The sequence below is a fragment of the Ambystoma mexicanum genome, chromosome 6q (assembly GCF_040938575.1).
Source record: "Ambystoma mexicanum isolate Mex_15411 chromosome 6q, UKY_AmexF1_1, whole genome shotgun sequence".
Lineage (NCBI taxonomy): Eukaryota > Metazoa > Chordata > Amphibia > Caudata > Ambystomatidae > Ambystoma > Ambystoma mexicanum.
In genome coordinates, this window is record NC_090937.1 from 1,609,352,579 (window position 1) to 1,609,424,667 (window position 72,089).

The window sequence follows — 72,089 nt, forward strand, 5'->3', positions numbered from 1 at the left end:
GAGGACCTAGAGTTCTGAATGTCCTCCGGCTCGAACATATCCAAGATTCTCTCTGTGTTGTTGAATTGCCTAAACTTTTTCTTATTTGGGGGCTGCACCTGATCATCCTCCCCTTTCTCGTCTTCATCTTGTGAGGATCGTGGGGTTCCTGCGTGCTCCTCTTCGGAGTCTTGCCTTTCATTGTCCATATTTTATTCCCCTGGGTAGGAGGTTGTGAGGCTGGGCACTCCCGACTTATGCATGAATGTGTTTCGCAGTCTTATAAATGCATCGGTAGCCTCAGGGGCCTTTAGCAGACATGCCAACATTCGTCAGGCCTTAAGAGGGAGATTTCACGACAGCAATCGGGAGAAAGTATTTTTCCCATAGGATTGCATTGGAGTTATAATTATTTTAGGTGGGAGACAGTTAAAAATAGCCTGATTTTTCATTCAAAAATCGGGAGTCTCCCACCTAAATCGGGAGGGTTGGCATGTATGCTTTAGTTCTGCCCCGTCTGGATGACCTGGGTGGTCAGAAGAGTGTTTTCTCTTCCAGGCCTTCTAACACCCCTGTGGGTCCTCTGGCGTGACCCTTGTGGACATGCTTTCTTTAAGTATGGTGCCTGTCTCCTTCTGGCTCAGATATGTTTCAATAGTTTCTAGTCTTTCTTGTAGGGGTTTCACCCCTTGAGCCACTGCCTCCATCAGTGAGTCTCCCAGCACTTCCTTGAAGCTATAGACCAGATCCTCAGAGTAGGCTGCTTCTTGCTCCGCTCAAATTCTGCAATTTTTTTTTTCTGTGCTTGAAATACCTATTCAGGTGCAGTGAAACGTTCACTAACTCACTGCGTTTTTGTATGAGGATGCACCTTTTGTCCTGCTGAGCAGGCTTCAGGATCATGCTATGTTCACTAACCAGTCTGCAACTGGCTGTGAGTTCTGAGTGCTCTTTCCCTTATATTCAAGGGGTCAGTCTGTAACTGGCTGTCAGTTCTGAATGTTCTTTCCCTCGTATTCAAGGGCTCTGGTGTTCTGTTCCCGCTCCGCAGATGTAAAGCAAATTTTAGCAGTATTCGGTCGATCTCCGGAGTATAAATTAGTTCTCCGGTGTGAAGCACATACACTAAAGCAGTGCAAACGCTTCTCCTTCGTTGCCGGGTGGAGGCCCCTCCTTTCCAAGGGCGGGGTCTCCTCACCCCACAAATGAGCTCTTCGCTCTGACTCGCGCACCATAGCGCGTCCTCTGGCTCATGCGAGCCTGACTGCGCCCCTCCAAAGGTGGGGGCTCTTCCAGGGGACTTGCACCGGCCACATGAGCTAAAATCCTCCTCCCCAAGGGCGGGGGCCACCCTAAGAGTGTATGTGGAGGAAGGCGAGCCCCAAGCGTGCCGAGAAAGCGGCACGGGGCTGCCGTCTCCCAAAATGAAAAGTAAAGTAAATGTTACCTAATCATGTTGCGCGAACCCAATTATACTAATTTTTTGGCGCAGATGCTTACTGTCCGTTGCGCACACTTTCTAATACGAGGTCTAGCTTTCTAACATACATTGGGCCTCATTACGACCCAGGCGGAGGACCATGGTGCTATTAGCACCATGGTGCAAGCCGGTGTCTGCCATGGCGGAATGGGGAATTACCACCCCATTCCGAGGTTGACGGGAAGGTAATTCCCCATGCCGCCATAGCCCTTCCCCATTCCCATTTTTGCCCCATAGGGCAAATTGCGGCACCGTACTTATCACCAAGGTCCCTTTGCGGGTCCCTACTTTAACGGCTGGTAAAATCAGCCGTTAAGGTCGGGTCCCGCAAAGGGACCTCGTAATAAGGCGCTAATAGGTTAACGGCACCACAGCCTTTTACGGCGCCGTTAACCCATTAGCGCCTGGGTTGTAATGAGGTCCATTATCTAGCTAAATATATGTATACACTACGCAGCTAAGAATTAATGCTACTTATCTGCATGGAGAGCAGGAAAGAAGAGGGAGAGTACAGGAAGTGGAAGGACTAGGATCACGTGGTCAGGACATTGGGACTACAGTTGCTCTGGAACAAAGGGAAATGTAGTTTTGTTGGTTAAAAAAGAAAAAGAAATGTTTTTCCCATATGGGAAGTTTCAACAACAAGCACATTTTTTTGTAACTGCTGGAGACAGGAATAAATTGAAGATGAAGCATGATGCTCGCTTCCGTCTTGACATATAATGGAAAGGAAGATATTGAACTATGGGTGACAGGATTGGTTGAAAATGTCACATGTTTTTGGGGGGCGCGGTTGCGCTTGGTGAAGATGGCCGCCTGATTGTGTGCTCCGTCTTGTGAGGTGTCTTCCCGCATTAAATTTTGCTTCATTGCCCTTCTAAACTCTGGGCCAGCTACCTGATCCAACTACTAGAAACCTTGGGCGTGTGCTGCCCGAACACCGCCTCCCAGGTCAGCCCTGCTGCGGAGATCCAGCATTCTGAAATCGGTCGGGAGCTGGCGCTGCTCCGCCCTGTCTCCTGGCTCCAGAGCTGTGTGCCTGTCGCTCTGTGGATCCGGGGCCTGCTGTGGGGGAGGGGCGCTGTGCAGCGCGGCACTGCCCTTTCCCCCCACTCGTGTGGGTCTGCAACAGCCCGTTTGGAGGCATCGGCCCCCTGACTGGGACCTGGGGGCCAGATCCGAACTCAGAGCGGTCTGTTCCGCCGCCCCCCCTGGGCGGCGTGCTGTCTCCTGGCGCCCTGTAGGACCGGGACGGGAGGTTCTTCGTCCGGGGGCCTGCTCGAGGGACGCCCCCTCTCCTCACAGATTCGGTGAGTCGATTGGAGCACTGGTCACTCTGCCCACCCACCCTGTAGTGGCGCCGGCTCCGACTCGCGCCACCTCCCCTTATGAGAGCAGGAACGGCATCTGGGCCCTTCTATACCAGCATTCACGGCCCCTAAACCCTGCCAGACATACTGGGCCCCGGCCCCCAACGCAGCCTGGTGGACGGTACAGCGGGGACAGGGTCTCCTCGGGCACTAGGCCCGCAACATCCACTACTGGCTCCTGGCGGGGGCCCCTCCAGGCACGGACCCAGCTATCCTCCGTATGAACACCAGCGCGTGGACCTCACTGTGGTGCTACGCCTGCCGTTTCCTGCGTCCACATCCACCACCTGACTTCCCGGCCCCCAGTCCCTAACAAACTGTGGTTGGAGGTACTCCACGTTGGTCCCTTCCACCGTGGTGTGCGCCGACTGGTTCCCCAAAGTTACCTGGGTGTCCTAGGACTCGCGGACCCCCCGTACTGCCTGCTTTATCGCTGCCGGGCCCCGGGCGCCCTGCTTGCCTCTCAGTGACCTACGTTCACTGTGCAGGGTGCCTTAGCCGCCCTACCATCCAACACGAGGAGTGGACTCCCCAATTCACTCAATTACAACAGTGCCCATTGTCACTACTTCCTCCACCTCGGCTACAGTGCACTGATCCCCGGCCCTTGGTCCTCACCCAAGATTATTAAGGCGACCTGCACTGGTGGATTCACTCACTGGCCACTTTGTGACCAACATGGTCCTCGATCCAGCAAGCAACGGTGACCAGAACCCCGCAACCTACTACAGCCCTGCATTCCACTCTGACAATGAGGCTGTCTGTGCACCTATAACACCTTGAACGGCCGTCTGACCCTCCTCCGTGGCCTACCCCACCCTCAACCTGCCCCGACGCCCCATCTGCCCTCCTGGGCCCCTGGGCCTACCCTTCTCCTGACATCATGACCAAGGGAACTGGAAAGAAACAATGTTCAATCAACATGTTTACAAAGACCTCGGTGGGGCCGGTGTGGGAGGCATTCGAACAGGAACCATCCAACTCGTCATCGTCAGATCCGGCTGAGTCTCAAAAAATAATGGAATACATTCGGGAGACACGAGTGAGTACCACTGAGGATAACTTGAGCTCCCTCAGGGCAGAGGTCTCTGCACTCTCTGGCCCAGTCACTGAGGTTGAGAAAAGGAACGAGGACCTTGAATCTCGCTCGAGGCATAACAACCTCTGCATTATCGGAGTACCCGAAGATGGCATACAGGAACCTATGGAGGACTATGTTGAGCGCATGCCATTACAATTGCTGGATTCTCCAAAGCTCTCCCCTCAGTTTGCAATTGAGCAAGCCCATCGTGCCCTTGCGGCAAAACCCAGACCGGGCGCACCACCACGACCCATTATAGCTAGAGTCCTAAATTTCCGTGTTCGTGACGCGCTCCTTAGAACGGCTAGAGCCAAGGGAGAACTCCTTCTGGGCGCAGCCAGGATCCCCATATATCCAGACTTCTCGGTGGCAGTCCAACGGGAACTCAAAACCTTCTTGGCGGTGAAGAGGAGGCTGCGAGACCTGCAGGTCGAATACGCCATGCTATACCCCGCCAAATTGAGAATTGAACACCGGGTGTACTTTTTTACAATTCCAGAAGAGGCCTCCAGATTCCTCGATGAACACTTCCCTGGCTGAATCTCCTCTTCAACACATATTGTTACTGCTATGTTCCCTAACTGTTTGTTTATGATCTGGGACTTTGATTTACTATAGTAATTCCTAGTTGTTGAATGAGTGTTGGTAGGGGCTGCTCACCGCCTATGTGTCCTGGTCACCCACGATATGCACGTTCTGGTCCCTAGATTGGCCTCAAAGCCCCGAGGAAGCCCCTCGGACTCATCGTTGAACGCTTCTCCAATTAGATCCCCCTCAGCAGCGTTCACTCGCCATTGGTATATTGCTCTGCAAACCATTGTTAAAAACAGCCACCTCTCTGTCGGGGTCCTCATTGCTTCTGTAATGTCCATTGGCTGATTGTGTTCTGCATGTGACACTCTCTGGCTCCAGAAACGTGCAATCAACAAATTAACGTGTGGCCTCACAACCTGAGGGTGGACCTTTGGGCCCATTGCTAAGCGCTTCTCTAGCCTAATTCCCCTCTCCAGCGCTCATCCACTACTACAATGTCCCTTTAATGTGTGTTGTTAAACCCAGATACTGTCACGATCTGGTTGATTGAGAGGCTACTCCTCCCAATCTTGACCAAACTGTTGTTCCTATTGTGAGACCGGGTCTCGACTACCTGGGTAGAGCCCTGCCCGGGTAGCGCCCGATACCATCGCTAGGCACCATGTTCACCCTTACATTGCCTTCCGGTCCGGAGCATCGCCGCCAGGCCAGTTCACAGGCCCCCCAGTCGCTGATGCCATTGGTTTGGATTTGGTTGTTTGGGTACGGAGTTATCATTCCTCTGTTTGGGGGAGGGATGAGGAAGGGGGTGGGCACTGTTGGGTTTCATGTTAAAAAAGGCTTGGTATTCACAGAAGAGGTGGTGCATAGGGCACTATTGTTCCGACGTTGTTGCAGGTTTAGTCATTCGATGAACCGAGCATGGGAGTTACCACCCTATACACCCGCAACCTCTAATAAATAGCGCCAGATCTGCTAACTGAGGACACCTTGACATTCATGAGCTGGAATGTGCGAGGTCTAGGAAACTATAAGAAAATGAGCCAACTACAGCTTGAGGCTGAACGACACGGGGTCAAAATGCACGCCTGCACTGAGTATTGTGAAAAATGTGCCAAAATGTAGGGCCCTCAAAGGTACTATACTAACTACGCCACCCAAAGCGTGGGGTTATGACCCTAATCCATAGGAGCCTTAAATTTAATCCCATAGCTACACAGATCGACCCCCAGGGCAGATATGTGCTTCTCCATGGTACCCTACAAAATAAGGAGGTGGTCCTGTTAAATATCTATGTCCCCAACATCGATGATCTGGAGTTCTATTTACACCTCACGTCCATCCTTGACAGTTTCCCGCTGTTACCAATCCTCTGGGGAGGTGATTTTAACATGATTTTTGACATGGACCTGGACAGATCCGGCTCCAGACCCCGCCAACTTTCCAAGGCTGCCTACACTACACTGTCATCTCTCCCCCGACTGGCCCTGGTGGATGCATGGAGGCTTCTCTACCCCGACTCCCGCTCCTACTCCTTCTATTCTTCGGTGCACAACTCCTATTCCCGAATCGACAGATGGCTAGTGTCTGACATACTCATAAGGTATATATCTCGCCTACCGATCCTTCCCAGAACTCTCTCTAATCATTCACCAGTGACTATTACCCTGTGTTGGGTCCCGCACTGCGACCGAACCAGACACTGGAGAATTAAACCTCACTCCCTCCTCGACCCCGTCTTCAGCTCCGAGCTGGAGACGGCAATCGAGGAGTTCTTCGAAATAAACACCAACACAGTGTCCTCACAAGCCACCCTCTGGGAGTCCTTTAAAGCCTATATCAGAGGTATCGCCCTGTCCAAGGAAAATGGCATCCTTAAAACAATTTGCAAAGACATTGCCAAGAGTGAGGCTGAGCTGTCCGCACTAGAAGCACAATGCTTGTTACATCAAACCCCTGAAATCCTAGCGTCAATCGGTACGGAACTCGACACCTTCTGCTCCCTTGCAGACTGTGAACTGAGGTTTCTGGACAGCCCGGGCCTTGCGAGGAAATACGGCAAGGGTGAACGCCCAAGTCGCCTCCTGGCCAGGCTCCTCTGCCAAGAGTTAGGCGCCCCACCCATCCCTGGAATAGAAAGACCTGATGGAACCCTGGCCACGTCACCGCAAGGTATTAACTCTGAGTTTCTCTCCTTTTACGAATCTCTATATGCCAATGCGGACAGTGTCCCTACATCGGAGATTGACTCCTATTTAGATAATCTTCCCCTCTCGATCCTTTCCCCTGAGACCATCGGCTCCCTTTAGAATCCATTCACCCCCGAGGAATTCTCGGACGCTACAGACTCACTCTCTTCTGGCAAATCCCCAGGTTCAGACGGCATCCCCTACAAACACTTTAAATCACTCCTGCTCCCTCGCTTAATGGCCCTTTGGGAAGAATCAGTGGAAACAGGTCAGTTCCCACCTTCGCTTCGAGAAGCCACAATAACCATCTTGCTAAAACCCGGTAAACCCCCCACTCAATGTAGCTCCTACCATCCACTCTCACTTATCAACGGTGACGTCAAGATCTACGGCAAATTGCTAGCCCTACGCCTTGCCCCCTACATGCCACACATTATTCACCCTGATCAAGCGGGATTTATCCCGGGACGCTCTACCTCCTTAAACTTGAGGCGCCTCTTTAACATTATAAGCAGGGTTAACTCAAAGGTCCACACGGTAGCAGTGACACTCGATATGCGAAAAGCTTTCGACTCTGTCTCGTGGAAATACCTCTGGTGTGTTCTCGAAAAATGCAAGTTCGGTCCCTGCTTCCTCTACTGGGTCAGGTTGCTCTACTCCAACCCTGTAGCCAGGGGCCGCACCGAGGACCGATGCTCCCCCCTCTTCCAAATAGCTAGGGGTACGAGACAGGGCTGCCCATTCTAGACCATAGTCTTCGCTATAGCGATGGAGCCCTATGTGGACATGCTTCGCCATTGTCATTCACACAGAGGCCTGCGTACCGCTGGTTCCTCGGATATAGTGTCCCTATATGTCGATGATGCCCTTCTCTTCATCCGTTCCCCCGAAACCAATTTGGCCCCGATTTTGGAAGATATTGTACTCTTTGCCAGTATTTACCTACCTAGGCATTGTGGTGTCTCGTCACACTGAACGGGTTTTTGAAGAGAACTACCAAAAATATCTCACAAACATCACAGCAAAGTCAATGGGCTGGAGCAAACTCCCGATTTCCCTTGCGGGCAGGATAGGGATACTGAAGATGGTAGTATTACCTCAGCTCCTGTACAGGTTAGCCAATATTCCCCAGTGGCCTGGCAGCGGGTTCTTCCAGGCATTGACTCGCACCCTTAATACCTTCCTTTGGCACTCAGGCGCGGTCTGGCTTAAACTCAAGACCCTAGCCACCCCAATGGAGGCTGGCGGCTTCGGGGCTCCTGATTTTCTCAAGTACTGACTGGTCTCACAACTCCAATATATGTCATATTGGTTCAACACATCGGACCCCCCAACCCATGTCAGACTTGAAAAGCTATCAGTAAGCGACAAGACATCCAGTCCCTGATTATCACACCCATGCCGATGGCATTAGACTCACTCGACCCGGCGGTCTGCACGTCTTTGGCCCTATCTAAAACATGGCAACTACTAGGCATCGCCCATCCCTTTCATGGTAACCTACCGCTCTGGAACTTCCTTCCAGAGGTCCCACACGTACCTTCTCTTATCGTTCGCCTGTGGGCTGAGGCTGGATATGAACTGCTCCGGGGCGTTTTTGACCAGGGTAATTTCATAGAGTGGCCTGATCTCCCACTCTCCCTGAGACGGAGACCATCCATCTGGCTCCAATACTCATCCCTCCGGAAAATCCTTAAACACAAATACCTTAGTTTCCCAGTGCTACCGCCTGATGAGCCTGCAGATGTGGAGCTATCCTCTCCCACTCCCATGAGGGGCAAAGTCTCCAGACTCTATATTCTGGTGCAGGCCAGATCGGCCCCCATATTCTCCAAATTAAGACACGCTTGGGAGGACGACCTTGGACTAGAAATGACTGACGAACTGTGGGCCCACATGTGTGCACGCATTCATGGGGTGTCCTTCAACTCCTGCTTCAAACTGATCCAATTCAAGATACTCCACAGGTACCACTACACTCCGAACAGACTGCACCATATTTCGAATGACTTCTCCCCGAGGTGCCCCAGGTGTGGCTGTGATAATGCTGGCTATATCCACATAATCTGGTCCTGCCCCCGCCTCACCCAATTCTGGGGTGCAGTATGCGCTATGTCAGAAATCCTCGAACACCCTATCACTCCATCCCAATGAGGTGTCTTTTCCATGACTTTCCCGAACTCCGCTGAGACTCCAATAAACTGGCCGGCTGCATGCTACTTGCAGTACGCTCCATCTTACTCTGCTGGCTCCGACCTACCACACCTACCCATGGACAGTGGCTCAGGGCGGTCACTTGGGCGTCAGACACCGAAGAATCCGGGGCAGTACAGCAGCCTACCCACTCAAGACCTAGAGATATATGGTTAAAGTTTCGTTCATTCATGTCTTCTACTGACGCTGTTTCAGGTCCTGCATCTCCAGCTCTCTCCCCCCACCATTCCTCTTCCTCCTCCTAAAATGCCTCCATTGCAGCCCCGCACCCACCTCGGATGTACCCCTCATGTGTGTAAACTGGTTTTTGTACTTGCTCTATACATCTGTACTGGCTGCATTGCTCTGATTCTATATGCCTTGTATGTAACTCACCTGATCGTGTGTTGCCAAGCTAAATAAATAAAAGTTTTTTTTTTTTGAAGTCACATGTTTTCATTTGACATATCAAAAATGGACTACAGACAAAAGACTATTCCCTATTAAATGTAGTTTTAAATGTGTTCATTTTTTATGTTTGTACTAGTTTCAATGCTGCTCGAGTTTAAAGTAAAGAGAGAAAACATAATCCTTTGCCTCCGTGTCTTTAATAGAATCTTGACTTTCCATAACGTTAGTATGGAAAATCAGTATTAGAGGACTTTCTGCCCCTTCAACTATACAGTCACGTCAAGGGAGTGAAATTAAAGACACAACAACCTTCCTATTCACGTTCTTTACGGTGGGGGCTACATGCCTCCAGCAGTCAAGCCCTGGCCTATGTAAAAGTCTGCAAAGCTGAAGTCGTCACAGCAGGTCAAATCCCTGTGGCTGTTTACAGTATAAAATCCGATGAAAAGGCTTGCTTTACATTTATCATGCATTAGTAAAGTGATGCCTTGGTTTCTCACCCGACCCTGCTCCCAGTTTTCCTGACACCATTGTAACCTCATGGATTTAGAGTTTTAATGTGGTGATTCATGGGTCAGTTGGCAGCTATGCTTACACAGTATGCCCACTCACCTGTGAGCATACAAGAAATGACATACTACCATGGCATAAGCCCTGCAGGGACAGCGTGAAAGCCACCACCCAATATTATTGACAACGCAAGCCCAATCGCACGTCCAGAGAATTAACGATCTGGATGGACAAAAATACAAAGCTTTTGAGTTTCCCATAGCCATGCGTGTGACACTGGTTACCTGGCCACCCTTTCTGATCTCTGGCCCAGGCCCCGTCAATTACCCACCTGCACTGCCTCACTGGCAACCCCTGCACTTGGGGACCGTTTTTCTGTATCCCTTCAGTCCCCCTATCAGCACTTATGTCTGCACTTCCTTTGCACTTACCACTAGCTGGCTGTTTTATGTGTCTTATTTATTCCACTTCCCATGTACTGCACTTCTCTCCCCTCCCCCTGCGCACTTTCTTTCCCCCCCCTTCCCATGCACTTGCGCGATCTGAATGACACCCGGCCTAGTAGGATCGTTGTCTGTCCTCCCTTTGCCCCCCCCCCTTGCCTCGTCGTGCCTTGAAACACTTGTGTATAGGCGCGTTGTAAATGCCATATATCATATCCAGACCATCCGTTCAGGTTTTTTTCCATTTGAATTATGGAACTGGTAGTTTCTTTCTTTCCCACTTTAAATTTAGGAAAACTATACGTCCCAGAATTTCAAGTAAAAACAAGACTGGGTGGTGGTTTCACACTTGAACGGAACAGGGCTGGTTTCCCTAGGCAGTAGGTGTTATACGCAGATGGTGGAGAGTCCAGATAGGGAAGCAGTTCAATTGGTAGAATCTGGAGGCAATACAGAAATATATATGCCAACATTATCATTAGGGATATAGTCAGTCTTGGTTTTAACTTTGCCTTCTGGACTTATAGACCTGGAGTTTGCTATTGCAAACCCAAGTCTACAAGTGTAAGGGAAAGTTAAAACTAAGACTTAACTAATATTTCTCTGATATAATAAGGTTGGCAAGTATGTACTGAGACGAGGAAGAGGGACTTGAGGGAAATTAAGTTCAAATTGGGGTTCATATTAATATACAACCGCAATGATAAAACCTGGGAAAATTCCATCGTTTGTATTAGTAAATATTTGCATTTTAATCTTTGCAATGCACAGTGGCCTCAAGCAGGTTTTCCCCACTGTAGGCGAGGCCAAACATTATTTTTGAATGGGTCCTCCTAAACGCCGCAAATCTTCAGCCTGCATAAGAAGATGATTAGATTTAAACCCGACTGTGGCACGAACAGGGCGTGTGTGCCACCGTGGCACATTCGGAGATTTAGCCATCTAGATATTTAGTAAAAATCTGACGTGTCTGGGGTATTAAGGGCGTAAGAATGCCCTGCCGGCAGACGCATGCGCATTCGCGTCCAAGCATGGGTAATAATAACATGCAAAGGACTGCGACACTCAGACGATTTTACAGCTGTAGGCTGGAGAACTATAAACTGTCTCTCCCTTTCCTCTTTCATTTGTAAACTGAACTCGGAGACCCAGCGTTTGGAGCCAGGATAACGTGTGCTGTGAGGGAAACGGAGTTAATGTCTGTGCGGACTAGTGCAGCTCTTCCCCACTGCGCATGCGCCGTCCCCTTTCACTTTATTATTGTTGCCTGGAAACAGCACAGCTCTTCCCCATTGATGCCTCCCCACTGCGCATGCGCCGTCCCCTTTCACCTTATTATTGTTGCCTGGAAACAGCACACTCGTCACCATCGTTGCCTACCCACTGCGCATGCTCCGTCTCCTTTCACCTTATTATTGTTGCCTGGAAACAGCACACTCGTCACCATTGTTGCCTCCCCACTGCGCATGCTCCGTCCCCTATCACCTTAATATCGTTGCCTGGAAACAGCACACTCGTCACCATTGTTGCTCCCCACTGCGCACGCTCCGTCCCCTTTCACCTTATTATCGTTGCCTGGAAACAGCACACTTGTCACCATTGTTTTCCCATTGCGCATGGTCCGTCCCCTTTCACCTCACTATCGTTGCTTGGAAACACCACAAAAAGGTTCCCCGAGGTATGTGTTTGGCAGCATTCACAATATTGACTGATCGCTCCTGCTTAAATCTGAACGTACTATGTATGTCTGTGCCCAGAAATAGCAAGAGTAAGTTTCTTTACAGATGAATGTGACTACTCTGAAACCACATACTTAAAGAGGACTGCTGTGACTCTGTGAGAGCGAACTGTGGCCTATTTACCCCGCCCCCCCCCCACCGTTCCAATCACTCTGCTGACATGCAAGTGCATGGTTTTCTTTCCCTGAAAATGTATGCATACGAATGCAGATGCTAACAACGAAATGCTTTACATGAATAATTCCCAGGCCAGTCAACAATGCAGCCCTGGGCACCATTTCTAGCCTGTGTCGTGACCTGCCACGGTTAGGACAGCCAGGTAAATCAACATAACCCAACATTTCAAGGGCGAGGATGGACAGCTAAAGCCCAGTGGTCGTTGTACCACTGCCTTCCACTTTGTGCCCTCTCTCCTTGCCCTATTGCCTGCATTTCTAGCGCCTTTCTCGATGGAAAATGTTATTCTCAAGCCCCTTATCTAGAGACCACGACCACCACCAACCCTTTTTGATCCAGGGTTAAGGTTCATTGATTACTTACTTTCTAAGTCCTAGGTAAGGTGTGTGTTACGCGCTAGCTTGAAGACATCATTTGTGTTTTGGGGTTAGAAAGCTGTCCTGGTGTGTGTATGTCTAAAGATCAGGGGTTGGTCCATGGGCATAATTTTAGGTGGGGGAAAGGATGTTTGAGTACCCCCCCACCCACTTTTGTGGCACACCAGTTTGTCCCACATTTGGTTGTCATGCCCATTCCCCCCCCACCCCACCCCTCGTTTTCTGCAAAATTACTCCACTGGTTAGTGCAGAAATGGATGCAAAGAAGGAAGTCAATTCTGGCACGAATGGGAGGAGCAAGGTTATACAAAAAAAACACGATCCTGCTACATATGGCTAAAGATAGAATCCGTCCTGACACGATAGGGGCAAGCGGCTAGCCCAACATTAGAGACACTGATCCATTCCTCGGTATAACTTTAAATACTGGAACTTTTAGTTGTCGGTTTTTAGTGGGGTAATCTAGGACTAAGCCCCAGAATGCACATTTTAAACCAGGACTGGGCATGTGTGCTAGACATTGTAAGGCCATTGCTTATTAACTAGGGTGAATTGAGGAAGTAATCAAGTCTATAATTTATCACTGTGGACATTATCACCATGTCCTCTCCACTTTGTCCTTGTCCTAACTCAGGAAGGCACTCTGTCTTCCTCAAAACTCTTTAAAAAATACCCCCTTTCAGTCTCTTTTTTTCTTCTTATATATCCCCCTTCCCTGCAATGGTATTATAGGCTGACACTGTCCATAATTCTCTTGCTGCCCGTTGGGCATATCCTTGTTGGGAAAACTTGCCTCCCTCTGCTGAAGTGGTGTCTCTATAAATCATTATTGGGGTGGACAAACTAGTGAGCACAGGTAGAACAAGTGGGTTGGGTGGTGGCACATCATATAAGTAGTGCTCCAGATGTGATTTTGAGGTGGGAGTATTTAACCCCCTATTTTTAAAATTAGAAAAGTAAATATGATTTTAAAAATGACTTTTCTCCTTTGCAAGAGTAAAATTGATGTGACATCCAGCCAAAGTGCAAAACTGAATGGAAATCATAACTATGCGGCAGCTTTCTGCACTGTGACAGAATACACCTTTCATTTTGTTCTCGAAGGTCTGGCCCTTACATCTCTCCTGTATATATTTAAATGTTGAAAACACCAAAACCTAGGCAATTACATAATAAAGCAAACCTGAATTGTGTGTTTTGAGGTTCGATAGCATAATTGTCTTTTGACAATTTGACAGGCTGTGTTATTTCTGCTGGGCTTGGGTGTTAGAAAGTGGCTGGAAATAATATTCCTCCCACCCAGCCACTTGCTAACACCCAGCCCTGCATTCAGGGACTGCATCAGGGCCTTTCTACCCTTACAAACAAAAGGAGCCTCTGGGAGTAGGGGGCACAGCAACTGCTCCCATGTTTCCAGTCCGCAAAGCACAGCAGAAAGTCACCATTTTCGTTCTGGGGCTTTTAATATGTGCTTCGCAGTGCTCACATTAAAGTTATGGCCTGTCTAAAGCTTCCTACTGGCTCTGGCTGCCTGCCTTGTGATAAATTCGGCAGCTAACCTCCAGGCCCCACTGCAGGCTTGGACTGGCCTATAGGGCAATAGGCCCATGGCTTAACCAAAAACGCAAAATGCTTGTGTGGGCTCGTTTGTTGGGTGAAAGTGTGCCACCGTTTTTGTCAATGTGTGCCAGTTTGATGAGTTACAGGACTTTATATTGTGGCTAATAGTTTTGAACAGTGTTGCTGATTAAATATTCTTTAAAATGTACAATTTGCATCACATTTGATCAGAAACCACCCGCTTGGGTTATTCAAACAGCGTCACAAAAGGAATGAATTCCTATTTGCAACTGTGGAGCACTTTTTCGTTGGTGCCCGAGACTATTGTATGCCCCAGTCTGACCCTGCACCACTGTTACCACCCTCAGCATTGGGGACCTAAGGGGGCCCACATCTTTAGCTGGGCCTGTTGCTGTTCACAGAAGCCTTTTTCAAATGCCTTCTGCAAGCAGCAGGCTGTGTTACTGTGGGCCTGGGTGTTAGAGAGTGGTTGGCAATAATATTTCTCCCAGCCGAACTGGCGGGAGAAATATTATTCTCAGCCACTTGCTAACACCAGCACCCGCAGTAATAACGCAGCCTGCTCGCAGAAGACCTTTTGAAAGGCCTTCTGCAAGCAGCAGGCTGCGTTATTACTGCGGGTATTAGGGAGTGGCTGGCAATAATATTTCTCTTGCCCGAACGGGCGGGAGAAATATTGTTCTAAGCCTCTTGCTAACACCCACCACCCGCAGTAATAACTCGGCCTGCTCACACAAGGCTTTAAACATTCGTTCATTCTCGTGATAAAATATGTGCTTGTCACGAAAATGAAAGAATATTTCAAAGCCTACTATGAGCATCCTGTGTTACTGAGGGGCTGGGTAATAGCGAGCATAGCTGGAATTAATATTTCTACCACCCTCACGGGTCGGAGAAATATTTCTTCCCAGGATGGCCACTTGCTAAATAGATTTGCTGCAAAAGGGCCCGGTTACCCCAACAAAACAGCAGTATTATATCGCAAATTGCGATGCGATACCGCTTATTTTATGCCTTGCAATTGCAACTTAGTTTTCCATCTACTTAGTTTTCCATCTTCCATCTTATTAATTACACAATCCTAAAATGCTAGGAAAATGAATATGCACAGTGCTTCTGTTTGCTCCATGAGCATCAACACAGCAGAAGCTGAATGGAAATAAACCATTCCTTTAATCACAGTGTGCAGTTTCTTTTTTGAAAGGCTTCAGAGAAATACATTCTGTTTCAGTGGCTTTTATCCATGGCTTGCAATTACGTCCATGTAGATAAAAATCTGGTTTGTGTCAAGTAGCCTGACCTTTTCCACTACCCTCTGCTCTAAACTTGTGTATATCTGTATTCAGGAAAATGATAAAGATGTCATATTTACAAGACTTTCATGCGTAAAAAGGCCTTGTATGCACCTTATCTGGAGGCCTGCATATAAGGGTTAATTGGCTAAACTGTTTTAAGTAAGCATATATTTTACTAGGCTGGTTAAGAAAAGGTAACCTTATGAAAGTTTTTCATCAAGTTAATATACACCCATAACTCATGTTCAACATTTACAAAAAGCCCCTCCCTCAAAAACCTTCTAAAGGCATTTAGTCTTGCAAGCATTTTACTGTGCGTTTTTCATTGAAACATTTGATCATTATTTGTTACATTAGCTTAAGAAAAATAATGAAACATTACATGACAAAGGAAATGAACAATCTGCACAAACCACATGCTACACTTTCATCAGGTACCTTCAATGTCCAACCCACAGCACCAAGAAGATCACCACAGTCAAACATTCCTATTACAACTCGAAAATGACTGTTCAACTGTCCTTCTCAGTGTCCACTCAGTGTTTTGAATAAATGATTCATAGCAATGTCTATAATATCATGTTTTTATCTAGTGTTCCATAGCGGATACTGTGATGTCATCTTCCAAGGTGTGAAAGCCTTAACCTTTTTGATTTGTAACAGTAGAATGATGCAGGTAATACTGTTACTGAAAGGCAGTCTGCTAATCGGATCTCCCCACCCCCTTTCATCATGCTCCAAAGTTCTAGTGCACACATGGGCCTTGCTGTCCCCAGTCTACTGACATTTACAGCACCTGTTCTACAGTGCTGATTCAATGTCAAAGTCCCTCTGCACCTCTGCACTAAATTCTGATAATTGTATGCTTTAGACAGTCTGTGAGTAACTACATCTTTAAATATAATCCAGTGCCAAGGTGACTGCTAAGGATGCACAGTTATAAAGCCACATCAATTTAATATCAACCCTGTGCCAGCTCTCTGAGCAAGGCTTAAGCATAACAGAATGGATGTAGATCAGAGTCTAGACTGACTGTCTCCACAAATGCTAGGTGGAACAATAGCCAAGATTCAATCTCCTTTGATTCTGCCTTGGGGCATAGAAATGTCACTAGGAGGTCCCCTGTGCACTGGTGGGGTGGTCAGGAAAGGTCCCACTGAGATAGAGTGGTTCACGTTGTGCGCGCCATATTTGTGACTGGGGATGTGGTGAAGTTGTGCGATGGAGCAATTGTATATGTATACAGTGTAAAATGTGAATGCGATGGATTACTTGTGTTCAAGTTGATACATATTAGATTTGCACACACGTAGCACGATAAATGGCAAAATTGCCAAATTAAATATAAACACGATCCAGATATGGTGTGTCACGAAGTGCCTAGAAGCTCGGCGACAATGAGTTTCATAATGCGCATGCGAGGAAGGAGACTTGTCATAAAGAACCCACTGTAAAGAAGAGACAATAGTTATTAAAAATGCATGCCCACTGATCTACCTACACAATGACTTTATAAATCTACATGTAGTGTGCTCTCTTCATAAATTTGTTACACTCTGCAGTCAGGGGTTCACAAGATGAATTCTGAGCATCTGGGAGAACTGGTTTTGCAGGGTTGGAGGCCAAAGGAGAGGTAATGATTAACCGAACAGATGGTCAGCCAACAAACCGGCCAGGTTTTTATGGCCTGACAGCTTCGCAGCAGGCAGATGTAATCTTTTTTAAGTGTGTGGGTGTTTGCAGCGATCCGGCCATTTGCTCTTGACCAACAATAAACGTGGAGTGAAGGATGCCTGAGGCCAGAGCTGACTGATACTCCCTGTGCTTAAATTATTTTCTCAGAATGTGGCCAGAGGCCATGAGTGTTGAATTGGTAGTCGTTTAGAACTATCGCCCTATCTTCCCCACCCCCTTCCTGGATAAACTCTTGGAGAAGCTGGACCTCCCCCAATTGATCCTTCATACTGAACTTGTTGGTTGCCTCCATGATCATCAATCTAGATTCCGGGCATCCAAAGGCACGGAAACTGCTCTCCTGAACACCTGTTGAGATGAGCTCGCAAATCATGACTCTTAACTCTCCTGCTGTTCTCATTCCTCTCCATCTCTCCTCTGCCTTTGACACAGGAACCAATCTATCCTCATAAAACGTCTCTGTGATACCCACGGCATCATGGACTGGTTACTGGAGTGGCTGACTTCTTTTCTCACTAATCGCCTCTCCCAGTTGCAACTGGGCCTTTATCCTCCACCACCTCACTCTCTAACTGCGCCGTGCCCCACAGCTTTATCCTATCGCCGCAGCTGTTCAATAACTATCCCGCCCCTGTTGCTCTACTGATCTCCTCCTTCTCTCCTTATTTCCAGTGTTATGCTGATGACACACAGCTTTCCTTCAAACTTCCCTCTACTTCCTCCTCTCTCATTTCTGATTGCCTGACCGCCATCCAGACGTGGTGTGCGGCTAACGATCTCGCTCTTAATGCCAGTAAGACGGAGAACCTTCTCATTGGGACACCTGCGCCCTGTTTATCTCCCAACCTCTGCCCGACCTCCTTCAGCCCTCTACTCTCACTATCCTGTGAGACCAAAAACCTTGGCGCATCTTCGACTCCACTCTCTCCTTCCACTCTCACATCTTGGACCTTGCCAAGAAGCCCCACTTTCAGCCTCACCTCCTTAGAGGCATTCTCCCTTTCCTCACTATTCCCCAGAAGCTCAATGTCTCCAGAGCCCTGGTCCGCTTTGGGCTGGATTACTGCAACAGCCTCTTACTCAATCTCCCCCTTTCCTCCCTACACCCCCGTCAGCTAATCCAGAATAGGGCTGCCAGACCTATCCTTGGCCTCAAGCCCATGGACCTTATCTCTCCACTGGCTCTTGGTGGCCGTAAGGATCTAATTCAAGACCCTCTGTATCATCCACAAAGCTTTCTGGGGCCTGGGACCACGCTATCTCCAACATTCTATCCCTAAATATTTCCCAGCTAGAGCCCTCCACTCCTCTAACTACAATTCTCTGCTTGTCAAACTCTTCTTCAAGCAGAATGTTTGGGTGGACACCCAGGCAGGCCGAGCCGTGCTAGGAGTCTGCGGATGCCGAACTTGCGGAAGGCCTAACTCCTTCCTCTGCCCAAAAGAACATAAGGTCCACACAAGTAGCAAGGTGGAACTGAGGTTTATTACAGCCAACAAAAAACGGGGATTACATGCGCAGAGGGAAGTCCATGCACATCTCGGCAAACTCTGGCTCGCAGGCCAGTTTTGATGACGTGTGATGTCACAATTTGTGTCACCCTCCAGGCCCTTCTCCAAAACCTATCCCCACTCCGGATAGGTTGCTGAGTGCTTGTTCCCATATAGGAGCCTATAGAGAAGCGTGTTATTGGACAAGGCTGTGTCAGGTGTTATGCTTGGACCATCCCCGAAAAGTGTTACTCTAGGATTGTTACAGTGAGCAGGCCACATGATTGGTCAGTGACCCCAGCTACCCACCCCTAGGGCCATGAACTCTGATTGGCTAAGCAGCGGGCTCCCATGCCTGGGACAACCTCAGTTCCCAGCCCACCAGACACCTGTTTTCAGGGCATGTGCAACTATGTGGTTGTAAGGTGCAAATATGTGTCAGTGCCATAACTATATAGACCATTACTACAATGCGAGCACTCTGTTTCCTAACGCAGAACTGTAGCTTGAGTGTAATGACTTTGTTGCAACCATTGTCTGTTCCGTGACACCGTTTGTTCTTCCCAGCCACCAATTCTTGGCTTTACTGCAGCTCGGCCGGGTCACGTGCTTGGAGACCATGTTTGTGAGCACAGAAGCTATGAATTATTCTGTATTTGTTGGATAGCGCCCCTCTCCTGCAGCTGGTGTTACTTTGGTTCAAGGTTGGGGAATGTCATTTGCAAAATTGCGACCTTGCCAGTGGCTTTGTTCCTGTCGTTGGTGTTCTGCTTGCACAGCAGTCTGTGAGGCTTGGGGTCTCTCCAAGTTGATTGTGGCCTACTACATTTCCTAAACCATGGTCTGGCTTCTACTATATGTGTCTGTCATAGTGTCTATAGGTTAGTGTGTCATGGCTGTCGGGTCCCTCGAGTGCTCCTGCCATACCATGGGGTTATTTGCATGTAAGCACCTGCAAGCATTTGCACAAGCCCTTCTTGCTTCTTGCGTTCCTGGGCTGCTGTAGCAAACCTAAGTGCAAAATAATAAACGTGCAGACAGTATGTCTGAATGCCAGCAAGACGGAGATTCTCCTCATCGGCACACCATCTCCATCCTTTTCCCTCACTCTCTTGCCGGCCTCCCTTGGCCCACCTCCTACCCCTACCTGGGAGGCTAAGAACGTTGGGTTCATCATTGACTCCACACTTTCCTTCTTGGCCCATATGTCTGAGGTCTCTAAAAAGTCAAACTTCCTACTGCACCTCCTCAGAGGTACTCTGCCTTTCCTCTCCTTCCCTCAGAAGCTCACTGTCTCCCAAGCTCTGGTTCTCTCTAGCTTGGACTCTTGTAACAGCCTCTTTCTAAATCTACCTGCCTCTACTCTCTGCCCTCTACAACTTATCCAGAACAGGACTGCAAGACTTGTCCTTGGCCTCAAGCCCTGGGATTGTGTATCTCCAGCTCTGAAATCTCTCCATTGGCTCCCAGTGGATACAAGGATTAAATTCAAAGTCCTCTGTATTGTCCACAAGGCTTTCTGGGGCCTGGTTCCAAAATACCTTCAGCTATCCCTCCGCAAATAACCTCCCCTGTCGAGCTCTTCGCTCCTCTAACTCCCTCTGTGTCAATCGTTTTTCAAAGAAACGAGCTGGGGGTAGATCTCTTATCTTCAGCTGGGGCCTCCCTCTGGAACAGCCTCCCTGCCACACTAAAACTTGAGGAGAACCATCTCCGGTTCTGGAAGCACCTCAAGACCTTCCTCTTTGCTTCTGCCATCGCTCCCCTTCTCCCCTGCCGATCTGCTCTCTCTTGGCACTGTGCACCTGGCCCCCCTTGCACTGGGGACTGTATCTGTACCCACACAGCCCCCCCATTTTTCTTCTTTTTCTGCACTTATCAGACTTACCCAATTTGCTGCCTTAAACACAGCACTTGCCGCTTGCTGGCTGTACTATGACTGTTTATTGCCTCCATTTTCTCTTTATTTGTATTTATCTGCGCTCCTTTTCTCCACACTTTCCACTCGCCCGCTTCCATGCACTTTTTCCCTTTCCCCTTTCCCACGCACTTGCGCGTTCTCTATGTCACTGGGCTTAGTAAGATCATTTTTATGTTGTGTTGTGTTCTCCCCTGTTCCCCTCCCTTGCCTAGTCGCGCTCTGAAACACTTGTGTACGAGCGTGACACAAATAAAATATATATCATATCATATGTATATGTCACTGTCCTCTTAACTCATATAGCTGTATACTTGTGTTCTTCATGTAGTGGGGTGTGTATGTGCCCTGTGTGCAGATGGCACGTTTGCTTCATGTCTAACATAGCTCTCTTGTGCTGTCTCTAACGACTTGAGGCATGGCTTTTTGGTGCTTTAGTCGATTCTGTCCATGTAGCTGTCTCCAGCGCCTTCTTGTGTATCTTTGTCCACTCTGGGTAGAGTTCGTACTGCTGTAGGCTTTTAGGGCCTGCTTTGAGGGTACCTTTCATGATAGTTGTTCATCGAAAAAGGAGGGGGAATTGGTGTGAGCCATATTGTCTCTGGTGCTTCTTCCGGTTGGAGGGTCTTTTGGGACGGAAGGCATATTCTGACCTTCCCTCTTCATTCCCCCCCCTCTGGTCGATTTGTCGACCACACCACCATTGTTTCTTCCATCGTCTACCATACTCCACACCTTTGTTATCCCAGCCAGGTGTCCATAGTAGTTGACATGATCTTTGAATGACCAGTACATGTAGACACATCCACCTTCAGGTTTGCAGTATACCCACCTCCCTACATACTTCTTTGGGTTGCGCAGGTTTTCTACCTTCATTCCTGGTCGGAATATGTCAGACTCTGCTATCTTTTGTCTCAGCCTCTCTCTTTCCTTTATTATGTCATTCATGGCTCTCCCTTCTCCAGTTCCATTAGTAGTTGCGTTCCAACTACTACTTCTGCTATTTTCTGGCATCTTCCAATGCATATCTTTATTCCATACAAGGATGCTGCTCCCAGTATCAGTCCTCCAGCCAGAAGGACATCCATGACCAGAGATAAGCGAACCAGCTCTTTTCCTTTCTTGTCCCCCTTCTCTTCTTCCATTTTTGCGTGCATGTGTGCGAACTGGGAAACTCTGTCTAATAGAGTTCCATTATCTTCATCGTTGACAGGTATGAATATGCAACAGGAACTCCCTATTTTCACACAACCTCCTCCTTCCATTGCTTTGAGGAGATCTAGGACATATCTGTTCTGGAGTGCTACCAACCTTATTTCTCTGAGCTCTACGTTTATTGTATTGAATCAGTTTAGCGTTGAGTTTATGGTGACCATCAACTCCCAGTGGGTAATTTGTAGCCATTCGGCATTTGCATACTCCTGTACTCTGGGAAATAGTGATGCAAAGAACATTTGTGTCTTGCTGAATAGTCTGTGAGATGCTGGTAATGAGTCCAGTGCTGCTTCTGATCTTCCCCATAAGTGGTTTTCCCCCTCTTTTCATCCTGCTGAGTATCTCATGCTGGTTGGCGTTCTCTGGTTTGTCACTTGCGGAAGTGTTGAGCGACATTTTCTTCCTTTTATTGAGTTGCATTTTCGGGAATTCATCGAGCTGAAAGTCCTTCCTTGGTACCACTAAAGAGGGCATGTTCATGTGTGCTAGGGAGCATATTCCTCCCCAGTTTGGTGGCAGCTTGTCATATGCATTAGCTCCACAGGCCCAATAGTGATCCATTAGAACAACTGTCCCTGTTCCTGTTTCCGGTATTACTTCTATTCTCTTGCACACAACATTTGCTCCCACTTCTTCTTCACCATTGTGTTAATAACATAAAGCTGGTGTAGTGAGTGGAATTATTGGCACAGGTCCAGCTTGATCTATCCATGTGACTAATTGTGCGCTTTTGACCCATTCTTTGAGGCATATATCGATTTCTTTTTGCACCTTGTTCACTGCTGCTTTTGCTAATGTTACTGCATTGCTTCCCACTATTCCATCTACCCAGCCATCATCTGTGTATACTTGTCCATAGATCAATACGTGTGGTCTTTCCCAGTACCCTAGCGCTCTCCATTTGCATGGCAGGTATTGCAACGTTATTGTCTTTGTTTCTCCTTTATCAGGTCTTTCTGTTATGTACTGCAGCCCCTCAGCGAGTTGCCAGTAATTGTCCATCATTGGTAACATCTTAATGTAATTGTCTTTGTATGGGAAGGTCGCCTTGGACATCCATCTTAAGGTGGCTGTTCTCCCTTGGAATCTTCCTCGTGTTTGGAACATTGCTAGATACATCAGGCATTGTGCTGTTGCAGCGGGTATCTCTGTTACTACGAAGGTCCTGGAAGCACTCATGGCATAAGGGATCAATGAGCAGACATAGCAGCTCTCCCGGTTGTGCCCTTGCCAATTTTTGTTTGTGTGTGCAGGGTCGTTGAGATATGTGTCAACCCCCTTCATATCTTTGCCAACGCTGTGCTTAACTCTCCTTACCTTATCAGCAGTGTCCTCTGTACCACCTGACACAGTAGTCCTTGCAGCTTGGGACGGGGAAGAGTTAGTGTGGGATACAGAGGAGACATGCAAAGCAAGATGTAGCTGCCAGAGTGCAGTGCTTAAGAGTCCAGTAGATGGCAGTAACCACACAGCAGACATAATGATTTTTTAATTACATTTACCATTATTACTTATGCTGCAGTTGAGCAGCTGATGAAATTATAAAGTTGCCCGCCTGAAAATTGCGATAAAAAGCGTTATTATGTTAGAATTTGTGAGTACGTTCAAGCTCGGCAAACTAAGTAATCACTGAGTGCCCATGCAAATATCTCTTCCCAAATATTCTGTATGGATGAATTTCGGAGCATTTGCAGGACAGGGTATGCACTTTGCTCAAGTTGTGGGTATGCATGGGCCAGGTATTCTATAAATACTAGGAAGTAAATGTCAGGTGATCGGGCTCTAAAATGTCCGGGTCTTCTTATAGCATGGACAAATTGGTTGGAGAATGCTTCAGGGCAGTGAACAGGAGGCAACATCAAGGAATTTTCTAAACCTTGCAACTTTTCTAACAATTTACATCGACAGTCGTAGAACCCTGCATGTGCAAGGAAGGAGAAATGTTAAGACAGTGTTACTGCTGTAGTCGGTAGTACGAACTGTGCGCGTGGAATGGCCAAGTTCAATCACGTTACTACAATGTATTTGTCAGATTTGTTCAGGTCATGGGAGGGAATTTGGGCAGGGCAATATTTCAAGTTTCAGTTTCTAAATCTTGGGGACAGGGCTAATGTTCTTCACTAGTTAATTTGCACCAATGTTGTTGTGGGAATTTCAGGGATTTGGGATCGTCGGACCATAGGGTGGCCAGTAGTCTCTAGTTCATTGGGGCTTGGGACATTTGTGCTTTCTTTCTCTTTCATCTGCTGTTCACTGAGAATTAGGTCCTGTTCCTCCCACCTGGCCATCCGTTGTTTTCTGCACATGTGGCGTTTGTGCCTGGCTGCTGCCCCCTCCATTAGGTAGGTGCAGTTTCTGTGCATTACTGCACCTCCAGGGGAATTATTGACCCTGAAAAAATTGGAATTTGAAAAAAGTAGAAAAAACTAAATGTGATTGAAATTGTTGGAAAAGCACTGTTTTATTGTGCATTTTCATCATGTAGTGCTGTGCAATTTCGATTTTCCTGCACATTAAAAGGCTAGCAGTTTGGTTTTTCATATTTGTACAAATGCATATGGCAATTATGATTTCACCGACACCTTTGGCTTAAAATAAAGGCAGGGTGATTTAGCAGTTTGTTTTTAGGCCCGTCCCCCCACTACTTTAGTCTGTGTTGGAGAATTCTGACATAAAAAATTTGAATGATTGAAGAATTTTGGATTTCAGAACCCCCCCCCCCCTCTCTCCACTGAAAGGCCTGTGTTGGGGGGGGGTCAACGGGGAAAAAAGGATTACCCAATAAAATTAGAGGCTATAGTTTTCAGCGTACGCTGGCAAGTTAGTTTTGTTAATTTTAACATAAACAAAAATCACCCTGTATTGTTCTGCCAAAGGGAATTAAATAAATTATTATTTTTAGTTAAATAGGTTAAGGAACTACACAGTTTTGCCCCCTCTCCTTTGGCCCACTATAAAGGGAAAGGATTACAGGCCAGCAGACTCCCCCACACTTTGGTCCACACAGTGGTGTGGATGTTTGGGGGTAGAGAGAATGGGGCTAGGAGAATGGGGCTAGGATGGGTGGGGTAGAGAGTGCAGGTGCCGTGGGTGTAGGTAGAGTGAGTGGGGGTAGGGTGGGAGTAAGGTGCTGGAGGGTTGAGGGTCTGGGTACGGCAGGTAGAGAGTGGAGTTAGGGTAGGTGTGGTGAGTAGAGAGTGAGGGGGGTTGGGTAGGGGTAGAGAGTGTAGAGTGGGTGGATGGGGTAGAGCGAATGGAGGAAGGGTGGATGTTTTGGGGTACAGAGAGTGGTGGTAGTATGAGTGGTGTACAGAGAGTGGGGTTACAGTGGTTGGGTGTAGCGAGTGGAAGTAGGGTGGGTGGGTTGATGTAGAGAGTGGAGGTAGGTACACTAAGCAGAAATGTAAGTCAACCCTCTGAACATGAGTGGGAACTACATTCAGACATTGTGAACAAAACTGTTTCAAGATGGGTTCATCTAGACCTAGATCTGTTTGCCACAGAAAAAAAATGCAAAATGCCACACAAATGTACGCCCTCAGGTACCCCCAGAAGAGGTTCAGGGGGAACACAACGTGGATCAGTTGGTCATGGATATTTGCATTTGCTTTTCCTCGAACGCCACTCTTGAACAGAGTAATCCACAAACTTCATCATGAACACTTAACAATGATCCTAGTTGTTCCAATGTGGTCACGTCAGATATGGTTCTCGCACCTTCTCAAGATGTCCGTTTGCCCACTGACTAAGCTGACCTGCCTTTACAACATGATGTCACAGACCCAAGGGTGAACCCTTCATCCACATTCTCAGACAACCAACTTACAGGCCGATTCATGGAATTAATGTGCGCCGAAAACGTGCGAATCGAAAGTTCAAGTGCGAAAATCGCAGGGAAACCAGCGCACATCGATTCATGGAAGTCCGTGTGCGAGAAAAATATTGGATGTGCGCTGAAAAAGTGCGTGGCGCACGCCGGCGCACAGGTCATCCAACGGTGAGCGCCACGGCCGCTGCGAAATCGCAAATAGCGCGGCACACATAACAAAAGTAGGCGGAACACGGGGCGTAACACTCGGAATGGGGAACAACGCGTGAAAATATGGACGTCACGAGGGAAGTACAGGAGGCAAGTGCACGGAACGCCCACACGCTCGCCTACAACTCGTATTCATGGAATCGAATAGGGCAAACCAGCGCACGGTCAAAGACGCGCACAGGGCCAAACAAGTCCGCCACAAGAAAGCAGGCGGTAGCGTGCCTGCGCCTGAAATAAATGTGCGCCAAAATGTGCGCTAACAAAAAGCACCTATATACAGCTATGATGAATGATCCATACTGTGGCCCTCTATGACAGATGAGGTGCAAAGGGGTACCGACAAACACGGACACCCGCTGTGTGAAAAATAGCGTGTGCGTGTATTACGGGGTGCGCGGGAAGTTCCACACGCGATTGGCCTGGGTACGTGTATTTCGGGGTGCGCGGGAAGTTCCACACGCGATTTCAGCAGGGTACGTGTATTCCAGGGTGCGCGGGAAGTTTCACATGCAAATTTGCAGACTACGTGTATTTCGGTGTGCGCGGGAAGTTCCACACGCAATTTCAGCAGGGTACGCGTACTCCGGGTGCACGGGAAATTCCACACGCGAATCCAGCAGCCTACGTGTATTTCGGGGGTGCCGGGAGTCCTACACGTGAATTGGCCGTGTCGGTCCTCCCAACAGTTCCCTCTACACCCTCCACGGACCCTGCAGGCGGCCCACACCACAGGGGACTACCCTGCACCCCTGCACATGTCCCGCAGGCAGCCCATCCACCATGGCCATGCCCCCCAGCCAACCCACATGTCACCTTGCACTACTGCCCACCAACGCATGTCTCCCAGCACCCCCAGCATCCAGGGGCACCCTCCACCAGGCCCCCACTCCTGTCTCCCTGCACCCCCAGCATCCAGGGGCACCCTCCACCAGGCCCCCACTCCTGTCTCCCTGCACCCCCACCCCCCAGCATCCAGGGGCACCCTCCACCAGGCCCCCACTCCTGTCTCCCTGCACCCCCACCCCCCAGCATCCAGGGGCACCCTCCACCAGGCCCCCACTCCTGCCCAACTCATGTCCCCCTGCACCCCCACCCCCCAGCATCCAGGGGCACCCTCCTCCAGGCCCCATTCATGTCCAACTCATGTCCTCCTGCACCCCCACCCCCCAGCATCCAGGGGCACCCTCCACCAGGCCCCCACTCATGTCCAACTCATGTCTCCCACCCCCTACACACCCCTGCATCCAGGGGCATCCTCCACCAGGCCCCATTCATGTCTCCCTGCACCCCCACCCCCCAGCATCCAGGGGCACCCTCCACCAGGCCCCCACTTTCGTCTCCCTGCACCCCCACCCCCCTGCATCCAGGGGCACCCTCCACCAGGCCCCCACTCATGTCCAACTCATGTCTCCCACCGCCCAACCCCCCTGCATCCAGGGGCACCCTCCACCAGGCCCCACTCCTGTCCAACTCATGTCTCCCTGCACCCCCACCCCCCAGCACTGTGGGGCACCATCCACCAGGCCCCCACTCATGTCCAACTCATGTCTCCCGCCCCCCACCCCCCTGCATACAGGGTCACCCTTCACCAGGCCCCCACTCCACCCCCTGCATCCAGGGGCACCCTTCACCAGGCCCCCACTCCTGTCCCCCTGCACCCCCACCCCCCAGCACTGTGGGGCACCCTCCACCAGGCCCCCACTCCTGTCTCCCACCCCCCCACCACCCAGCAGTGCGATTTGCCTGGGTACGTGTATTCCGTGGTGCGCGGGTAGTCTTACACGTCATTTCATCAGGGTACGTGTATTATGGGTCCGCGTGAACTTCCACACGCGATATCAGCAGGGTACGTGTATTACGGGGTTCACGTGAACTTCCACACGCGATATCAGCAGGGTACGTGTATTACGGGGTTCGCGTGAACTTCCACACGTGACTGGGCTTGTGAGAGTGGGGTACGTGTATTCCTGGGGTGGGCGGGAATATTTACTCGCGACTGGGCCTGGGAGAGCGTGTTACGTGTATTCCTGGGATGGCTGGGAATATTCACTCGCGACTGGGCCTGGGAGAGCGTGTTACGTGTATTCCTGCGGTGGGCGGGAAGATTTACACGCTCGCCTACAACACGCCAAAAAAAAAGGTCCAATCCGGAAACACGTACGCCAGCATGAAGCAGGCGCACGTCCCGCGCAGCATAAAAGTGTGCGCAAATGACAAACAAGCTCAGACGCCAGGATGAATATACCGTTCCTAGCAGCAGTGGCCGTGGGATACCATAGGAGGAGGAGGAGGAGGATAGTCAGGGCCAGAATCTTCACACCCAGAACCAGCCTTTTTGGTATGCCTGATGACCAGGTGTATGGGAGGTACAGGTTTCCACCACACATAATACTTGACCTGGTCAGTGAGTGGGAGTATGACCTCACATCACCCACCCTGTGCTCCCAAGCACTCAGCCCCCTGGAGAAGGTCCTCAATGTACTGCACTTCTTGGCTACTGGATCATTTTAGCGGACAAGTGCCATAGTGGGGGGGTGTCACAGGCCACGCAGTCACGGAGCCTACACCAGGTGTTGGCACAATTCCCCAAAGTGCTAGGTGCCATTGATTGCACCCATGTGGCTCTACGTCCCACCAGGGCATCAGAGCACATCTATAGAAACGGCAAGCACTGGCATTCCATCAACGTCCAGGTAGTATGTGATACCAAGGGAATCATCACCTCAGTATATGCAAACTATCCAGGGTCCACCCACGACAGCTTCATTTACAGGATGTCAACCCTAAACCGGGACATGGAAGCTGGGCGGCATGGCGATGCATGGCTGCTTGGTGAGTATAAATGCCACAGCACACGCATGCATGACAGATACAGAGTAATGTCACCAACCCACTAATGATCCCCATCACCACCTCCCCAGGGGACAGTGCCTACCCTCTGAGCACCCACATGAAGACGTCAATTCGGAACCCCATCACGCCTCCCGAGGTAAGATACAACACAGCCCATATTACAACCCGGGGCATAGTGGAGCGCACATTCGGAGTGCTCAAGTCACGCTTTCGCTCCCTCGAGGGTTCTGGCGGGCAGCTGTTATACGCTCCCCCAGTAGTGTGCAGGATCATAGTGGCAGCATGTGTCTTGCACAATGTTGCAACACGCCGGGGCCTGACTGTGGACATGGTGGTGCCCCCACATCCCCAACCACATGCACGGCTGCTGCGCATGGGAGGGGAAAGGGCACGGGGTGAGGCAGTCCGTACGCAGCTGGTGGCTAATTACTTCACATAGAAATCACACCCCTGTGGAGTGCACAGAGCCCTGGCACATACCATCTGACAATCAATGATGACTCAATCTGACAATTCTGATGAATCAAGGGACAGTCAACTGTCAGAACCATAGCAGCCTGAGATTGTCCACCTGGAAGTGTCACAATGTGTGCATCCCTACCTACACAAACACCACCAATGCAGTGTCATCAAAAGACACACTTCTATGGAGCAAAAATGAATACCCACTTGCAAAATACAACATGAGAACAGTGCCATGTCACCCAACCCTTCCCCGGCACCGCCACCCAACACACCATGACATGTCATGCTATGTGAGAGCAAACAAATTGATCCCCACAACATGACACAAGTGTCACAAACTACAGTGTCCCTAATGGAAACTGGCCACACATGAAATGCTCACAGTAATGCAGGACCAACAACACACATTACCAAATATTTACCAATAATACTAATCACCTACACAGCCTCCATCCTACCATAAACATGACAGTACGGATTCAAAAAATTGGTAGTCTCACTACCTGATAATGCCAGCACTTCGAACACTTCCAACTGTGCAGTGTTAGCGCCACACAAAAGTGTTGGTGCACTGCTTACAACATGGACTCCAATTCCAAAGTAGACCGCCTTGTGAAGACATGAGAAATGGACCTGCAAATTAGGAGGATGAGATGGATGCAGAGGCACATATCCATACACCATGCAGTATACAATACACCAACAATATGCACTAGGAATGTATACACAGTATTGACTACAGACTGCCCACACATCAAATGGGAGTCCAACGTCCCTGTGTAAGTCAATGTCACTTGGGCACACCCTTTGCAAGCCCATGGAAACGGGAAGCAGGAGGGGTGTGTGTCTCACAAACCCAAGCATCTAACCCAAATTCAGGACAAGCATGCATGTGCCCAGCCACAATACAGCGTATGCCCACGGGAGCCACACAAGGCAACACACTGTCAAAAAAATCTAAAATCAAAAATGGCCATGTATGGGCCAGGGGGAGGTGGGGGAGGCCACCCAGGAGGTCCGAGGACAGGGTGCACACCAAAACCCACCTGTGTGGATCTTGCAAAAAAAAAACAAAAAAAAAAACACCTCCATGGGCTCATGGCCTGCACGGCTACCCTATTGTGGGAGAATCGCTGCTGTCGCTCTCCTCACCCTCTGCAGCTGCATCAGGAGGTGGTGGCACTATGGGAGGCAGCCCACGCAAAGCCCTAATCTGGTCCTCCATGGCAGCAAGCATGCGGGTGTGGAAGGTCTGGTTCTGGAGGATAATCGTGCGGAGGTCCCCATGCAACAACTCACGGGATGCCCGGACCTCCTCCCTAGTTGCCTGCATCTCAGCTGAGAGCGTACGTGTGAGCCGCTCCAGCTGCTATTCTGTCCTTGTGTGAGTTGAAGTCTCAAGCTCAACAAGAGTCACCCTGAGCTGACGGAGTTCCACCCTCAGGGCTTTCCTGTGGCCCTGGGACTCAATAGAAATGGCTTCCCGCAGAGTCTCCAGTGCCGCCCGTCCGTTCCTGTTGGACACCAACATGTCCTCCCTGTGTTACTGGCAAATGGAGTCTGTTGCCTGCTGTAGTTGTTCCATCAGCCTTTCTTGGGGGACAATGGAAGTGGCCACCCTATCCATGGCCTGAGCCATCATCTCAGATGATGCTGCCTGTTGGTTTGCCATACCGTATATGGATTGCTCCCATGCGGTATTGCCAGGTGGCGTACGGCCACCGCGTCAGCGGGCACCACACCTGTCTGGGGCAAGGCGAACTGCGCCTTGCTGTGCCGGCACTGCCTGAGGCTGCAGGACTGCATTCCCCCTCTGATCTGCTGGTCCAGGAACAGGACCAGATGTTGCGGAGTGTGACCCTGCATCCGTGACCACCAAAGGCGGACCTACCAACACTGACATCCCCATTGAGGGTTCTACCCCTGGTGCAGGTGGGTTGGACAGTACATAATCCCTCCCAGAGACACTTACCTGCGACCGCACATAGGTCTCATCATCCGAATCGACACCTGAATAGAGCTCGGGGGAGGTGCACCCAGAGACACCCATTGAGATAATGGTCTGCAGCAAGTGTGGGTTCTCACCCACCACCACACCACGTCCCTCACTGGTGCCCGGTCGGGCCTGAGACCCCTCGTGGGTCTGCACCATCTCCACAACCCCAGCAGTATCAAGTGCGTCATCCCCTGCAAAGACATGAAAGAAAAGAAATGGGAACAGGCATAAGCACCATGGCACAGAATTAGGGCTGAGAAGCAACATAAACAGTACTTCATTGACACATGTCCCACATGACTATAACCCTCCCATGCATGCACCGTCACTGCGTATGAAGGGGAGGCAAATGGCACACATTGATGACACCAAGATGGAAGACCAACACATTTGCTGCATGCTGGCTAGCAGTGCCATCACACATTGGCCTGTGATTGGCATGTCCAATACACATACATGACACATGCCATCACACAGATGGCATGTACCATAGCCATGTCACACATGTGACAATAGGACTGAGAAATGCCTAGTGAAAGTGGTGTAATGCAAACAATCAACCTGAATGAACACAGAATAATACGCAACTATGTTGTGGCAAGATGACACTTCAAGGGCAACTGGCGTGAAGTTGGGCTGAATGTGTACTGTTGCCAGAAGGGGTACTGCAATACCCAAATCCTGGTGTGCAGAATGTATTGGATGAAGCACATGGGTGACCCAAACCACTCAGGCACACACACCCTCACCTGGCACTCAATCAGAAGCCCTCACACACACACCATGCACATAGATGACACACACATGCATGTGCACTCACCGGACAATGCCTCGTAATCTGGCAGGTCTCCCACGCCTTGGATCTGTCCCTCCGTTACATAGGTCCCAGCAACATACTCATGTGGAGTGAGTTCAATGTCCTCTGCTGGAGACCCACCTCCAGTCACTAGAGTTGCGGCATGACTTGAGGCCAGCTTTTTCTTTGCCCTGCGTTTCAGGTCATTCCAGCGCTTGTAGCAATCATTAGCTGTGCGCCTCACGAATCCAAGGGCACTTATGATGTCCGCGATGATGGTCTGCCAGTGTGCCTGACGTTGTGCAGGTGTGGTCTTGCATCCTGCAGTAATCACCATTTCGCTATCATGTGCGGACACATACTCCACAAGTGCATCAAGTTCGGCCTGATTGAAGCTGGGCTTCCTTGGTGGGCCGGACTGTGTAGCCGTGTCTGGGGCATCAGCCTGTACTGGACGAGCACTCTTCCTCTTCCGCTTGGAAGGTGGTGGGGATCCTGAGTGTCCTACAGCGCTCTGGACACTTGGGGCAGGAGCCCCAGTGGACTGTGGACTAGGAGTGTGGGAATGAACACTCACCATGGAACTTGGTGCAGGCATTAGCTGAAGTGTGATGTAGTGAGGGGGAACGTCAGCAGGATGGACTGGGACCGACACTGTCCTGGCTGGGAGACTCAGAGCTGGGGTGGATGGAGGCGCAGCTGCCCCTGCAGCCTCCCCACCCTGCCTACTCGGGGCAGCAGTTGACATAGCTGCCCCTGATCCACGTGGCCTGGTGACACCAACGTGCACTGCCACACGTGGCCTAGACCTGCTGACCTGGAAGTCAGCCATGGAATCACCCTGTGCCAGGTCTGGTGCCACAATGGGCTGGTCCAACAAGGGCTGAGCAGGGATGGTGTCAGCCACGTTACCCTCAACCGGGGGGGGGCATGGTTGTCCCTGACTGGTCACCCACACATGGGGGGGATAGGGGCACCCTGCAAGTCCCGGCCACGTTCCATACCGTATCCACCACGGCCACCTCTTGAGGCTCGCTCACCTTTGCCACCCTTACCACGTGCTCGCCTCCCAACCATGGCACTGATGTTGTTGTGCGTATGGGAGTTGCAGTAAACTATTGTCCTGGGCAATTGGGGGTCAAAGGGGTAGGGTACTAGATGGAATTCGTACCCTAATGCTCTAGCAAGGCTGTAAGTGACCCCTGGGGGAAGATGATGGGTCACGCAACGCACAGGCACCCCAAAAAAGGGAGATAATGTGCACGCAACCCCTCATAGACCACGTGCATGGAAAAATAAACATGCACTACGCTGTGGCACCCAGAAACACAAAAATGAACGTATGCATGTCATACACAGCCTAGAATGACCTCTGAAGGGGTACGCAACACACGGGGCAAGCACAGATGTTAAATACGTGCGCGACTCACCGTCTGCCTGGAAAAATCACGTAAAAAATACGCACGTGTGCGCGTTGGCAACACCCCCGCCAAAAGAAGAATTGTACGCTGTCTGAGGAGACAGGACAACAGAAGAAGTGAACGCTGTTTGAGGAAACAGGCCCAGGAAAAAGACCAAAAGATAAAAAGCTGTCAGAGGTAACAGGGAGTACGAACTTGGAACGCTGTGAAGTAAATCGCGTGTGAACCGACAAGAAGTACAGATTTCACCCACTCGCTCTCCACGAAAAGCACGTACAAGGAAATGGCGTTCTAAACGTACCTTTTAAACATGCCCACACGTCCAGCGTCACTTCCGCGTGAGACGTCCAGCGTCACTTCCGCTAAGCCCCCATCCTCCAATTACACGAGCTGACACTCTGACATGCAGTCATTGGACGTGTAACATGCACCCGTGTACAGGGTACAGGGAAACGCGCACGCACGTCACAGACGCGCATACTCGCTGGTGGCCTTTGGGCCAATGAATTCGCGTACGTGTGCTGACGCGCTTATGCGCTAATTTTCCTCGAATTACACGCAGACGTGCTGGATTTTCACGTGCCAAATCACTCCGTATCAAGCTGGCCACGCGTAAGCACACGGAAGACCACGCTCCTGCCCAGAAGGCCGAATTACTGCCCCCCAGAGCCCCGAGCACGCTCCCACCTGCCATCTGCTGCTGCCTGATTGCCTACTGCCCACGTACCCTGCCATTTGCTACCTGCACATCAGCCAGTGGTGCTGTTGCTTTAACCACCACTGCTGGAACCGAAGACTCCCGACCGGGATTCCATCGCTCCACAGACCAGCCCTAGGACCCAGTTGCCCACACACTCCTGCCTCTGGGGTTGTCATGTCGGGCACTGCAACATCTGGCACCACTGGCAACTCCCGGCCAGAGAGGCAGAGGGGCACCAGCTTCATTGCCACCGAAGTTGGTGTCCTGGTGGAGCAAGTCCTAGGGCAGTATGATGCCCTCTTCGGAGGTTTGCGTGCCGACAAGGAAGGACGGACTCGGATCTGGACGACATCGTGACTGCCATCAACGCGGAGGGGGTGGCAGTCAGTCCGACTATTCCATCATGTCAAGAAGCGCTGGGAGGACTTCAGGTCCAGGACCCTCAACAAGGCCCGGCGCCTCTTGAAGGCAGCGGATGCTAAGGGGCGCCGGGGCCACTTGTCGGACGATCAGAACTGGAACGCATATCCCCAGCGCTCCACGTCCAGGTCCTTGAGAGGCAGACCCGTCTGGAGTCGAGCGGTAAGTGTACATGCATCATGATTGTAAGCTGTGCATGTGGTGATGTGCCAGTAGTGTGCAGGTTGCACATGTGTTTTTATGGGGCCAAGTATGGGGGGGGGGTGTACAGGGCCGTGAGGCTAACACATGCGAGGGCTCTCATGTGTGAGACATGGATGGTGCTTGTGTGTGTAGGCTTGCATGCCAAATGCAGTTGTGTGGGCACACATGTTTGGATGAATGTGTATGTAAGTAGGCATGTTCGTGATGTCACACATGGATGTTGGTTTCAGCTGCATGTATCAGCACTGTGTACATGTGCATGTGTGTGTATTTGACAAGGGTGCAACAGTGATGCAGCATAGATGCATGTGACAGCGGGATGTGGAAGCCTGATTGCAGATGTGACATGGATGCCAATCTGAACACTGCGACAGTTGGCAGTGGTGTACACATGCATGCAAGTGTGGTGGTGTGTGTGCATGTGTAGTGCACTCCCTGTGTTGCATGTGATGTCTGGCTCACCTTTGCCTGCTCATGCTGTTGTATGTGTATGGATGGTGCTGGCTGTTGCGATATGGCTGTGGTATGGCTCATGTGTGCGAGTTGAAATGACATGTGTGTTGGCGATTGTGATGCCATGTCTGAGGTTTGCCAATGCCACTCATGTACAACTGTCGTGTGTATGTGTCCATTGTACAGTGCCCTGATGCCTGTGTTTTATTTCTCCCTGTCTGCAGTGTCAACTGATGAAGAGGGCGGAGAAGGTGCTGTGGAGCACAGCGGCGGGGATCGCACCGCCAGCTGGAGACGCAAGGCCCGGCTCCCCTCCCAGGTTGTCATCTCGTCGGGGAGTGAGGAGTCCGGTGCCGCGTCCCAGGCCGCAGCTGCCGGGGGGAGGTCCAAGAGGCAGAGGTCGGAGTTGGACTCCTCGGCAGCAGAAGGGGCAGCTGGGACCCCACAGGGCCCAACGGAGGAAGATGGCACGGAGTCATCCGGGTTGGTGGGGGGTTTGGTGGAGGAGGAGGCCATGCAAGCGACAGACGGGGTCTGGAGGTGGGAATTCCACTGGTGCTAGTGGTGCAGTGCAGGACCAGGGACAGGAGGCAGCACAGGCCACCGCGGAGGTGCCTGTGTGCAATCCTGTCCCTGATCCTGTCACTGCATCATCTTGCACCAGCAGGGATGCCTACGTCCAGACCCGTTTTCAGGCAGGGGATGAGCTTACAACAACTGGCCTTCCTCTGCCTGCGGACGTGGCTATCCAGGTATGGGTTGAGCCTGTCCTGACTGGTGTGGCGTTGCGTCAACGGGCCATGCGAGGTGACCTGCAGTCTTTTCATGAGGAGACTGCACGTCATCTCAAATGGCTCGTTGACCGCTTCGGCCTACTGGGACAGGTCACCCAGGCCGGATTCCTCCGTTTGCTGGAGCTTGTTCCGCCCCCCCTCCTCAACTGAACACCATATGCGCCAGTCGTCCTCCGTGCCATCTTTCCTCCCATTTGTCACCTGGGTGCCCTGTGGAGCTGCCTCTGACGGTGCGGCCAGGCTGGTGGAGGACACATCCCTGTCACAGTCGGGAGTCGGACATCCAGCAGGGGTGGCCACATCAACGACTGCACCCCAGCTGGTGGAGGATGTGCAGGCAGCAGGAGCCAGGGCACGGGCACAGGCACAGCAGCAGCAGCAGCAGCAACGAGGTGGGAGCCATGATGGCTCGGGGCCTTCGACATCGGAGGGGCAGGCATCGGCGGAGGGCAGGAGGACTCAGGACGGGAAGTGTCTTCCGTGTGGCAGCGGTTGGGCCACGCCATAGATGCGGAGCGGCAGCGGGCGGAAGAGGCACGGCTCACGATGGTCAGGGCGGAGAACTCCATGTGGAGGGCCCTGAGGCGGGCCGAGTGCCTCGAGGCAATCCGCAGGGAGGTGGAGGAGAACATGTTGTCGGGGGTGGGGGTGCAGAGGGACATGAGTGGGGGCCTGCTGGCAGGTGCCCCACAGTACTGGGGGTGGGGGTGCTGGGAGACATGAGTGGGGGCCTGGTGGAGGGTGCCCCTGGATGCTGGGGGTGGGGGTGCTGAGAGACAAGAGTGGGGGCCTGGTGGAGGCTGCCCGTGGATGCTGGGGGGGTGGTGCAGGGGGACATGGGTTGGACATGAGTGGGGGCCTGCTGGCAGGTGCCCCACAGTGCTGGGGGGTGGGGGTGCTGGGAGACATGAGTGGGGGCCTGGTGGAGGGTTCCCCTGGATGCTGGGGGGGTGGGGGTGCAGGGGGACATGAGTTGGACATGAGTGGGGGCCTGGTGGAGGGTGCCCCTGCACTGCTGGGGGGTGGGGGGGGCTGGGAGACATGAGTGGGGGCCTGGTGGAGGGTGCCCCTGGATGCTGGGGGTGCAGGGGGACATGGGTTGGACATGAGTGGGAGCCTGGTGGAGGGTGCCCCTGCACTGCTGGGGGGTGGGGGGGGCTGGGAGACATGGGTTGGACATGAGTGGGAGCCTGGTGGAGGGTGCCCCTGGATGCTGGGGTAGGTGCAGGGGGACATGAGTGGGGGCCTGGTGGAGGGTGCCCCTGGATGCTGGGGGGGTGCAGGGGGACATGAGTGGGGCATGGTGGAGGGTGCCCTGCACTGCAGGGCGGTGGGGGTGCTGGGAGACATGAGTGGGGGCCTGGTGGAGGGTGCCCCTGGATGCTGGGGGGTGGGGGTGCAGGGGGACATGAGTTGGACATGAGTGGGGGCCTGGTGGTGTGTGCCCCAGCACTGCTGGGGGGTGGGGGTGCTGGGAGACATGAGTGGGGGCATGGTGGAGGGTGCTCTGCACTGCTGGGGTGTGGGGGTGCAGGGGGACATGAGTGGGGGCATGGTGGAGGGTGCCCTGCACTGCTGGGGGGTGAGGGTGCTGGGAGACATGCGTTGTTGATCAGTAGTGCAAGGTGACATGTGGCTGGGATGGGGGGGCATGCCCATGGTGGATGGGCTGCCTGCGGGACATGAGCATGGGTGCAGGGTAGTCTCCTGTGGTGTGGGCTGCCTGCAGGGGCCGTGGAGGGTGTAGAGGGAACACCTGAGAGGACCCACACGGCCAATTCACGTGTAGTACTCCCCGCGCACCCCTGAAATACACGTACCCTGCTGGATTTGCGTGTGATACTTCCTGCGCACCCCTGGAATACACGTACCCAGGACGATCACGTGTGGAACTTCCCGCGCACCCCTGAAAGACGCGTACCCTGCTGAATTTGCGTGTGAAACTTCACGCGCACCCCTGAAATACACGTGCCCTGATGGAATCGCGTGTGAAACTTCCTGCGCACCCCTGGAACACACGTACCCAGGACAATCACGTGTGGAACTTCCTGCGCACCCCTGAAATACACGTACCCTGCTGAATTTGCGTGTGATACTTCCCGCGCACCCCTGGAACACACGTACCCAGGACAATCGCGTGTGGAACTTCCCGCGCACCCCTGAAATACACGTGCCCTGATGGAATCGCGTGTGTTACTTCACGCGCACCCCTGAAACACACGTACCCAGGACAATCGCGTGTGGAACTTCTCGCGCACCCCTGAAATACACGTGCCCTGATGGAATTGCATCTGTTACTTCACGCGCACCCCTGAAATACACGTACCCAGGACAATCGCGTGTGAAACTTCCCGCGAACCCCTGAAATACACGTGCCCTGATGGAATTGCATCTGTTACTTCACGCGCACCCCTGAAATACACGTACCCAGGACAATCGCGTGTGAAACTTCCCGCGAACCCCTGAAATACACGTTCTCCGCTTGGCGTTTGCTGTTTGGCAGCCCTGTGAACTGGTCCAGGGTTAGCGCAGACATTTGCGATGAATTGGGGATTTTGATGGCTTTTCCTTGCGTGAGGGCGTTCTTGGGGGCGTAACTGGCGCTGCTGCAGGGTTGCTGCGCCACGGCTGATTTTGGAGGCTAAAATCCATGAATACGCTGTGCGATGAAATGGATTTTATCGCACGCGGCTGGCGCAGTGTATCGCACGGGGACACTGTGCGCCAGCCGCGTGCGCCACTTTTGTGCGAAATTCTATGAATTACCCTCTTAGCAGCTTGGCTCCTGAAGTCCTAGAGTTCGGCCACCTTAACTTAGCTAGAAGATGTATGCAGATGTTAAAGTAAGTACGTAAACCAAACACTAGACACTGCTACTTTAACGAATGGAGATTTGGTATCGGGTAATATTATCCCCATAAATAGCAGGCGACATTATTTATGGGGATAGTTTAGGCATACAAGGGAGCTGGTGTTCGGGGCTGTCCCCCACTCCCTTTAAAAAAATATGGGGGCTGCAGGGGTGTCCCCCGCAGGTTCCATGGGTTAATGTTGCTGCAAAAAAAAGTTCCCATTCTTGTATGACGATATTTTTGTTGGGATATTGACACATGGAACCGGAGATTTGTAGCATGGCATAGAAAGTCTAATGTGAATCCCACTGGCTGTTCACCTTATAACATAGGGCACTATCTACTTCCCATCTTTGAATCAGGTCTAGTTTTCAATTCCTTAAAAGTCCATTTAGCTGCCCTTTCTGCATACACAACATGACAAAGTAGGGTTTTCTGGCGGAAAATTCCAGTCGTGAAAGCCTTCATGGAAGAGCTGAAAACACCATATCCCCGGTTGTAAATCCACCCCACGGATGGGATTTCAATATTGTTTTAGGTATGCTCATGGGTCCCTCCTTTGAGCCTATGCATAAGAAAAGCCTCTGCGTTCTCACAAGGCAGCTTTTCTTATATATGAGCTCCAAGCATTTTCCCATTTCAGAACCCTTTGTCACAATACATAAGAACAAGGCAGTCCCAAAAAAGCACCCACGCTTTGCACCAAAGTTAATTTCCAGTTTCCATGTCCACCAATCTATTAAACTGCCAGCTTTCCTTCAAGACTCTCAAAACTCTGGTGCACGAGCCCTCCAGGCACTAGATGTTAGGAGAGCTGTCAAATTCAATAAGACAAAACCAATCAGAAAGACAGAGCAGTTCTATGTTTTCTTTGCTGCTGGGAGGGAGGGGGATCCTGTCTCTGAAGCAGTTATTTCTAAATGGATTGTAAAATGCATACAGCAATGTTACATGTTATCCAAGAAAGAACGACCATTTGCACCTAGAACACACTACCCGTGGTACTGCTGCCACGTTAGCCATCATTGCAAATGTGCCCTTGGAGGCAATCTGTAAAGCACCTACATGGAGCTCAGTTCACACACTCACCCAAAATGACTGTGTGGACACACAAGCTAGGAGCTACTCCCAAATAGGTCAAGCGGCGTTAAGACATCTGTATGACTCTGCTCTGTTCTTCTAACAACCCACCTCCTTCTCCTGGTACGGCTTGTTAGTGTATGCAAAGCATGAGATTCTAAGCAGATCCATAAGCTTCAGAAGATAAACATTACATACCTATAATCACCTTTCTGAGGTTTCATCTTTCTGAGTCTTCTATCGGCTTACATTGACATGCACCCACCCTTCTTCCCCTCGTTGTGAGTAGAAGGTTCATATAAACCGCTTCATACTTTATCATATTACTACACACTTCATGCAACCTCTGATCATGAATGAAGCAAAATGAGGACCTCGATGTGTGAAGAACCATGCGTACACTACATGTCGCAATAGGGATAGTATTACAAACACACCCCATCAACGTCCTTTTCTATTTAAAAAACAAGTCGTAATACGCTGCACCAACCACTAGATATCTGCCTTTGCAAAGCATGTGAAACTAAGCAGATATAAGCATCTGAAAGACTATTACAGGTATTTAATGTGTGTCATCTTCCTCATGTGACTTACCTTCATGTGACAGGCGTACCAACATAAAATAAATCTTGAATCCTGTGTCCTGTAACTTCCCGGACCCTAGTTAGTTCAATCAAATGTATATCTGTATATTTTAATGTTTTTATGTAGTGCCATGCTACACTCTGCATGGGCAGCTTCAGGTCCCTTGACAAGAGGCAGAAGGTATAGAAGTTAGTGAAGCTATTAGAGAATAGATTTGTTTGAGTATTTTTTTAAAATCAAGATTATAGACTGTATGGCAAATGTTTGTCGGTAGGCATTTCCAGAGAGAGCTTTGTTGTATCTTGCCTTCCTCCTGTTTCAGCGATGTGATGTTGTGGTAGAATGTTTGGAGTGTATGGAATGTTTGTAGTTGAGTGAATGTTCCACCTGAGGCAGTTAGAACTATGTAGCCTGGTTGCTGGGAGCCGGCAGGCTCTCTTGTGCTCCTATATTTCGATGCACCTGATGATACCCGATTACTTGGAGTTATTCAATAAAGGAACTCTTACAACCTTACCTGCTGACTCCAAAGAAACTCACTTTATTTCAAGCTTCACCCATTCTCAGGCGGCTCTTGATCCAAAGTGGGACAAGCTGAAAGCAAGAGGAGGAGATCAGGTTCGGGTACGAAGAACAGAGGTTATGAGCTTAACATGCCGTTTAGGTATTCTGGAGCTGAGCCATCAATGTTTTTGTGTGTAAGGCAGAGGGGCTTGAATTGTGATCACTCTCTTATGGGGCACCAAGTGGATGGGCGTAAGGCTTGTTTTGATGTGGTGGTGTATAAGCCATCAGCGAATGGTTCTTGTGGCATGGTTTTGGACGAATTGTAGTTTATCAATTGATGAGGAAGGCAATTGGGCAAAGAGTGTGTTGCAGTAGTCCAGCCTGAAGAGGGTAGTGGTGATTATGATGGCGCTCTTTAGAGCCCTGTTGGAAACTGGGAGATTTTTATGGGTCCATTTTATTAGTTTAAATATTGCAATAAATGAGATTTCAGCGATGTATGGGGTTAATGAAAGATTGCTGTTGATATTGACTCCTAGGTTCCAGGGTTTAGAGGTAGGAGATAGAGGGTGGCCCAAGTTCTTATGCCAGTAGATAGTGAGGGCGGTGGACATTATGTGGCTAGGAAGATTATTTCTCATTTGGAGCCTGGAGACAGAGTCAGGTGCTTGTCATCCATGAGCTGTTGGTGTTGAGGCAATCGGGTACCCGATGATATTGGCTTTATAGGAATGGATACTAAGATTGAAACTGCGAATTTTACATAGAGGTTTGACGTAAATGTTGAAAAGATGACTGGATGGTGAGGGCCCTCGGTGGATGCAACAGTTCAAGGATGGTTTAGCAGAGTTGGTTGAGCCAACTTAGCAGTCTGTAAGTAGGGTATGGAAACAAAAGGAGGACTCTATTGCTAACATTAGCAATTGAGGACTGTCTTTCTAGAAGGGTGGTTTGTCAATGGTATCAAATGTGGCAGAAAGATAAATTAGGATGAGGGCCGGAGGATATTAAGGGAGTGCGATGGTGTCACAGCTGCATGAAAAGAGATATATATATATATATATATATAGGCTTAGGGTTGTTTGATCGAAGGAGAATGCAACCATTTTTTTATTTTTTGACAGGTCCATTCTGCTGCATATATATGCGGGTTAGATCCCCCCCCCCGTTCTCCTTAGAAACTCCCCTTGGACCCTCCTACATTAATTAAACCCACCCCCCATAAATATATGCAGCAAAATGGACGCAAAAAACTGCGACATATTCTCCTTCGACCATAAATGCTGCGCAGTAATCTGCCGATTTCTCCCGCTCCACCCCCCAGGTTTCTGTTACTGATTTTCAATAGATTTATGAATCCCATCGCAAAGAACCTGTGAGGGGTGCTCTGAGGTGGAGATGGGGTCATAAGGAGAGAGCTCCTTTAGAATTTTAGAGAGTTTTGCTGCACTCATCAGGGTGTTTGAGTTTCTGGAAGCGTTATCTCACAGAACGTATTTATCTTTTGTGGGCTCTGGCGTGAATGGGTTTGTCATTGGATTTCGCTTTTCTCCATTTTCATTCTAGTTTGTGTCCTTCACTTTAATTAAAATGGGCATTCATGAACCACAGAAGGGGGTATTTTTTTTGAGAGATTTAGGATTCTTGAGTTGAAGCAGGCAGGGTTGTTGAATGCGATGTTAAACGGCTGATGAAGAGAATTGGGAGGAAGTAGGGTAAGGGGAGTCTGTAGGGGCAAATAGAGAAGAAAAATTGGTCATATGCATGATTTAGTCTTGGTCCAACCTCCAGTGGGAGTATTCCAGGCCAAACTGCTAGACCACGTCTCCTCGGCACAGGAATACAAGCAACCAGATGCGTATTTCAGCACATTGGCCATCTTCATCGAGTTATAGCTTGATATCCTAGCCGGAGATGGGCATTCCCACGCTTGCTGAGGGAGACTCGTAAAAGACCTGAAAAAGTGACAAATGGAAAGCATTGGACTAATCGTGACCCATGGCATTGTTATGGGCAGCTATCATTCAATTGTTGATTGTTCCTTTTAAAACTGAGTGCCCAACATAATGGTTGGGTGTTTTGTGCTGACTGCTCATAAATTGTGAACTAGTGGACAATAAAAGAAGTGACAACAAAGCACCAAACAAACATGAATGTCTTTTAGCTTAGTCATAAGGGACACATGGTGCTTTCATGTGTTTTCTAGCTTCATCTGCTGGAGTACCCGTCAAGAAAAGTCAGCAGGGCTTGGTTCTCTGCTGCAGCCCAGGTGTTCAAAAGACTGCTTTCCGGCATCCAGGGGGTCTTCTTTTCACATTTAGCCCAACCAGATCCTTTTGAGAGGACTGTCCCCTTGCACTACTTGGAGTCGAGTGTCTTCCATTACCAGGAACCATAGAGCGCTCTGGGCAAGGGAGTGGTTGCTGGTTGGTCTCCCACACTTCCGTCCCTGGCTACTAACATCCAGTTGTCCAAGAGCTCCTTTTGAGGTCAAGAAGGATATTTTTCTTCACACTGTAAGTTGTGTTGTTTGTAGTCCTCTGAGACTATTGTGTTCTTTATTGGGGGGGAATACACCAGTTACCAAGTTCAATTGAATTCTAATGCGTTAGGGGCGAACCTGCACTTCTAAAAGGTTTCAGGAAGAACGTTTTGCTTTTCCTTAAGTACCTTCTCCACAGAAGCTTTTGTACTGAATGGAGTCTCGACCTTCTTTTTGCCGACTCCTTTTTCCTCTTCTCTGTGATTCCGTCTACCCAGTCTCCTTTCCTACATGTGACAATTTGACTGTGAGCCTCCTCGTGTTGTTCCTATTGTAATCTCCTTGAAGTGAATTTCATTTACCTTGTTGTCGTTTATAATGCTAAATAAATGTTATCTTTTTTAAAATGTTTGTATTCTCTGTACGTTCAGTTTAGATTATTCTGTCTTGGCCAATTTCTATATTTTATGATCATTTGTATTTTTCTATGCTCGTTTAAAAAAATGTTGGGAAACAAATATGATGATTTTACAGAAGCAAAGGTTTTATAGTCCAAGATACTTACCCATACATATAATAATTAGGGGCACAAAGGCATCACAAAATGGCAGATTACAATGTCAAACTTAAATGACAGAAAATTGATCATGGTTACAGTTATTATTATTTGTTATGACCGTCTAGTTTTGCAGCTGATCATAGAACAGAGTCCTGTGTGGAAGATGACTTTTCTGATGGTCGCCAGTCTATTGGACCTATCAATACCATTGTTCATGGGTTAATATGCATCTCTCCGAGGCCTGTCAGGAATTTCCGGAAACCAAACTCATTTCTCTGTCTGACCTGTTGGCACTGACCCTTAAGTGAGTCCTACAGGAATCTGTGTGTTGCTCTGTACATTGAAATGGATACGATAGACTGCTTGGGAATATCATGGAGATATGGTCTGTACTGCCACTGATATGCAGACGACACAGTTCTGTCTCATTAAAAGGCAGGCCATAGAACTGGAAATATTGACTTGCTGTCTGCCCAGAGTTTCCACCATGACAAAGACAGATTGGTTAAAGCTGAATCTTCGTGAGAAATAAATAATATTTGGGTGTCCTGAAAGATAATTGGGTTTGGGTGCGAAAGAACATGTACCATTTAAGACCTAGCCTGCTGCAGGAGTTGAGGCTAGCTATTGCGATTTCACGATATTCAGAGTTTTACTTCCCCTTTTGTCCTAAAATCATTGATCCACTCTTTTGTGTTTACATATGTCTTGACTATGGGAAAGCACTTCATCCAAATACTGCGGTGTGCCTAATATGGAGACTACAACTACTTCATAATGCTGTTACTGAAAGATGGGACGTGTTTTGCTCAAGCACATTGCCCTTTTTCTGAATCAGATGTGCTGTATAACATTTATTTTCCATATACAATGCAAGTTGGCCATTAAAGCCTCGGCTCTGCAGGCAAAGGGCCTCATTACGACCCTGGCGGTAAGTTACCGCCAGGGCCGTGACTTTACCGCCATGGTGCTAACTACGTTAACGCCATGGCGGTAAGGGGATTTACCGCCCCATTCCGACCTTGGCGGGGCGGTAAATCCCCAATCCCCATTTACCCTTCCCCATTCCCATTTTTGCCCCATAGGGCATAATGGGAGTGGGGAAGGCGTTAATTACGCCACCGTAAATTACGGTGGCGTAATTAACACCAAGTTCCCTTACCGCCATGGTTTTTTACACCCGCTAAAAGCAGGTGTAAAAACCGCCATGGCGGAAAGGGAACTCGTAATTGGCGGTAAGGGGTCGGCGCAGCTAACGCTGGCGCTAACCCCTTACCGCCAGGGTCGTAATGAGGCCCAAAGAGGCCACTTAATTTACAGGCCTGAGTAGTGTGTCAAAGGGCAAATGTTTACAGCTCTAGTTCCCAGTGAAGATGTGCCTCACTACCCTGAAGGTCCGTCACCCTATGCTGGCAGTTTGCATCTATTTGAGTGTGACTTAAGAAGTGTGACCCTGACCCATGCTAAAATGCATGGTAATGATGTCCCTGTCCAGGCTTTCACCTTTTTTGGTGTGCGTTTTATCGTGCTTTATGCTTTATCATGCTTTATGTAAAGTGTGTTGTTAGTCTGGTAACACTTAAATGTTGAAACCTGACACCTTATTGGGAGATATTTACTGTACTTACTTTTCTCCACTAATGTTTGAAACTCATTTTAATGATCATGAAAGCAGTATTTACAGTGGGATTTATGTAATATAAATGGGTACACAGTGGGGCTTCTAGACCTTTGGAGGTATCTTGGCACTATTATACTTCATATCTAAAATGTACTTTGTTCTACTTTTCCTTCAGCAGGTAGATAGAGACTCGAAGATGGAGAAAGAACCCTATGCATGCACAGACTGTGACAAGAGCTTCTTTTATAAGACCAGTCTACAGCGTCACCAGAAAATGCATACCGGGCCAGTTCCTCTAACCTGTGCAGAGTGCGGCTTTAGCTTTAAAAGTAAAGCGCATCTTTTAAAGCATGAAAGAAGCCACAGAGCAGAGCCATCCTTTACTTGCAAAGACTGTGATAAGGTTTTTAAGCTCAAGGGTAATCTTGTAACTCATCAGAAAATTCACACAGGAGAAAAACCTTTCACCTGCAAAGAATGTGGGAAGCGCTTTACACAGAAAGGAAATCTTGCATCCCACCAAAAAATTCACACTGGCGAAAAGCTTTTTACCTGCATACAGTGTGGAAAGAACTTTAATAAAAAAATACATCTTCAGGACCACATGGAAAAACATAAAAGAGAACAAAATGGTGAACACTTTGGTCCTCAGGCAAACGCTCAACCGCACCATAAAGTACAAGCCAGTGATCCTGTGTTTGCATGTCCAGAATGCGGCAAGAGCTTCACACTTAAAAAACATTTTTCTCAACATCTGAGAATCCACTTAGATAAGCCACGGTTTACTTGTAGTGAGTGTGACAAGACCTTCAGTCTAAAGGGAAATCTTTTAACACATCAGAAAATCCACACAGGCGAGCGACCATTTGCATGCACTGAGTGTGGTAAGACATTTATTCAAAAAGGAAATCTAGACTACCACTTGAAATGTCACTCTGGCCAGAAGCAATTTACATGCTCTGAATGTGGGAAGAGCTTCCATAAAAAGATGAGTCTTCAAAGTCACAGGAAAATCCACACTGGAGAGCAACTTTATTCATGCACAGAATGTAGGAAAAGCTTTACTTCTCAGGCTGGATTTGCCCAACACCAGAAGCTCCATACTGGAGAGGGTCTTCTTGCATGCTCTGAATGTGAGAAGAGCTTTGTTAGTAAATCGAAACTTGAGGTACACAAAAGAAGCCACACAGGAAATAGACCATTTCCATGCACCCAGTGTGACAAAAGCTTTACTATTAAAGGTAATCTTGTGAACCATCAGAGAATTCACACAGGGGACAGACCCTTCACTTGCTCTCAGTGTGAAAAGAGCTTTACTTTGAAGGCAAATCTTTTAAGCCACCAGAAAACTCACACAGGAGAAAAACCTTTTATTTGCACAGAGTGTGGGAAGAGATTTGCTGAGAAGAAAACGCTAGTGGTGCATCAAATAACTCACACAGGAGAAAAAAGGTTTCAGTGTAATGAGTGTGATAAGCTATTTGCAGAAAAACAACATCTTGTGCTTCACCAGAAAAAACACAGAGAAGAGAGACCCTTTTTGTGCGCTGTTTGTGGGAAAACATTTGCTACTAACTCCCGTGTTATAATACATCAGAGAATACACTCTAGAGAAAACTGTTTTAGATGCACCTTTTGTGAGGAGAGTTTTTCTTTCAAGCAACAACTTGTGAGGCATGAAAGAATACATGACGGGCATCACTAAAGAAACGCCCCATGATGAAAGAACATTTAAGGCTAGTAATTGTAAGCAAATATATGCTATCTCTCCCTCATTCAAACTTACATGTGCTTATTCATCAGTCTCTTGTCTCATGAACTTTGCTACACATGTTTGCTCTTGTACAACACCTTTACCAATTAGATCAGCAGAGCTGCTCCAGTTGCTTTCAAGACTCCACAGACAGGCTTATTAATTCTTGGGGTTTCTTTTACTTGCGCAAACACTCTAGTTTCTAAGTGCAAATGTGTTCAGGCTCAGCATACCTTCACTCTGCGGTCCTCCAATGGGTAATTACATTGTTTATTTCCTCCCACCTTCAGTATGTAACTGCTTACTCCGCGTGTGTTTAGGCATTCTTTTCTCCTAGTCATGCACATTGCCAACGTCTAGGGCTTTCTGAACAGGAGTGGACTGGGAAGTAAAAGAGGCCCTGGAGATAATGTTCAAAGTGGCCCCATATGACACATTTTCAGCAAGCCCAGTGCTTTTCCTATGAGAACATTTGGAAATACTACACAAAAGAGGCCCATGGTGCAGAGGCCCACCGGGAAATCTCCAGAGTGCCCTATATGCCAGTCCACCCCTGTTTCTAAAGGGTTTTAAAATAGACTGGTTAAAAAGGTAATGTAGTCTTTTGTTCACTGATACAACACATGGGATACCTCAAATGTCTCTGTCGTGCCCTTCTAGATCTAGTCAATCAGTAGTCCTTAATGCAATGGAAGATGGATGTGAACATTTACTTTCCAGATTTATATGATCAGGAATCTATAATATCCTGTTGGGAGCCTGCATCACTCTCCTAATATCATTATACCTTTTAGTTTTAGGTTTGTAATTCATTTTTACAAAGGCTACAATTGCATTTGAACATGTAAATGAATCTCCTTTCATGCGAGTGAATATTTGGACGTTTGTTCTCTCAGAAGACCATATCTTCAGTAGCAACATATTTACTGTTGCAAAACAGATCTCAGTAACTTTCTAATGTGAAATTGTTCCTTCAAACATATTTGAAAAGGTTCTCTACAACTTAATTCAGATTACCAATAGTCTTTCTGCCTACAACTGCCAATTTGTTTCACAAAACCTTAGCAAAGACATTCTGCATTTAAAGAAATTCTTCCCCTTACTTATTTTGTGTTTAGGGTGTCTGCCATATGTGGGACAGGTGGTCAGAATGTAATCCTCTAAGAAAGGTTGCAAATTCAACGTAGCCCTGATTGTACAGATGTGGTCAGTTGGCCGCATGTCAAATAGCTACTTGTTACAGATGTCTGGATAAGTGTTCCAAGCATGTGTGGGAAAGAACAAATGAATGAGCGAGTACAACAATCTAGTTTGATAACCTTGGACCTAATTATCAGGCAAAAACACACCATTTCAGTCTGTTTGCTTGAGTTGAGCTGTTGTGTAATGAAATTAGGATATCATTGAAGATTAACATGGAAACAAGGATGGAATCAATTCTTGCTGATGCAAGATTTCACTTCTCTTTGACTTCCGAACGGTATCACAAATTCCAATTTACCTAGAACTTGAGTGTAACTGAAAGCTATCCCAGTGTCACCTGACAATTACAAAAGGAAGAAAATGGTTTAATATGGGAAAATTACAACATATGAGGGCCAGTACATCAATAAGTTGGACCTGCCTGGGCCTAAACCTATACCATACAACAAGAGTAGGCATGTAGCCTATTAAAAACTAGAAGATGCACCGGCAATCCTACAGTTCCAAATGTAATACTAAGTTGATTTTTCCAGAGGAGACATAGAGAAGCTAACTGTCCCTAGAAGCGCCGCCTACTCTCCATAAGAACCGGTGATGCACTGTCTATCTTTATTGGATAAAATAAGAAGACGAGACTCAGAAGTGGATTTTTGTTTTATCATTTTTATTTTCACCAATCAAGTTTGCAAAACAATTAGAAATAAACAAGCTTCATAAAATTACAAACCTGGTCACAACCCGAGTCCAAAAGAGAAGAAAAAGAAGAAAAAATCATCTCATAATGCATAACACAACATAAATAAGGAGAAAAAGTAGAGGAAGAGAGAAAATTGAAAAGAGACCAGAAAAGGAGAAGAGGATGAAACAGAAGGATATCTAACTGAATCATTTGGTAGTACAATTTATAAATAATCAAGTGGAAGTGGATTTTTATCCTACTTTCTTTTTGTTCAATCTGTGTCAAAGGTTTTTCTCAAACATATTTTGATACTTTCATATCTCAGAATGCACCAAAAGAGGACACTACATAACACATCTAACGGCATAACGCTTTTAACAACATAAACATATTAAGCACACATTTAAAAACCAGAAAATTTAAAAACAGAGGACTTGGGGAGCTGATGCTTCATTGACCTCATATTCTGGTTCCATGCGAAGGTATCCAAAGACCCCAATTGGAAGACGATGATAATCAAACAATTAGAATGATTATTTATGAAACTAAGTGGCCTTACATGTATAAAGTATCCCTTATAATGGGTCACCGGTTTCAGTGACTTTAGCAAGATTATAGTCTCCTTCTGGGTTGTCTCTTTTTAAAGGTTTCTTACAGCAAAGGGTAGTACCAAGTGTTGTGCCCTTCAGTGGTTTCATAAAACAACACTAATGTTTAGTAATCATATTCTAGCTTTCATTGCACAGGCATAAATAAAGAAATAATTCAAAGAGTCACATTTTTTTAATTGTAGGTGCCTTCTAAACCAGATAATGAGGCTACCCAGTGTGAGGCCACAATTCATTGTAGTGTGCCTGTGTAAGAGCAAAGGGTGAACATGCTTATTTTGAACCTTTTGATTGAGAGATCAGAGGAGAGTTCAGGAAAAGGGAAGAATATTTGGCTGTCGTCCATGAAGAGTTGGTACGAGGACCCAAAGGAGGAGATTGGTTCTCCAACAGCAGAGGAGTAGAGTGTAAAGAAGGGAGGATCCAAAACAGAGCCTTGTGGAACACCAACAGTTAGAGGAGTGAATTGGGAGGTGGTGGTGTTCCGAGAGACATAGAATTGGGGTAGCTGCATAAATGACTGGGACAAAAACAAATAAATGGTAGTTTTGTAAGAATTTCGGCTGTTAGAACATTCCAAAACTTTTGAACAAATATACCATTCTATTATACTGCCGGTTCTCATCCATGGAAGTGAAGGGAAGAGACGTCGCAGGGAGAAAGGGAGTCAACGACACACAGCAAAGTGAGTCGCAAAAATGTAAGTAAGGGGGTAGGGGAGAGCGGGTTTCCAGAAATGTCAGAGCGAGAGAAAAAAAGTCATTTTCGTTCAAATAACTTTTGATTTTTTTCTCACTCTGACATTTCTCATTCGATTATTTCATGGACAACCAGAATTGGCAAGGTGCCAGGTCTCATTCAATCCTGGCAAGGGCCCAATCGTGAATCCCGAGAAGAGAGAGAGTATTGAGCAGATCAGAGTGATCGACCGTGTCAAAGGCAACTGACAGATAAACGATAATTAGGATAGGTTGGAGTGCTTAGCAGAGGCGAAGAAGTTGGAGACATTGATGCGTGCAGTTTCTGTGGCATGACATCAGTGGAAACCTGCCTGTAGGGCGGCTCACAGGTTGTGGCTGTCTAAGAAATGTGTACCACGGTTCAACACAACCCTTTTGAGCACTATAGAGTAGCTGGTAGGTTCGGGTCAGCACCTTTCTTTTTTTAGGTGAGGGATGACCGTGGCTGTTTTGAAAATGTGGGAAAGCAAGCTGGCTCGTAGGACAGGTTGAAGAGTGTGAGGTAAGAGGCCACTAAAGGAGCAATAAGCTTGACTAGTTGAGGAGCAAGAAGTGTAATTTTGGTGCATGTACCACCATTGAGCTCTCTGTGTCCAAACCGAATTTTATTTCATTTCTTTGTTTATATTTTGCTTTTGCAAAAGCACCACACAATATCTTACAAACCCACACAATATCTTACAAACCCACATTTTGCTCCACAGTGCTCTCACAAGGAACCTGTAGTAAGGTCAATGTTGTAAAGCGGGTGCTATGTTATTTCACTGAAGTCCATTTCATCTAAATATATTACTCCGTGGAGCCTATTTCGAAAGGCATTTCTACGATGCAGTTCTATTTTCGAACATGAAAGCCAGCGTCCAGCACTCTAAAAGTGAATGTCACTGAAGGGAAGCAGTGGAATTCACAATGTAAACAGGCATGTTCTCTAGAAGTGCAGTGATCCATTTGTGGTCATGGGAACTGAGTTGAATGAAGTTTGAAGACCGCATGGGAAATGACAGTTTAGAATGTTGGCATTTACTCACCTCAGAGCTTACATGCAATGGAGGTTGAAAGCGATGGAGGGCTCATAAAACCGGCAAATATTGTTTCTCGGTAAGTGAGTATGATTTTTAAATAGAATATAAAGAGATCTGTTTTTTAGTGTCGAATATGAATTGTCCAGTTAGTGTGGTTTTTAAAAAGCACCATGTTTTAAAGTGGGAATAAATGTATTCTACTTTTAACAGGTACTTGAAAATGAGTGAGAGTAGCAGCATGTGCTCTGAGAAGGTGAAACCGCAGAAAGGAAAAGACGTGTTGGCCTATCAAGGAAATCATTTTGTGAATGAGAAAACAAAAGATTGGAAAACATTTTGAAAATGTATTTAATATTTCAAGAAAGGATGCAAAGGAAGGGCTACTGAGGCAGAGTCATTGTGAGCGCAAGTGATCAGAATGTCCTCCAGATGAGTGAAAAATTGAAATTAGACGAAGGTTAGCTGCTATAAAGGAGGGGGCGACATCTAGCAATGCTACCCTACCACAAGTGGAATTTTGAGAGAGCATTTTGGAAACTAGCCAGCACATGTATCCGGTCGGATGCCTGGACTTACATTACTGAAAAAAGAATTCAAAAGGCAAGAGCAAAGAAAAGTAAGAAGGGAAATGCTCCTAAAAATGTTGCTGAAATATTAATCCCGCAGGAATTAAAGTGCACTGCTAAAAAAGATTTATTTTTACAGTACGACAAATAACATTTTGAACACAGAATTTACATTTTTGTTACAAATGAGAACGTTCTTCACTTAAAAAACATTGCCCATTGGCAAATAGATGGAACTTTCAAATGCTACCCAAGACCATTTTATCAACTTTACACAATTCATGGTATTTTACAAAAGCGGCTCATCCCTTTGGCATAGTCACTCCTGCCTAATAAAACAAACAAAAAATACAAAGAGTTTTTTGGTAAAGTGAAAGTTGGATGGATGGTACAGAACCTAAAAAGTGCATGCTTGATTTTGAAATGGCTGCTTAGCAAGTGTTTGAGAAAACATTTAAATGAACTGAGACTGAAGGGTGTTATTTTCACTTCGTACAGAATCTATGGTTTAAATTGCAACTAAGTGGACTGCAAGGAAGACATGCAGAAGATGCGAGTTTAGCACATGAAATAAAAAAATTGCAGCCTTGGCATTTGTTCCGTCTGAGAATGTAGTGACAGAACACAGACTTCTTTATTCAAAATGAAACGCATTTAACCAAATTCTTAAATTATTTTGAAGACACGTCTAATGGCAGGCTTACCAGAGGGGAACAAAGGAGGGAACCACTGTTTTCAAGACATTTTTTAAATTGTTACAATACAGTACTCTTGCAACATGCCAAAAACCAACAACAGTGTAGAGGGGTGGCATAACTCACTTTCAAAATCTTTTTGGCAAACTCACCCTAGCCTTTGGCATTTCCTAGAGGAACTATTAAAAGAGCAGTGACTACAGGAAGTAAGAATTGCGCAAAATCTCTCACGGACCGATACTGGCAAAGACAATTCGAAGTACTGGGATGCAGCAGAGAGGTTGAAAGCAGCTGTATGAAAATATAGTAATTTATGTCCATTGGACTATTTCAATTGTTTTGCAATGAACCTGTATATTTGATATCTGGTTCAATTTATAGTTTGGGGCTTATTACAAAGTTTTTTAAAAATAAATGTGCATGTTTAATCTTTTGATAATGGGGTGCCCTCCCACCTCCCACTAACCACCCCCAAAAGGTTTGAAATGAAAATAAGATATTTGAAACAGAAATTACAGTGTTTATAAATAAAGCAAGGCATGCTTTTCATACAATTTGCAAAAATACCATAATAAATAAATGAGAAATTACATTTTGTCACTGTTCGGGATATTAGAATGTTATATGTGAATAAAAGGATGACACTGTTTAATAAAAAACTAAACTCTAATGTTTTTTTTTAATCTGAGTGCGGATAACGACCACAAACAAGCCTCCTTAAAACCAAAACACATTTTCTTTCAAGTAATTCCAGCTAAACACGCTTCACAACTAAAGCGCAGCAGCTTTCACAAATCAGATAATTCAATCAGTTCTTGTCATAAACATCTGCAATACTACCCACTAGCACCCTCTGCCGCCTTCAACAATCCAAATAGTTTTTTTCCACTTCCCTTCATATGTGCATCTTTTCCTCGAGAATGTCAGTAATCAGGACAGGGAAGCATGGTAATCTATCTCTGGCGCCCATGACATATTTATATTTCCAGTGCGCCTCCCGCAACATGGTGCAGCAGCAAAAGTTCAAATTTGGCAGTTCAATTGGGTTTTGTACTTCCTTTCACAGGGCTCAATCCGCGACTGACAAGCATTTCCAGTGTGCCTCCCGCGACATGGTGCAGCAACAAAGTTCACATTTGGCAGTTCAACTCAGTTTTGGACTTACTTTCAAGCCATTGAAAAGCAAAACGTTCTATGCCATAAATCGATAAAACCCATGAACTACTCATTCTGGAAATTGCAGTTGAATAAGATAAATAAGGCTGCGTAGGTTGATGCATTTAGTGGTAGGTTCAGTAGAAGGTGCATAGATGCATTACAGATAAGCTGCGTGAGAATCCTAAACCAAAGTAGGAGAGGAAAATAGTAACCAAGGAGTGAGAAGGAAAAGTGAGGATTGTAATTTTAGTGGCATAGAAGTGAAGAGGTGTGATACTTTCTTTAACAATGGTAGCGTTGATCGCAGTAGATTTAAGAAATTGAGGAAATGTGGTAATCATGTTTCAGTTGACTATTGTGCTAAGACTATGTCTGTTGTCAATGTAACTTTGCATTAATATAATGCATTGCTCCTAAAGGGGTAAAAGAAACTGGATTACAGCATCATGAATTTAGACCTCAGAGTACTGCAGGTATCATCACGCATAATCCTATTTCCTACTCCTGAACTATAACTCTTGTGGATGGTTTAATGACTTTAATCACGTAGTCAATGAAAGCATCCAGGCTGAGCAAAATACATATGTTTTTATTCAGCTACCCTAAACTAATACCATAAACTTATTTCTAGGATATTATTGTTGGTATTGTATCATATGACGTTATCGTAACATTTTATTAGCCTCTTTATATTATAAAAAACAGACTTGAGATGTATGTAATTTTGAATTCTGAATGAAAGGGAGTAGGTATTTTCGTGCCAGCTGAACTTTGAAGGATGGCTGTCATATGGTCTTACTCAAAAGACTTTGGAACTAGTTGTGACATCATCTGAATATATTTGCTGTAGAATTTTGCCCAATGAACAAATAAAATACCCACAAAAATTGCATTCTGTTGTATGTTGCCTTCTATTATGCTTCATCTATAATTATGAACTGTTATAGTGAACAGAAAAGACTTGTCAAGCAGTAGCTCCTCTAGTTAATGAGAGCACATCCGACCCTTGCCAGCCAAGAGTTACATGCGATAGAGGCTGCAGACGAAATAAATATTCAAAAGGTTCAATATTCAGTCCAGAAAAGTTTTCACTTGACAATCCAAGTGTACAAAAAGCCACCAGGGGGTGCGGGACAAGATGGCTGCCTAACCTTGCAACTCTCGCTCTATCCGGCTAAAAAAGGAGAAGAGATTGAGAGAAGTAATCCAAAAGCTGAGATAATCCATTCCCAACACAACCGTAAGGCAGCGGGGAGCAAGAGCTCACAAAAGGTCCCGTGAAGGACGAGTCTGGGAGCAGAGATGGAGCGGTCCTCTGGCGCACCATAGCCAGAGGGATAAACAGGACCGCAGTCCTGCAGAGAAGCGGGCCGGGCAAGTTGGAGTGGGCGGATCAAGCCGGGAATGGCAACTGGAGGCCCTGGAAACTGGTATTAAGACAGGCTGAGCCCGTACCCAACAGTAAATCAGATGCCAGTCCGGGACGTAGATGTGACGCACCCCCAGAGGAGTGGAGAGGCCAAGTCGGAGAGAGCTCGAGACGGCAGGAGACCAAGGGGCCCGCCAGCGAGACCTGATGGGCGCAGTGTTCTGCACTTCTAACTCTGAAGTGAAGAGCGCCGCTCGAGGGCGGCAGGCAAACCGGGCAGGTGAAGCGAGGCATCCAGAGGAAGAGAGGAAGACCCTGTCCGAGATTGTGGTTGCAGGTACGTCCGCTCCACCCAGCCCCCACGTGCTAGTGCTTGAAGCAGAACGTAGCGAGGCTCTGAAAGGGGCGCAGGGTGAAAGGGTGTCTGAAGGGGGGAGGCCAGGACTGTAACTAAGCTCCCCAAGCAACCTAAAAGTAGGGGTATTGAGGGTGCTGGGAGGACTACAAGAATACAACGTACCCTAATCGGTAGGGCGGCCGCACTAGAGAACGGACATTAGCCGGCAAGGCACAGGCTGTGAAGAGGTGACGCCCGAGAGGGGGGGAGATACATTGTGGAGACAGCTGATAATCGTGGTGAGCGACCAAGGGAGCGCAAGTGAAGCGCAACACGGCCCCCTGAACCCCACGTCTACGCTCCACCGGACAACTTGAAAGGTGGATAACTTAATAGGGACAAGTGACACCCACAGGAAACCTAGGCAGCAACAACAAACAGAGCATCCCGGACCCACATGGCACTGAAAGGAAGTGGTGGAGGGAAGCTGCAAAAGAGAATGCATGCGCAGCTCCACTAGCCCCGAGCAACCCACGGGTCTCTGCAATAGCTAGAGTGGGCCTGCAACAGGCCTGGGAACAACCCTACAAAGAAAGAGCTCAAAGTGGGTAGCACCGTACAGGAACTGTCAGGGTGCACGGCCACAGAGACTGATGAGCGCCCTACCCTGACCCCCCCACATCCTTAAGGGTGGGAAGGGGCAGAAGGGAGGTACAATGAGCAAGATACATGTCCCAGCATCACCGGGTAGGAGAGAAACAACAGGGAACCCCCCCTTTAGGAGCATTGCTTGAAAGTGAACACGCCCACACTTCAAGAGAAGGGGAAAGCAAGGTGGAGGGGAAGAAGCCGACACCTAGGAACCACAGAGGTGAATCACCCTCGCGTGAACGCCAAACGGAGGCAAAACCAGACCAAGCCCCGCTACCCGACGCAATACCGCGGCGTAGCAGCAACAGTGAGAACCTCTGCCCAGGAGCAAGAGAGCCTGATCAGTGGGGGGCATCAGAGGACCACCACGCACAGTGTGACACTATAAAAAGCATGAGGATAAGCGGAGAGCCGCCCAAGCGGGAAAGGAATGATGGCAAAGAAAGTTGGGGACACCATGAGGGAAATGCAGGGCGACATAGACATATCTAGATTCTCTAGTTGAGAACCTAGAACATAACCAACTGACTGCTGATATGGTTGAGATGAAACTGGATGCAAGATTGTCGGAAATAGAACTCTGTGAAGAGGAGGTTATGCTCAAAATGGACAATCTGGAGAACAGGGAACGGTGTAACAACCTACGAATTCTTGGACTAAAGGAGTCGGTGAGGGATACCCCGAGGCAGGTTGAAGACAAAGTCCAGGCACTAGTGAACCAGCACTTCGAAGCAGAAGGGTGCAAGACGGTGCAGATTGAGAGAGCACACAGAGGTGGCAGACCCTATGGGAATGGGCCCCCGATCTATAGTGGTCAAATTTCTCTGATACACTGCTAGGTCCATAGTCTTGAAAAGAGCTAACGATTAAGAGAAATAGACTTTGTAACTCCTGGGCAGACGAGGCAAGAGACAGAAAGACCTCTGGAACCACAACACGGGGGGAAACGGAGGCCAAACTTGGACACCTGGGGCGCACAATAATGGGCTGTGGCCAGATAGATGTTTGGAGGTAACAACCGGGAGAAGAGGGATATACATTTTACTCAATCCCACACAGTACATACTGTACTGTACATATAGGATTGATTACCTCCTCATGAATAGAGACCAGGGGACGATTATGACCCATAGTGAAATTAGGCCTGTAGATTTGACCGATCACGATATGGTCCTCATGTCCCTGGATGTCACCGGGCTCTACAGGCCGGACAGCAGCTGGCGCTGCAACAAAACTCTTTGGAAAGATCTACTTTTCAATAAACAACAGTGAGAGGTGATCACTGAGTACTTCGAATTAAACGATAACGGGGAAGTGAACAAAGGAGTACTCTGGGATGCAGGAAAGGCAACTTGGAGGGGTCTACTTATCAGAGAGGGGGCGAGACGTAAAAGGGAGAGGAACCTCAAAGAGGAGAAGCTGAGAGGGTTAGTGGAGGGGGAAGAGAGGATGCACGCGATGAAGGGGGAAACAGAGGAAGCTAGGGAACAGATACTTTCCAAAAGAGCAGAACTGAAGGCACTAGCAATGGGGGAAACCGTATGGAAGTTGAGATACCTCTACCAAAAATACTATGAGAAAGGGGACAAAGCGGATGCACTGCTTGCAGCGAGGCTGCAAGCACAGAGGGCGGAAAGGTGGGTATCATCCGTCACAAGCTGGGGAGGACACGAAGGACTCACCCAGAGAGATGGCTGAGGGATTTGCCCAGTGCTATGAAACCCTTTACAAATCCAAAGTACAGGAGGGAGAAATGGCAATAAGGGAATACCTGGATAGGATAGATATGAACACACTTGCTAACCTAGAGGTGGAGCACCTGGAGCGTCCCATAACAATAGAAGAGATACAAGAAACGATATCCTGCCTCCCCAATGGCAAAGCACCGGGGGAAGATGCACATACCATAGGATTCTACAAGAAATTTTCACAGACCCTGGCTAGGCACAAGTGCGGATGTACAATCACATTCTAGAAACAGGGGAGGCTCCGGACACCTTTAGCAAAGCACTGATATTGCTGATCCCTGAAGAGGGAAGGGACCCCATGCAATGTGAATCATACCGCCCTATCTCACTACTGAATGCGGATTTTTACACGCATACTAGCAACGCACGTCGAGGAAAAACTGCTGCAAACAATACACCCAGATCAGATGGGGTGTATTGCAGGAATACAGGGCACTTATGCGGTTAGAAGGATCCTCGACCTCATGGAACATGTGGATGAAACCCAGGGGGACCATGCACTCTTAAGCCTAGACGCGGAAAAAGGCATTCAACCAGGTAGAATGGGGGGTTTTGTTTGCAGTACTGAGCAAAATGTGGGTGGGAGATAAAATGTGTAGAGCTATCCAAGCTATCTACTCTGGTCTCAAGGCTAATGTAGTGGTGAATGGAGCAAAATCCAGGGAATTCAGTGTAAGCAGGGGTACCAGACAGGGCTGCCCCCTGTCTTACCTCCTATTCGATCTCGTAATGGAAGCCCTGGGCGAGGAGATCAGGAGGGATGGACAGTTAAGGGGAATAAGGATAGGGGACGAGTCCCATAAATTATGTATGCTGATGACGTTATGGTATATCTTTCAGAGGAGGCAGAGTCAGTGCCAAGAGTACTTTGGGTTGTAGAAAGATATGGATGCCTATCAGGTTTCAAAGTAAACGTGAGCAAATCGACCCTCCTCCCACTATGAGAGGTAACAGGAGAGCGAAGAATGAAGTGGGAAAGGCTGGGGATACAGATAGAGCAAGGCAGCTTAAAGTACCTAGGGGTAAGGATCCCTAGAGAACTGGACAAGTTATACGAGGATAACTCCCCTCCACCATTACATCGGCTCTTTGGGGACCTAGACAACTGGTAGAAATTAATCATCTCATGGTTAGGTCGCCTAAATGCGCTTAAAAATGGTTCTCCTCCCCAGGCTATTATACCTTTACCAGGCACTACCAATAGAACTGCCGGAGGCACACTTTGGGGAATTGAAAAAGAAAATGATAAGATTCCTCTGGGAGCGGAAAAAACACAGAGTAGCATATATATTGCTGGTACAACCCAAGGAGAAAGGAGGGGTAGGGCTCCCGGAAACGGTACATATTCTAGGGCAGCCCAGTTTAGAGATCTGGTCCCCCACTTGAGGGGAGATAAACAGAAGCAATGGGTGGACATTGAGAACCACCTATTCCACCCAGTGATGCTTGGAGAATGGTTGTGGGCACCACAAGAGGCCACCCTGAGAAAGCTCTGGAGGCACAGGATCTTAGGCGTGCTCTGGTCCCACTGGAGGGTCAAGAGGGAAATGGCAAGAGTAACAACCTGGCCCTCGCCCCTAAGTCAGATTTGGGAACCACCCATACGAGACCGGATTGCCGGACTTTAGAGATTCCAAGATTGGTTCGAGGGTGGTGTGGAAAGATTGCGACAAGTTCTGAAAAAAGAAGTATTCATAGAGTTAAGGGAACTCGAGGACGTATTGGGAGGGTGAAAGATCTCGGTATTCAATATTTGCAACTCAAAGGGGTGCTGATGTCCGAAGACTGGAAAATGGACCTGCAAAGGGAATCGACACATACAGAGAGGGTGTTAGACACAGGGAAGGTGACAAAAGGGCTCATCTCCGGACTATACCAGGCCCTACTGGAAGCACAGGGGGGGGAGACATAGAGGTGTACAGGAGGAAATGGGTGAGAGACATGGAAATAGATATGGAGGATGATCAATGGCAAAGACTATGTGGGAACGGCCATCGCACCTCAGTGGCCTGCTAATATAAACTACACGGGTTAAAACTCTTGTACAGATGGCAATGGGACCTGGCAAGACTGTCACTGATGTACCCGGGGGCTGACCCCCACTGCTGGAGGAAATGCGGGCTAAGGGCGGACTACTGGCATATGTGGAGGGCCTGTGGCAATGTGCAGAGATATTGGAAGGAAATCCTAGTCTGGATAAGGAACCTAGATCGGATGGATAGGCGGTTGGACCCTCTCCTGGTTTTATTTTGGATAGAGGTGATAGAAGGGGACTGGGTTAAGCTTCTGCATATGCCGCATTTCTGTCTATTGGCGGCCAGGGCTTGTATTGCAGGGGGTTGGGGGGGGTGGAAAAGATGGAACTCCCCAGCCAGGATAATCCCAAGACCCCTAGGAGAATTAGATGGATATTTAAACTGGGAGGGAGACCGCACAAGGAACAGGTGTGGAGGGAAGGAGTATCTCGGTAGAGAGCAGGGAGATTGGGAGCAATGTAGACACCGGTAGACCCCATGGCGGACCCTGGAGTGGGGAGATGAGAATTGTCAGTGGTCGCTGTGAGTGGATTCTGAACTAAAGGAAGGGAGGTGGCGTAACGGGGCCCTGACTGTGACAGACCCCAGTGCATAAAACGCTAGTCGCGTATGAAGAGCCAGTTTGTTTGAACGGGGGAGGGGGTGGACAGGGGCTTAAAATCAAGGGGGGGTGGTTGGGTGATTACGTTTTTCGGAAAAAGTTAACATTTTCTCATGGTACGAAGTGTGCTTGGTGAATGTGTAACAGCGAGTTGATGTACATTAACCATGTTGATCTTTCAATAAAACTAATTTGAAACGAAAAAAAAAGCCTCTAGGAAGAGTTGCATGGTTACAGTTCTTCAGAAGGAAGTGTATAGGAAAGGATTCCTGATCAATTTAAAAAGAATTATCCAGTTTGGGCAAGTTTACTTGAGGAAACACAGAAATACTTTCAAAGAAATTGGAAGGAAAATTCCTGAAGGGGTCATGCCAAAAAATTGGACAGATGTTTTAATCACCAAATCGAGTGAGCAACCCGAAGCATGAGAGGAATTAGTCGTGTAGAGGACCAGATGGTCCCAAAGAGAAGACACCATGACAAACATAGAGCCAGGAGAATGGCAAGAAGACTGCCATGGGTCTAGTAGACCTACGCACATATCAGACACTACAAACTATACACAATAACAGGTCCGATAATGGAGTGTTCTCAGTAGCATCTAGCAAAACTAAGTGCTAAATGAATATGGCTGCAACAGATGTATGCTCTATTAAGGAACCTCAGGATTAGTTTTTCTCTTTCCTGTCATATATATGCGATGAACGGACCATATAGCCTTGTGCCAAGAGCCGATGAAATCGGGGTGCCACCGTTATAAGTTGTGGCCATACAACTTGCTACTAGAGGCACAGATAGTCCTATGTCACATCTTGGTGCGGCCACCAGATATGGCAATATGTGTAGTACTAATTTCCGCTATTTCCTTGACGTCCAATCTTTGGAGTTATATTGTTCACACTACAAGAGAGAGGAGAATCACTGCAAGTCTACGTAAACCATTGAACCAAGATCCTACATTTTCGTCTCCTATATTTGGGGGAAACAAGATCAGTATTTGTGTATACAGAGTTGTTTGAGAAGAAGATAATACCTTCAATGTGTGCTCAAAGAAAGTATTATTCTATTGCTTCAGATCTTCCAGCTTTATATCCCTTTAGAATACTCCTCTCACTGTTCTGTGACCTCTGTGACTCCCTCTCTCTCACTATTCTTCCTTCAGGTCTGACCCACTCAGCCGGACATACTCTGGATGCCCTCATCTCTGGAGATATCCCTTCTCTCTACCCGGTAACCAGCCCATTCTCCTGGTCCTACCACTCTCTCCCCCTGGTTGGTGCCCCATCAGCCCTCGGTGTGAGCCGACCCCCGCACTGCCAGCCTCCTTCACCGGCATTCGACCGATGAAGCGGATGTCTGTTGCTGCTTTTGCTTCTATGTTAATCCCCCCTCCCACCACTGCTTCTGACTCTCCTTCTGACTTTGTCCTTGCTAATCTTCACGTCTCCATCTCTAACGTCCTCAACATCCTTGCCCGTCATGAGGATCCACCTGAATCCTGCCTTCAAGTGCAACAGCTGGTATGACTTGGATCTAGCATCCCTGAAACACAGATGCAGAGTTGCCGAACATAAGTGGCAAACCTCAAATTCATCCTCTGTGAAACTGGACTGTCGCCAGCTCCAAAGGAATATCGTTTTTCTATCCGCTGCAAGAAGATGGTCCATAGCCAAGCCTGCATCTCTAGTGCCACTAACAACACGGTTCAACTTTTCAAAATCTTCAAGGAAATCGCCAATCCATTTGCAGTCTCCATCTCTCTCCTTCCTTCCCAGGCTCTTTGCACTGCTTTGGCTTCCCATTTTAAATAAAGACCTCAAGACATCCTGTTCTCACTCTCCTCCACCCCCACCTCCACTCCCGCTCCTTCTCTCTCCAGCCTCCCTTGGGTCCCCTCCCTCCACCCGATGCACTTTCCTCCCTCCTGCCCTTAGCACCTGATGAGGTCTCTAGTTGTCTGCTCTTTGAAGGTCTCATCCAAACAGCTGCTCCGCTGTTCTTCTAGAACCATTAAGGACAACATTTCTTCTCTTGCCCCTGTTCAACTCCTTAGATACTGGTTCTTTGCCTCTATTCCTCAAGCACTCCCTTGTTCACCCTCTCGTAAAAAAGCCGTCTGCTGACACCTCCTGCCTGGCTAACTATTGCCCTATCTCCACCACCCCCTTCCTGGATAAACTCTTGGAGAAGTTGGTCCTCCCCCAACTCATCCTTCATACTGAACTTGTTTGCTGCCTCCATGACCATCAATCTGGATTCCGGGCATCCAGAGGCACGGAAACTGCTCTCCTGAACACCCATGATGACATGCTTGCAAATCTTGACTCAAACTCTCCTGCTGTTCTCATTCTCCTCGATCTTTCCTCTGCCTCCGACACAGTCAATCATTCTATCATCATAAAACAGCTCTGGGATACCCTCGGCATCACAGACCGGGCACTGGATATGCTGACCTCTTTCCTCACTAACCACCCTTTCCAGTTGCAGCTGGGCCCTTTCTCCTCCACCACTTCGTCCCCAAAGCTCTATCCTATCGACATGGCTCTTCAATATCTATCTCACCCCTCTTGCTCACCTGATCTCCTCCTTCTCTCGTCATTTCATGTGTTATGCTGATGACACACAGCTTCCCTTCAAAACTTCCCTCCTCGAATGTATTGTGTCCTCCCACGTATTCGTTTTATGATGTCTTCGTGTCCCACTTCAGCTGCTTCAGAAAAATGTTTCTCTCGGTAGAGGGCACTGTGCGTCGAGGCGGTCGACTCAATGCTCCTCGAGGGCTTCCATCTCTGCTGACATCATCGTCGAGTACATATACAACGCGCAGCGCCGTTGGCTTCACTTGTTTTTCCATGAATGCGATTGCTTTGAGAAAATGGCCTTGTCTTCAGCTCCAAATACTCAGAAGACAGGCTTCAAAAAGTGTCTAAAATGCAATGCCAAAAGGTCCATCATGGACCCGCACAAGATATGTATCTGGTGCCCGGGTGTCGAGCATGTAACCGGCGACTGTCAATCCTGTTAGTTGATGACGGGTAAGGTGTAGAAAGAGCGCAAAACTAGACTGTCGGTGGGTGAACTGTCCCCAAATCCCTGTCCACTCATCTAAATTTGGGTCATCCCACGAGTTGAGAGATTCCTCTCCTCAAAACCGTCCTACTCACGGAGCAGACCCTCCTCGTGGTCATCGAAAAAATTGAAGAGAAGGTATAGATCACCTTCTTTCTCAGAAAGGAGCGTAGTCTGCCCGACTAAATGTTCCTTCAAAGAGGAGTGGGAAATTGTTAGCTAAGAATTGATGCAGTCACACTGTGTGAGACTACACAACACTTATCTGCTTTGGTATTAGGTAACCCACCTTTTGGTATAGGTCTGTACTACACAAGTTGGTAGTGTGACTGAGCAGCCAGGCCTATCTCAAGAGGGGTAAATGTGAGCTGTAGAGCTGTACAAATGAAATCCGTAAATACAAGTATCCAAGCAAGATTATTTAATTAACATACATTTTTAAATATGCATTCTTTAAAAGGGCAATTCATGTAACAATGTAAATATACTTTAATAATACTTTTCAGAATCAAAACAAGTTAGTGGATAATCTTTGGATATGCTTGTTACACAATGCATACACCCTGAGGTGACTTCAATCATAAGAACAGTAATTGCATTTATATGCAAATTCTGAGGATGAAGAAAGGAAAGGTTAGGGAAGAAAAAAGGTTGAACAGTTTCTCAGTATATGTGATGACAACTAACTCTTCCAATGAAGTCTAGATCAGCCTTTTCCAGCAGTAACAGTCTACAACAAACTACCACCTATGAGGGACAAACAGTATCAAAGTCAGTATCAAAGTCAATGGACCAGAAGGGTCTTCAGGGAGGCAGGACAGCCAAAGTCAATTGGGACACAGTCTATGGATCTGATGCACTTCTTTATTTTTTTGTTTGAATTGAATTAACAATTTTTACAAAAAAGGCAGAAACCGTTTAAATCCATGTTGGTACCTAAAAAGATGAGCGGGACAAGGTAAGACACCCTCCCTCCCGAATAAAAGAAAGCAAAAGAGACCTCTTATTTACATAGGTCAAAACCCGAGCAGTCCGACTTCTCTTTGATAATTCAGAGTCTCGTTTTAGTCCTCTCGAGCTTTCTTGAATCATATTTTTTCTCCATTCTCTTCAGCCGTTTGATTTAACAGTTTCCCAGCTCCTAAAGGCATATACACCCGGGCTCTCCAGAGAACATTTTTCCGTCTTGACTTTGTAGGGGTTCCTTCATCCCTCCAGCTTTTTGCTCCAAATCGATACTTTAAAAAAACAAAGTTACCCCTATCACACATCGAGTATCATCGCCGCTTGTCAGAATTCTCCACCAGTCTACTTCTGTTAAAATTGTGAAGACTGCCATTATTTGCCCCAAGGTTGTCTTTCTGGCTTGGGCGGTTCCTTCGCACCCTAGCAGGAGATGCCTGCTTGATTCTACTTTTTCCTTTTTACAGAATCTGCATTTATTCATTACAGTTTGTTTCCTTATGAACATTTGTTTTAAGCTGGTTCAAACGGAATCTTAAAAAGGTCCTACTACGGGTTTTATCCGGAAATTTTTCTAGGTAGCTTCTGGTATCATTTAGTCTCTTTTCCGTTGTCGGGAAGTACTTTGTTAGTCCATAACTGTTGACAGTTTCACCTGTGGCGATCCAGTCCAATTCCAAACGTTTTTTAGATACACTGTCTGGATTTATTATCAGCTGATCTGTTGTGACTTCAATCTCAGTCAGTAATTTAATATTTTGAATTTTCCACTCCATCAGTTGTTTAGTATTATCGTTCTCCATTTCTCTCCCAATAAGCTCCAGGACCTTTGGTTTGTTTTCCTGTATGATCTTCCGATACAGCATCAGCGTGTTTCTTTCTTTAATCGCTCTCAATGATGAAATACATAGTTCTCATCTGATGAGTGGCATAGGAGTGCTCTGTGACAATCCAAGCACTTGCCTCCAAAAGAAACTCTCCAGTTTAGACCACAGGTTTTTGATATATTCATTTGCAGATTGTTTTCTTTCAGATAGTCGGCCAAGTTGGACAATTGCGTCTGCAATCCCACAGATGTAAGATCTAATAGAATTATATCATCTGCATAGAGCAGAAGTGGTACGGCTTCTCCTCCAATCTTTGGTGGGAAACATCTCACGTTGTCCTGCGTCTCTGCGAAGTCTGCCATATATGCATTTTATAATGCGGGTGCAAGGGGACAGCCCTGTTTTACACCTCTTGCAGTTTTAATATCGTCAGACAAAAGTCCCTCTCGACTTCGCCGCACCTTGATTGATGTATCTTGATAGAGTACTTTGATTGGAGCTAGTATAAGGTCAGGACATTTTCGATTTTCCAGCTTTTCCCACAGTAGTTGTCTATTGACCTGGTCAAAAGGTTGGACCAGGTCAATGAAAGCCACATGCACTTGTTAGCCTGTTTGAGTAATCTTTTCTTTTATTACGCTCCTCGCCAAGATGCTTGGAAGGGTCCCTGTATTTTTAACAAATCCCGTTTGAAAGGGGTCAGATCTGTTTTCTCCTTTCAGCCAAGTTTGAAATGCTTCCAGTGCAAAGTTTCCAAAGATTTTTCCGATTACATCCAAGAGCGAGATCGGGTGGTAATGTCCCGGGTCCTTTCTGTCCCCTCTCTTAAAAATCGGGACCACTACTGCCATTCGCCAAGAATCCATGATGTTTTTTTTCTTGATTGCATTTCTTAAATAGCTTCCTGATAAACGCTGCCCACAGCTCTGGATTTAATTTAAGATCACTCTTTGCTATCGTGTCCGGTCCCGGAGCCCTTGAATTACTTTTCTTCTTGATTTGCAAAATGAGATCTTCTTCATTGTGCGGGATGTCCCACTGCGGTATTTCTTCGCTTTTTGACACTTTCTCACTTTGGGTCCGGCCATCAATGTTGTTTACTGGACTATATAGTTTCTCAAAGTGGGATATCCATTTGACTTTGCTTACGTTGTTCTGTAGTGCGTTCGTTGTTGAGTTTCTTCCCTTTATAAGTGACCAAAATTCTTTCGATTTTCGGCTGCATAATATTTTTAGCATGGTTTCCGCATCTTTCTGGTATAAGTAGGCTTTTTTTGCCATATCCATGCTTTATTTTCCTTGCACGCTTTATGCCATTTCATCTTATTCTCCGGCCGATGTGATGTCATTGATCCTCTTTTCAATTTTCTCAAGATTCTTCTTTTTAACACTATTTCGCGGTTATAGGCATGTTGATGGTCTGTCCTAGATGTTTGCTTCTTGCCCTTTGCCATGTATTTTTCGAAGAGCGGTGTGTATTTTAAGGTATTTTCTTTATTTTCCCCTCTCTTTAACTTTGTGCTGCACATTTCAGTGTAGTTTTTTTGTGAGTTCGATGATTGAGTTTCCTGTGATCTTGAGTCTATTGCCCTTTGTATTGACTTCAAGGTCGTGCTTATGCCAATGTTTAGGTTTTTGTCTGCTGTCCCAGCTCGCATACAGTATACTATGGTCCCTATATTTAGTTTTTTCAACTGTATATTTTTTCATCCGCCCTAAGAGGTCTCTTGAAACAAACGTGTGGTCTATAGTACATGTTTGATTGCCTCTTTGCCATGTTGGTATATTCACGTTGCTTTTTGATCTCAACCAATCTAGGTTGTGGAGGTCTCTTATCGCTAATGTTTGTTCTAAACATCTGCCTCTTTCCAGTACGTTAGCCGCGTTGCTCAGGTGCGGTCTTTGGTTTCCAATTCCGGGGCATATAGCATTGAAGTCTCCTGGTATTATTGTGTAGTTATGCCCATAGTTTACACTTGTTTCATCTAGGCTGTAATTTAGGGATTCGATATATGCCTCTTTGGTAATAACATCTGGATTCCAATATGAGTTTATTAGGAGAATTTTTTCATCCCTCTCCTCCATCTCATCATTTTCTATATATTTCCAAGAAAGTAGCACAACTTGGAATACGTACATTGCTGGTAGCTGTTCCATCACCTCCAGACCAGATCCTGATTTAATTGCTATTAATAGTCTGGCCGTCGGTCTCCCCATTAAACCTTTTTTCGCCAGCATGTTGCCTATCGTATATCCATCCAGATTTGGTTTGTTTAGGAGCCATGTCTCTTGAAGGGAAATTATATCCCATCTACTAAGATTTACATCATTTTTTGTCGTTAGGCGGTTGAGGCCTCTGGTGTTCCAAGACATCAAATCCATGTTTTTTTTCAATGTTATTTTCAATTCAACAGTTTTTTGTCCGTCGCTGGTTTTCGCTGTTCATTCTTTCTTACCTAGTTGCTAATCTTCCTTATTTAAATGGGGCATTGATGATTTCCAAGTCCACTTTACTGGCGTAATTTTGATATTGTTCTTTTGTCTTACCAGCCTCTCCCGGTTATCCTTATTGTGCTAGTCCCCTCTCACTTGTTTTCTGTATTCTTTCTTATGTACCTCTTCTGGTCATCTCAGTTCCTTTCTTTCCGTTCTTTTGTGATCCTCCTCCGAATCTAATGGTACATATTCTCTTGAGGTTTTTGAGTTTCTCCTTCTTCGATGCCACAAACGCTCTTGGACTTCTTCTCTCTCTCCTATCCCCTTTCCTTATCGTTTTAGCTTTTCTTGTCTTATTTTGTGTTTCCGCATGTTTTCTTCCCTGTTCGTAGATCTTTCATAGATCTTTGTGTCTCCCGTTATCCTTTCTTGGTCTTCTGCGTTTTGATTTTCCTGCTGTTTCTGTCCCTCTCTGTGTTGCTCCATTTCCGTCATAACATAACAATATGTTTAGATATTCACCACCGTTTTGTAGCAATTCTCGGATAACTTGGGATCTAATGTGTAAATAGGATTTATCTTTTCTCCCCCGTTGACATGGTTCGACTATCCATAGATCTTGACTCTGGATATCCCGTAGTTTCGGTATCTGAGCGAAAATGTTTATGATGGTACGTCTGTTCAGGGTTAGGTCATCGTTTTCTCTATTTGTACGTTCCAATTGAAAGATACAGGTACTTTTTATTTTCGGTACAGCCACGTTCTTATCCTCTTTCATTCTTGGTGGTGACTCTACAGATTTATCTTCCAGTAGTCTCTTGCATCGTAATGGTGATTTTCTGGTTTGTCCGTGTCAAGCTTTGTTTTTTGTACGTTAATGGTGTATTATTCATCCTGGTATTATTCATTTTTCTATCCACGTTTTTCTCCTTCCTTTCCTCCTTGTTGCTCTTATTGCTTCTTCCATCTGATTTATTTTTGTTTTTATTGGTGGTCTTCCCTCGGGTCTGTTTTCTTCTGTTGCTCCCGTGGGTGTGTGTCCGGTTCCTTTTCTCTGATACAGATCTTCTTTCTTTGATCCATTGTCATGTCATTTAGATTTAAGGTAATTGCTTTTCTTTTGTATCCTGGGGTTGGGTTTGGGTCCGAATCCACCTCATCCACTGTGTAAATACTCCATTCTTTTGTATCTCCTGATGAGTTTATTGAATTTATTGACTCTTCTGCTGCCGAACACAGTTGTTAGTTTCTTTTGTTTGCGCTGCAAATTCTTTTTTTCTTTCACCTCTTTTTTCTTTAATTCCTTCGTATTATCGCTCGACATATTCTTATTTTGAGGTGTTGCCTGTTTGTCAAAAACAGTCTTCTGATTAGTAAATATTCCAAATGTAAAGACACGTGTTTTTGTTGGCCCATTTTTTTTTGTATAATGCTTTTTTCAATAGGGTTGTTCACATGAGCATCAGTCATTTGTTTCGCTGTGATCTGTATCTCCTCTTGATTCGTCTGTGTACCTATTTCTCCCATTTGTATTTTTTTTCCCTGGGTTCCTTTATATGGCAAACTTAATTCTATACTCTTCATGCTGTTTTCTTATTTAGCTCGTATGTATCCCTCCATCAGCGTTAACTTAGTGTTCATTGTGGCTATCAATGATGTTTGATCCCTCATTTTATCGTTCATTGTCTCATAAAGTTGAGAGAACGGAGCTAGGTCTATGTTTATAGTCGACATTATTGACATTAAGTCGATTATTTTTTGTGGTGATTCTTTTAGCCCTTCTAACGACATCTCACTGAGTCTTCTATTCTGAATTGGTGTAGTTAACAATGTCACCGGTCTCATGCCTGGATTCGTAATACTCTTGTTTCCTTTTGTTTAATGTTATCTATTGTTCTCCTCTTTATTTTGTTGTATCGAAGTTTGTGTTCCAGTCGTTTGCAAATGCTTTTCAAAGGTGTCCTTGCTGTCTGTGGGGCTTTTGGAGCTATACCGCATTCCAAAGGCCTTTTTTTCCTTCCAGAAGAATCCTCCTGTATTAGGGGTATTTTTGCCTCAGTCTCCTTCACGTTTTCTTTTATATTCCTCTTTTTAGGGCTTTCAAGTTGGGATTTTAATGCTTCTTTTTCAGGGGTATGTACTTTATGCTCCTCTTGTAAGTCTTTGCCAGCTGGCATTTTTGGCTTCTCCAGAGGTGTATTTGGATTGTTTCTTGTTTTATTGAAGTGTCATCTGATTGGGGTTGATGTTGCATTCCTCTTTGGGCTCGATTGTCCTAGTAGTGGTGTCATAAATTTCCCCTTTTCTTTGGGTATTTCTATGTTCACATCTCCAAATTGAAAAACACTATCTAGTAATTCAAGGTCTGAAATTTCCTTTTGGTTTTGGGGATTAATTACAGGAACTGTACCAAATAGTTTGTTGATTGAGTCCACTTTTTCTAAATTTGTTAATACCCTTTTATGTGTTGTCGCTTTCAATCTTTTGTCATTTCTTTGATTGGGTTTTGTTAATTTTCCTGCCATTTTTATTGCATTGGTTGGAGTTTTGTTTGTTCATGACACCTTTTTGTCCCCTTTGTTTGACCTTTTCTCTATTCATCTCATAGTTGGGCGTTTGATCTTGGTCTTCCAACCCTGCTTCTTGCAATTTGCCTTTGATATTATTCAATTCGGTCTCTTTGTTAATACTCTGGGGGATTTCCTTCATCGTCAGCATCAGGATTGAAGTCTGTAGTTCTTTATTCATTTCATTTTCTTGTAGGTCCTCTGTGCTTAGATGGTCTAACATATGATCAAATTCTTCAGAGGTTTCGTCGTGCAGGTCTCCTTTGTTTCTGCACTCGGTCCTTCCCGGATCTACCTCTTGTTGATTCGTCTCAGAGGCACCATCCTGCCTATCAACATCGTGTATTTCAGCTATAACCTCTTTCATATGTGGATAGCTGCTTTGAGCTTCGTCAGATCTTGCCTGTTGCTGGTCAAGTGTCTGCTGATTTGATTTCCTGTTGGTTTTTGTCCCTGATCATTCCTGTTTTAATTGGAAGTTTTTCTTCTTGAATCTCATTGCTTTCAATTGCAGGGTTTAACTCTGGTTGCGTTAGTGGATTCTGAGGGATTGGGCGGGCTCGATGTTATACCAGATCATTCCTACCCTCCTGTTTATTCTCCCACTCTCTTCTTTGTTCCACCCGTAATTGTAAATCGTATGATTCCGTTTGTACAGAGTTTTGTGATTTCTCATTCTTCCTGAGTTCCTCTGTATGTTGATTGACTCCTCCCATTACTGGCACTGTATTTCGTACTTTAAGTCTTCCCTCTAGTCCTTCCTTCCCTGCAGGACCCCCAGCCTTTTCACCCCTCCTCTCCTTAGTTTCTATAGACTTACCTACGCACAGTTCGCTCAGACGTTGGGTCGTAGATAAGGTGTTTTTATTACTTGTCATTCTGGCCATACGTTTTGTAGGGGCCCGCTTTAGCTTGCTCTGCAGAGGCTTTTTTAAGGGGCGGAGTACACGCTTCTGTGATAAATCTTTGATGTCTAAGTTGGGACAGTCACTTTCCATACTATCGGTGCCACATTCATCCGTTTTTTTCTTACCTTCTGGGTCCTCAATACGCCGTGGGTTTCCAACCCTATCAGGTCAGACGATGTTTCCCCCTTGCTTCCGGTAGGCATGGTTTCCAGGTCCATCCCTCTCTCCTCCACTAAAACCTTAGATTCTTGGCTTCCATGTCTCTCCAAAATCACCATCAAACTACTGGTGGTGGCATCTGCCCCTAAAGGGCCTTTGCTCGAGGTAGTAACTTCCTCCTCTCTTGCCGTCTCCATATTTTGTTTGTGAATAGTTCAGTCTTGAGTTACGCACTGCGTAACCAGCCGTAAACAGTGGTAAACAGTGAATCCACTCGCCCTTAACTCCTCACGGGCTGCACTTCTTAAATCAAAATCTTGCACAAAGTTAGACAGTTTATAGAAAAATCCACTGTAGGGTCACACGCTGTCAAAAGCCTGTGTGTTGAAATCAACTCTAAAAGGTAAGCCACTGCAACTCCCAACTGAGAAAAGCACAGCTAAAAGGCAATAAGGTAAGTACCCCAAGCCTAAATAGTACCTCTGATTTG

The 72,089-nt window shown here is 47.3% G+C and overlaps 1 protein-coding gene across 1 annotated transcript; it reads left to right on the top strand.

The window, feature by feature from the left end:
- The first annotated feature begins 11,699 nt into the window (after window positions 1–11,699).
- LOC138516900 (zinc finger protein 84-like) lies at window positions 11,700–47,285 on the top strand. Its single transcript, XM_069632354.1, has 2 exons — window positions 11,700–11,868; window positions 45,680–47,285. Exon 2 carries the CDS (start codon window positions 45,701–45,703, stop codon window positions 47,207–47,209), a length of 1,509 nt encoding a protein of 502 aa, XP_069488455.1. The 5' UTR covers window positions 11,700–11,868; window positions 45,680–45,700; the 3' UTR covers window positions 47,210–47,285.
- Window positions 47,286–72,089: the final 24,804 nt, after the last annotated feature.

Bases quoted from the DNA above. Each gene is read 5' to 3' on its own strand.
- LOC138516900 (XM_069632354.1), top strand. From the start codon at position 45,701: ATGGAGAAAGAACCCTATGCATGCACAGACTGTGACAAGAGCTTCTTT.